Raw genomic sequence first — 72,089 nt, 5'->3', positions numbered from 1 at the left:
ACACCTGTCTCCAAAGGAGATGATGGTGCAAAGATTTGTAATCAATCTATAAACGGGATGACATTCCTCAGGCTGCATCTAGCCCACAATCCCAGCCTGACCTTGTCTCCACCCCCAACGCCCCAGTGGGGACCAGTTAAGACACAGACTCCCATCAAAGGTTCCACTAGACCAAGGCCCTTCACATCTGAGCAGCACCAGGCCGCTTCAGAGAGAATAATGATGAGGCTCTGCAGGGGCCCTCAGGTCGGGGAAGCTCCTGGAGCAGCAGCGAGAGCCCCTCTCTTTCCTAATTCAGGGAGTCCAGCCACCTGGAAGTCTGGGAGGCCCTTGGACCCACCAGGGCCTTGTCACTGGGACCTGCTTTCCTTTGCTGCCATCTTGTGGTCGAATATGGGAACAAAAGCCTGACGTGTGGGACACACTCCACTGAGGCGGATGCCAGCACTGACCAGGCGCTGTCCTGGGCGCCGGTGCTGGACACAGAGCAGTGCACAAAACAAAGTCCCTGACCTCACAGGGCTTGCAGTCCTGTGCACCGTCTGTCTGTCACCGTCAGACACTGCTGCCTAAAGGCTGACTCATTCCCATTTGTCAGAGGGATGACCAGGTTCAAAGAGTAAAACATTTGCCCTGACCTGTGGACAGCTTGTACGTGGAAAAGTAGGTTTGGAACCGAGAACTCCTTTTACTCAGCACTGCCTTGCCTTCCCATAGGGAGGAAGGGAGGTTGTCTCTGAGTCAGGGGCCAGACAACAAATCCTAAGAGAGCCACAATGTGCTGAAAGGAAAGAGCCCTGGGCCAGGACCCTGGAGACCCGAGTTTGAGTCTTGCCTCTACCACATTCTGGCTGTGCGACCTCAAGCAAAACACTAAGCGTCGCTGATCATCTGTAAAATGAGAAAAGCAAGACCTATGTTACCTAGCCCGTCTACGGTTTCTTCACCCACTGCCAGTTTCTGTTTTGTTTTGTTTTTATTTTTGTTTGAGCACAGAGCATGGATAGGATTGGGCTGGAAGTTGGCCACAAAGCTGGTTGAGTCTTTGCTTCCTCCAGGCTCCTTTCCATGCTGAAATAGCCTCTATCCTCGACCCAGACCTCTAAAGCTCACCCTGTCTCCTGTTCCAAGGCTGCAGGCCCTTTGGGCCCCTCCGGGTGCTCCCCGTCTGACTGCCTCCTCCTGTCCTTGTCTCCTTGCACTCTGATTGGTTTCCATGATCAGTAAAGTAACGGCTCCCACCCTTATCCTTGCCCTACCCTGGGCATTAATCCTGGTAGAGCACCCCCATTGCTGGTCCCATGCCTATCCAGATCTCTTGTCTCCAAACTCCTCAGGCCCCACTCTTACAACTAGTTCTATCTGAAATGTGTCCTCCTTTCTCCATCGCTACTGGCACCATCCCTTTAAGCCACTGACCTCTCTGTCACTCCTTGCCCACATATGCCTCTAACCGGAGCTGTCCACCCTCATTGTCTCACTGCTTCACACCTGCCTTTCTGCAAGCTGACTTGTCTTTTCTTGTCTCCTCCTAGGTGCAATGTCCTGTTGCTGCATTTAGCACATCCCACCATGGCCTGCAACATCTTGATGGCTTCTCCTCCCTGGCTCTGGGCCCATCATACTCTCTTGCCTCTGAACACTCTGCCCTGGTCCACCATCTGTATGAGAAGCCTGGTCAAATGGCTCTGCTGAGAAATTCAATCTCGTGCCTGTTGTCTAGGTTGTCCCCTGCCTACCACCCCATTCCTAACCCCAGTCCTGGGCAATGTGCTTTAAGACCCTTACGGTTGCACAGCATTAACTGGGCACAGACTGCACTCTAGGCTCTGGCCTGAGCACATATCTTGAATTATCTCATCTACGCCTCTCAACAATCCTATTAGGATGGATGGTATATTATTATGTCCCAGTTTAGACTTATCCCAGATAAGACTAAGATGCTCATCCAAGGCCACAAGGCTCATAAATGGGGCAATCTATGTCCAAAGCTTCCCTCCTACCTATGACACCCACCCTCTGAAATTCAAATACGGAGGCACCATGCCAACAAGTCATCTCTGAGAGGTCAGGAAGTCACTTGAATGAAAGTTCTTCACAAAGTGGGGCATTCATAGGGATATTCAACGGTATCAGAAGTAGGTTTCCTTCTTATTACAACTGTGAGTAATACATTCATTTGTATGATCATATCCTAGTGGTTTTCCTTCCAGATTTACATGGTTCCCAATAAATGCTTATGAAAGAAGAGGCTAGGAGGAAGAGGGGGAGAGAGGGAGGAATAAAAACGGGAAGAATAAAGGCAATTTGAGTCATGGATTATGAAGCTAGGAAGTAGTCAAGGTCATGCAGCCATGAGTGGTCATAACCATGCAGCTGGACAATGGTCAAGGCCATGCAGTGTTGAGTGGTCAAGGCCATGTAGCTGGACAGTGGTCAAGGCCATGCAGCCATAAGTAGTCAAACTTGGGAAGTGGCACCGGGAAGTCTGGCTTCAGACTACTCAATGAAATGAAGCACTGCTTGCTCACTGTCTGTAAGGCCAGAAAACACACACCAACTGAAATGAAAAAAAGGGAAAACAAATAAACAAAAACTAGGCATGCCTTTCTCTAATCAATACTGAGTTCCTTCTCAGTCTCTGTGTGTTCACTCGGTAAATATATCTTATACGTTAGTATCCCTCTGGGCTCCTTTCTTCTTCTTGCCTCCTCTACACCAGTAGTTCTCAAAAGGAATGAGGTAGGGGCAAATATACCCCTGAGGAACGTTTGGCAGCATCTACAGACTTGTTTGGTTGTCACAATTTGTAGGATATTAGGGGGGAGGAGTGCTAGACCCTGCTCCCTACATTCTCCTGGTTAATCATACCCTTGCCCTTGATTCCCAAACTCCCACTAGGTGACACGCCAAGGTCGTATCTACACTTCAGGCTGCCTTCTGAGCTTCGAACCACTTGCTTGACTTCTCCACCGATCTGTCCCGCACATAGCTCAGAGTCAGCCTCATCTGCTCCTTCTGTGTTCCCAACCACACACCTCCTCATAGAGTAGTCCACCCATCCCAAGATCCACACTTTAACATCTCTGAAATCAAGACGTATCATGCAATCAGTGTCAGGTTTCACTAATGGCATTTTGGTTTCTTTCTTTGTGGCTCGTAAAATAATGGTGCTCTTCCCTTATCCTCTTACCATGTCTGCAGCTTTCCCTTGGCACAGGACGGGTGTGTGTCCTCTGTCCCAACTCACATGGACCCCTTCTTTCAGCAGAGCTGTGGGTGTTCGAGACTGGTCCCAAACTGGAGACCAAGAACGCAGTTCCGGGAGGATGGCCGCAGATTCACAACCACCTCGCCAAGTGCACAGGCTTTCAAAATAAACATTTCTTTTGCACAATTTCTACCCACCTGCCTAAAACAATTATTACATCCAATGCTTTTAACAGGTTAACTTTATGGTATGTAAACTACATCTCAATAACGCTGTTAAAAAATTAATTTCTCCATTTTTTTATCTGCCTACGGTCAGTGTTCAGAGTCCTGAAATGACCTGTTTGATGATTTTGTCCAGTTTCATACTTGTTTTTGGACAAGAGGATTTGTGCACCTCTTCAACCCACCATAATTGGAAGGCTTCAAATTCCTCTGAAGGAGATCTATAGATGACTTATTTGTCTTGCTGTTGAGTGTGTGTGTGCCTGCACACGCAAACACACACTCTCTCGTGCCTAAACCATCAATAAACCACCACTATACAGTTTATTCCTCATCATCAACCCACTCTTGCCATGTCTATGTAAGTCCAGAGTTTGCGACGAAAGCCAGGGTTGTAACAGAGAAAGCGAGGACCATGACCAATCTTCACTTATAAAAGTTTGGTGCCCATCAAAAAGTTCCTGTTGAGCAAACACCGGAGAAGCCCACAAATGGAGAAAGAAAGGACCATCCTGAGAGCTCTGCTCGAGGACCTCTGGGCCAGGAATATTTAGTTGACACTTCTCTCCCCTTTGTTCTACTGGGTGATACTGCAAAAGCTCTCTGGTGGGCTGTGTTTCTTTATTTATCCTTGGAGAGGTGTCACTACACACAAAATGCATTCATTCCTTCATCTGACAAATAACCTGATGCTGTATTAGGTTTTCAGAATACAGGGCAGGGGGCCATTCACACAGGCCTTCCCTTCTCCAAACCTACACAATAGCAGAAAAGGCAAGTAATGATAATCAAATGGGGTGGTTGCCACGGCGAGAGAGTGCAAGATGTCAAGCTATTTCCAGAAAGAGAGAGATAAGGAAGGAGGGGAGGGAGGAAGGAAGGAAGGGAGGAAGAAAGGAAGGAAGGAAGGAAGGAAGCCTCCTCCATGCTTGGGCTATCACCGTTAGATATTTAAAGAGGGCTGGGATTAGTCATCCTCCCCATATTTGCTGTGGAGCATTTATGTAATCTTGTTGCTCTATCACATCTTCCAATGCTGGATATTTTGAGGACGCTGGATGGCTCGAGCAGTACCAGAGCACTAAGAAACAAGAAAACACTGGCTCAGCTTTTGGGTTCTGACTGTCCAAGTTTTTTGAAAATCACCAAATTAGATCAGTGGGGGCAAATACACTTAAAGGGAAGAGCGGATTATGCTGGCCAGTTTCTCTGGTTTCTCCTGCTAAGGTTCTATCAGCCTGGTTGTTTTGGTGATGCTGGCAGGATGGGAAGGGCAGGGAAGAGGTTGCCATCTGGAGGGGGACTTAGTTTCTGTGAGATTTGATGAAGGTTGGGGGCAGCCAAGCCCACTGGAGACATTGCCTCTGGGCATCATGAGGTGAGGAAAATCTCTCAAAATATAGAAAGGCAAACTGGTCTGTCCTAAATTATCCTGAAGAAGTCCAGGAAGTTCTCAGATAAAAGAACAGAGAGGGGAAGTTAGTGGATGGGAAATCTGGGGTTCGGGACTCTTATCAGCAAACTGCAATTCACTCCAGATCATGTGTTTTAAACTACCTAGTGAGTTTGTAAATCAAGCAAGCTTTTTTTTTTCCAGAAATTGAATGGAAATGTAAACAACAGTGCACATAGGAAGGATGAATATAATTTTGTGACACTTTTTTAAGTCAGGCATGCACATGTACACAACGTGAACATTACAGGGTCATAATGCAGTATCTATTTCTGTCTGTGAAGAGCAGCTTAAAATTTTGAAAACTGGTGCTTTAAGTGGCAGGATTATATGTTTCTGCTCTTCATTTTTCTTCACAAGTGTTCTGAACTTTCTACAATACAATTTTGTGACAACCAGTAAAAGTGGGAGCTTTTTCTATTTTTCATCTTGAAAAATACTCTGTTGTGCAAAAAAAAAAGAAAGAAAGAAAGAAAGAAAGAAAGAAAGAAAGAAAGAAAGAAAATCCAATCAACACCTGTATACTCTTCAGCTAGTTCACCAATTTTTTTTTTTTAGATTCACCAATTAATAGCACTGGATCATATTTGATTTCACGGCTTTTTACTTCCAAGTTCTTCTAACTCTTGATATCTGGGGCATAACGACCACACTGTTAACATGCTCCAGAAATTTAGCATGGATCTAATAGTGTTATCTAATACACAATCCATATTTAAACTTCCCTAATTGTCTTCATAAAACTGTGGTTTCCTTTTTTGTTTTATTTCTGCTTTAAAAAAAAATCTAACAGTGAATTAATTATCCCACGGCGCTTTTAGTTGTCTTTAAAAGTGCATGTGTTTTCATTATCAAAAATAGAAAGAAAGAACAGGTACGTGTCCCTTAACACCACACTGTGTTTCTAGGTCCTATGTCTATGCTGACAGTTGTGTTTGGGGTGGCCACTGTGATGCAGAGAATAGGGCTGCAGGCCGAGCACGCTGACCCTATAGGTTCCCTTCAGCTCCTGAACGGGCACCAATGATGTTTTGAACTCTCAGTAGAGTCCCAGTGACAACAGGGCAGAACTTGTATCCCAGCCCTGTTATTTATCATCAGGGTGACCATGGGCAGTTGCTCACTTCTGTGCCTCGGTTTCTTACCCATCAATGGGAATATCATAGCACTCGCCTCATAAAGCTGTCATGGAGGATTAAAGGGTATAGTTAATAGACAGCTGGCTCATATTCAGTATTCCAAAAATATTAGCTTGTTATTAATGTTATCTTGATTCTTGTCAAGGAATCTTAATTAAGACATGATAATAGACAGTCTCATGGCCTCATGGCTACACCCACCAAAAATGGAGCTTTGCTGCATCAATCAGGAAGTCGTGTGCAAGTATGACCAGGGCAAGGACATGACCCACTGGGTGGGTTCCACTGTCACCTCTTCTCTTTAGTCTCTGCTAGTCTCCTCTTCCATTCTTCTAGAACAAGAGGAACAGTAGCATTGATGCAGCAGAAAGTACATGATAAGATGAGGCCACAGTACTATTTGGGATTCCAGTCCCTTGGCCAACTCACTCATAGGATTTGGGTCACCAGCTAACCTGTTCTGGACTCAATTTCCTTAACTACAAAATTAAGAGCGCTGACCAAAATGAGTTCTCTTCCAACCTAATATCCCCTGATCTTATAGAATGGATTAAAAACACCAGTCCAACATGAGGAGTGCTGATTCTGGCAACAAAAACAGCCAAACTAGCTAAAGGTCATACAAGGGAAGAAAACAGAGGACAGGGTGTTGTTAAAAGGATAGATGACAAATTATTTCTTTGTTTCTCGAAGCTCTCAAGTATCAATAGATAGAGATTTCTGGTCAACCCCCTCAGGTCACTGACTCTTCCCATGTTAAGTATCTCATACGTGCTCCCCAAATGTGTTCAAAGTATATATATATCTCCTGGAAGTGTTTCATTGATGGATTCATATATTTTCCAAATAGCTTCGGCTCTCAATAAGAATTTGTGGATCTTAAAGCATTTAAATTAATTTAATGATCTTGATTAAATGTTATCTTTATATCATCCCCATTTTGATCAATCTAGCACCTCACTAGTACTCTGGACCAGAGAAAGGAAAACACATTTATACCTGGGACTGCTTTCCATGCAGGAGCATCCTGTCTCTTATGTTGGAAATACAGTAGGCAATTTTAAAACCTTGACTTCACCATTAAAGTATGCATTTTTGTGTGTTTGAAGATCTCAACAGAGACATTTATTAATAGCCACCCCACAGGGAGGACAGATAGATTTAATCAATTCTACCTACTTCAGGGCAGATTACCATTTTGACAGTTACCTATGATGGAGAAAGTATCTATGTCACTAACATTTACCAAGTGCTTACTATTTGCCAAGTACAATACTGATGCTTACGATGGATTCCCATCTCTCTGGTTATGTGTCTTTCTCACTCATAAGATGTAGGACAGCACTACAATCTGAGAGCATATAAAAGAACTGATCCACTAACCTAAACTTCTGTATAACATCAACATGGACCAGGGTACCCACTCTATAGCAAAGGAAGGATATCGATGGGCACAAGACCATGGGACTCACTGCTCTTTTCCCATTCCATACTACCCAGAATCTTACAAGCTAACAGAGAAATGAAATGGCCTATCGAAGGTACAAAGGAAGCACCAATTTGGGGAAATACCTTACAAGGATTGAGCACCAGCCTCCAGGATACACCTAAGTCAACAATCATAACACAGTACGTGCCCCTGGTACTTAGGATACTGGGGGCCAGGAGTACAGGGATAGAAGTAGAAAAAATCATGATTGCCATCACTCTATGATCAACTGAGGCATTTTACCTTCCCATGCCTATAACTCTGGGCTCTGGGTATCTAGAGATCCTGGCCACAGGGTCAGTTGCTGTCCCAAGTGATCAAGAGTCAGATGATGCTTTCTAAACAGCACATGGTTCTCTGCTGTAGATGACATACCCTTGCTCCAAAGCTTTACATTGTGAATGTTCTACTCTGGCTTACCATAAGCTTTTCACAGAGTCTTCTCATGGCAGGTACTTCTTGTACCTTAAGAGCTGCCAGATTATATGATCCAAATCACTGAACTGCTTGTACTGCAGCTTGGAGTTCAAATGATCCTTCAAAGTTGTCCCAAATTGAGGAGAAGGAGCCCAGCCTTTGTCATATCCATGTCACTGGATGCAGGCTTCCCTGATGAAGGGGGAAATAGGATGACACCACAGATGGTCCCCAGAGAAGGACAGCAACATGAGTCCTCAACAGCCAACACACCCAGAAGCTCGATGAATACAAAAATGGAAAGGTAGGCAATGCGGTAGTATCCATCATGGTGAAAATCCATCTCCTGGTCAGTTCTCATACTGAAAAGAGTTAATCCCTTCATCCTCGATGTCCCAGGACAGGGCGTGGACCCTGCCTGCAGCACTCATCCAAATGTACTAGTTTCTCTTTCTTTACAGATCAATGGTCAATAGCTCCAGGACAAGAAGTATATTTATTTAACAGTTGCGCAGTATTCAACTTAAGAAAGAAATATTTTCTTTTAGATAAATAAGTAAGTAAATTAACCATCTAAGATTTCAATATGCTTAAAAACAAATAATGCACCTGTTATTTCATGTCTGTCATCCAGTGATAATAGCTCAACACTGGCCTTTGTAATCCTCATAGATGCCTCCGGTTGTATACCCGGGGGTATTGTAAACTAAAGGACTTTCCTTCTGAACACCTACCCATCCCTTACCTACATTTAACAACTGTATAATAAATAATTTTCATCTCTCTTTTCTTCCTTATTTATTATTATTATTTTCAACAAATACTAATTGAGATTCTCTTACAGGCCAGGCCAGGTTCTCTTTTTCCATTTTATAGACAAGGAAATGAAAACATGGGGAGGTTGTATAACTTGCTCCAAAATCGAGTGTACAGTTGGTGACAGACAGTACTGGGATCTGAAGCCAGGCATGTTGGGCTGTGTGGTTTCTAATGCTAGGCAATAACAGGACAAATATCATTTCTTCCAACTAGGAGCATGCAGTCTAGTTGGATAGAGAGACACTGTACAATTTAACAAATAAAATAATTATCCATTGATAGCATTATTGTCTATTTGGGAGGGAGGAAAGCACTGTGGATAAGACTCAAAATAACAAAGAGGTTCTACTTTTAAAATGGTGTGCAGGGAAAATCCCTTTAGTAAATGGTGTAAACCAAAGACTAAAGCATATGAAGCAGGCAGGTATGAAAGGGAACATTACAGGTGCAGAAACCAGGCTAAAAGGAGACCAACATGGCTAGAGCTTAGTAAACCAAGAGGAGATAGGCAAGTGAAGCATTTGAAGGTAGAAGTACCAGCAGACCATGCTCTGAAGTCCTAAATAAGGACTGGGCTTTTATTCGATGTAGTAAAAATTTGCTTTTGGTGAGAAGTATCTACATCAGATTTTAAGAGGACCACTCTGGCTACCATATGAAGACTGGGTTGGATAGGAATAAAGTGGCAGCACGTGGGTAGAGTGCTACTGCAACAGTCCATGTAAATATGCTCATCCTTGTTACTTACCTTCCTTCCTCTTATCTTGCCCTTCTCGTATTAGAGCATACCAAACACTCACAAAACCCGCAAAGGTGCAACTGTTTCTAAACATAGGGCAAAAAAAAAAAAATAAATAAAAATAAAAATAAATAAATAAATAAACATAGGGCAAGGATAGGCAAAAGAAAATTCTTAGAACCCTTCAAAGAACTCCTACTTATCTCCTTTAACATCAAAATGTTTGCTCTTTTCAACGCCCTAACAAAATGAACAACTCCCCCTACCTCGACCCAAACACTCTAAATTAAGGACTTAACATTCCATTTATAGTGTCCTTTACCTGGAATAATTAACACCAGATGCAGAATAATGGCAGTGATTAGTAATTCTCTCCCATGAGAGCCATTTTTAGGAAGGATACAGATTGTGTCTTACTCCACCACCTCCATTCCACCCCCTCCCAGCTGCTTTCTCAAGCTGGGTTTCCACTCACCTGACTGACAGCAGTTCTCATGGGGATGGAGCATCTTGGTGAGGAGAGGAATGAAAACCAAAAACATCCAATATGCAGAATTGTACCTAAACTGAAAATAGTAATAGCAACATACTGGCTATCATTTGTCGAGAGCTTGCTATGGGCCAGGCACTATGAACTAAGGCACTAAGGCACTAAGAACCTAATACACCTTTTAAAAGTACTGAAATGTCTCACCAACTCATTGCCAAGTTATCACACTGCAACCTTAGCAGGTTCTGGTCCCCAGAACAGCAACTACTACAAGCCACGTATAGGAAAAACAATATGGTGGTTGCTTGGTCTTTATAAAAATCCAGACTTCAAACTATTCAAATGTCATCTTACCTAATCATCCATCTTCCAACCCCAAGTTTGAATCTCTGGATCGTGTCTTGCTCTGCTGTCCCAACTTGCTGACAACTTGAAGGACTTAGTCCTCTCCCCACCAGCCCAGACCAGCTCCCAGATATTGATGAGCATCTATGTCCTGGAGGTTAATCCCTTCATCACAGGCTTCCTGTGAAGACCATCATACCAGAATGGCCAGGTGAAACCTGCTTCTATGTCTCACTGACCTTCCCAGGTCGGTCCTAGGGATTTAGCAAAAGCAGTAAGAGAAGCATGATAACACTTTATTTAATGAGCTGTTATATACTCTCAGTTTTTTCAATTATCAAACTTTCTTTCCTGCCCCAGGATCTTACAGTCAGCCAGCCTCAACCACACCCATATACATGAGGCATTGTCATCAACAGCAGATAGCCACTATGGTTCTTCACTCCTCCCTGTATCTGTCCTCTTGCTGACAACACTTTGCAAGTCCTCCAATCAAAATAAGGATCAAGTTCTCAGAGCTTTTTGTCTAGGCTAGCCTCATGATTTGCTTAGGCCAATGGAATGTGATGAAAGCAATGGGCTCCAAGTTCCAAGGCTAGGCTTCAAGAATCCTTGCACACCTTCATTGTCCTTTGGGAAATCAGTAACTGCTACATAAACAAGCACAGGCTAGCCCACTGGAGGATGGGAACCCATGTAGAGGAGGTTGAGGAACACCGGCCAATCTCCAGAAGCAGAGCTGCTTAATGACCTTCAGCTGATGGCAGACAGGTGGGGAAGCCTCTGAAAACAGAACTATCCAGCTGAAGTGTGGACTCATGAGCAACAGTAATTTGCGGCTCCTTTAAGTCACGTGGTCTCGGGGGAATTTGTAATGCATCAATGGATACCTGATATAGTCAGGAACCCAAGCAGCTATTTGAGAAAATTGTCCAAGTCATCAGCCTCTCCTCTTTGCACATCAGTCTTGGCTCTTACTTGTCCTGAACCTATATCTATAACCTCTACCTTGATAGCTATGTGGCCCCTCTGAACTTAAAATAGGTTAACTCTGATGTTTGAAATCAGTTCTACTCAACAGACTGTTTGAAAGTATAATATACCAGAGTCTTTCCCACTAAAAAAAAAAAAATTAAAATCTGGATCACGTATCCATGTAGCACACACACTAAGGTGACGCTCAATTAGTCCTGTCCTTGTAGATTCTCTCTCCTGGAGTGCAGATGGAATCTGTGATTTGCATATAGCCAACAGCATATGGAAAAAGTAATGGAATAGTCATGCCCATGATTACATTACATTATGTCAGACTCCATCTTAGCAATCCAGAGTGAGAGGTTCTCCTGACAGCCTTGAAGAAGTGAGCTGCCATGCTGTGAGAGGGTCATAGGGCAGGGAACTATGGCAGCTTCTAGGACCTGAGATCAGCCCCAAGATGACAACCAGCAGGGAAGCAGGGACCTTATAAAAGAGACCCCAGAGAGTTCCCTCATCACTTCCACCAGTGAGGACACAGGGGGAAGGGAGCCATCTGTGAACCAGGAAGTCATTCTCATCAGATACTGAATCTGCCATCACCTTATCTTAGTTTCCAGCCTCCAGAACTGTGAGAAATAAATTTCTGTTGTTCATCAGCCACTCAGTCTGTGGTATTTTGTTATAGAAGCCTGAACAAACTAAAATAAGCCCCAGACTTCAGAAAGGAATGTGATCCAGCTGACACCAATGTAGCCTTGAGAAATTCTGATCAGAAGACCCAGTTTCGCCTTTATGAGCAAGGAGCTCTCCATCATTAGAAGGATCCAAACAGATGGCAACTCCATGGTTGGCCTCCTTTATGGAACGGAGGTCTAACAGAGACAGTCCCTAAGGTCCTTTCCACCCCTAGGATGCTGAGACTCTTTGGTCTCTACCTTTGCTAGAGAGCCCAGCTGCTGTGCTCCCAAGAGCATCAGAGAAGGAGGATCTGTCTCAAGTCATTGCTCCATGATCCTGAACCTCAGCACTGAGATGCCAACATAAGCCCCATTTCTCTTTCTCGTAAGTCAATGTGGCTGATAGGACGTGGAGGTAAGTGTCATGGGCCAGACTTGAACAGACTGTTTTCCATGTGGTGGTATTTCACTGGGTTCCACATCCTCCTTGGAGAGTAAGGTAAGCAACTCCAAGCAGAGTGAGGGGAATCTTCTCCTGGCTTACCTGGAGGAGATAATAAGAGAACCAGCATGATGCTAAGCATATGGCAGAGGGTCATAGGAGAAGTATTTATCAGGCCTTAAAGCAAACCATATGCTGCATGTTCCTCTCGTACATCCTCACAGCAGACCTCTAGGGTAGTTGTCTTTCTCTTCTTTGGACTTGTTCAAACTCCCAGAGCTGGTGTCAAAATAGAGATTCAAATACTTACACACAGAGAGCTGCCTGGCCTGTCTTGCAACATGCCGAAGTGACCTTTTAAATTATGCCCTGGCTTGTTTCTGAAGTTAGATTCTGGATGTTAGAAAGAGGCCATGGAGGGAAGTGTTTGTCTGTGTTTCCCCAGCACCCTCTCCCAGGATGAGACTCCAGGCCTTTAGACAGAGCTCACACAAGCACAAATGTAAATGGTGACCCTGTGGGATCATCCCTAATGTTAATGAGGGACACTCTGCTAGGCTAGGATCCCCTCCCATCTTCCTTTCTGGGGTTCATACTTCCATCTTAGCACATGTATATGCTCTGGTGAGAATCCTGTATCCCCAATTCAAAGATGTACAAATTCTTCCATACTGAAATGGAAATGTGTCTTAAAAGCCCTTGTATATTTAATACGGTGTTTCTTTTGTCCTCATAAACTAGAGTAACTAGATTAACAGTACATGTTAAGTCAGTAGCATCTTAGGACCAAGGAGATCCAAATATGCTGTTTCTTTCTTGGTCCACCTTCCAAGGTAAATGGAACCTTAGGGCAAAAATATATTCACTCTGTTATTCACAGTTCCTAGTACAGAACAGGTTCAAATGATTTGAGATGAATAAATAAATGTACAGATGAACAAAAATGTCTCTAAAGTAAGAAGGGAAATAAATTTTCCAATGGCCTGGTGCATAAGGCTTTCATAAATCTCTCTCTGTGTTTAATTTCACACCTCCTAAACATCCTTCTGATCATTGGTTCGGTCTCCAGAGATGACATTTCTCCAGGAGGAAGTGTTCCATGAACACTCATTGTGCCAATGCTCCAGTCATGGAGGACATTATGAATTTGGCATGTTGGTCCACCTGTCAGGCTCTTGACCATTGGAGGGTGTGGGGCAGGCCCTGCAACCGCTTCCACCTGGATGAACTAATAGAATCAAGGTCCCAGGCCTACAAAGGTGCTGCTCTGACCCTCGACAACCAACTATAATAGCTTTTGCCATTTCTCTGCCCTCCGCACCTCTCTGGCCTGGATGCATGCAATTAAAAATCAAAGAGTCTCATCCACATGCTAAGAAATCTCTGGACGTGAGAGTTCAGAAAAAAAAAACTACAGTGATGTCCCAAGATAACTGAAAAAAGTTAATTTCTGGCCCTCTCTCCCATCTATAAAATGAAGGTGTCTGGCTGCATCCTTTCAGACTAGTTAATCAAATATATCTGAAGATCTATTCTGTGGCAGGTGCTATGAAATGAGCTTCACAGGGCAATGATGAGGGAAGGAGTTCAAAGCCACCAAGATTTAGTCATTATGATTATGTGACATCTTTTGTATTCACTGCCTTGCAGTAACAATAATTACTTTAGAGAGATCTTTAGAATATACAATGCCCTTGGTTCAAAATTCAAAACAAACAATAATAATAATAAAATACATCAAAACAATTCACATGAAAAGATGCTCAACGTCACTAATCATCAGGAAAATGCAAATCGAAACTACCATGAGATATTACCTCATACCTGTTAGAATGACTGTCATCAAGAAGACAGGAGGAAGACTTGGCAAGGAGGTGGAGAAAAGGGACCCCTTGCTCACCATTGATGAGAATGTAAGTTGGTGCAACCACTATGGAAAACAGTATGACATTTCCTCAAAAAACAAAAACAGATCTATCGTATAATCCAGCAACTTCATTTCTGGATTTATACCCAAAGGAAATGAAAACAAGAGATTGAAAAGACATCTGACTCTCATGCTTATTGCAGGATTATTCACAATAAACAAGATAGGAAAACCTGAATGTCTCTCAATGGATGAATGCCTAAAGAAGAACCTTGAAATTAGCCCCACGCTCCAAATGCATGACCACTCCTTGCAGATTTCAGGGACGCAACAGTATAAAAGTCTACTTGTTGGGGAATTAGCAGACAGGTGGATATTCTCTGCCTAGTGCCTCTTTTACTATTTCCCACCCCAGATCCCAGTCTATCTTTAAACTCTCCCTCCCGAGTGGTCTTCACAAAGAGGCAATGAGACAGGTTGAACATCTACTTCGTACCAGGTGTTGTACGTTTGTTGTCTGCAAAGAAGGTGTTGTCTACATTTTATTGCTGGCAATTGAAGCTCAGTCATTTTTAGCCACACAACCAGTAAACAAAGGGAAAACCATAAATTTGAACCCATGTCTGCTGGCCCTGCAGCCTGGGGCTCTTCCCCCCGGCCCGGCCCCCGCCTCCCCCCCGACTCTGCAGTGGTTAAGAGCATGTGCTCTGGAGTCAGGGTGGCCTCAATTAGAAATCCTCACTTGGGAACTCTGTGACCTCGGGCAGGTCGTTAACCTCTCCAAGCCTCAGTGTTCTCCTCTACAAAATGAGGATATTAACAACACTGGCCACATAGACTTATTCCAGGGATTAGAAAAGAGAATATATCTAAAATATTTCCTGGAAACAGCTCAAATAATGTGAGCTGGTATTGCATAACAATGGCCCCCACTCCAACATTTAAGAAGGTCTGTAGCTATTTGGAGAGTCAGCTAGATTGAAACTGGGGTAGAACTTAGATGGGATCTAGTAAAATAAACCTCCCAATTTCAAAGGTCATATTTTTCCTTTAAATCCAATTATTTTGACATTTTTTCTTCAGTAAAATCTCAGAGGCAAGAGCATTCCTTCCTTTCTTGATATTTTCTTGTATCACGAAACATTTTTTAGTTTCCCCAGACCAGAGTGGGAAATTGTCACATTGCCTTTTCTTCTCAATTTCTGTCTGTGACCGCCTGCCTGGCTCATTAATGTCTGTTCCAGCCCAGGACTGGAAATAGCAGCCCTTAGTTAACAGCAGGAACCTAAAATATCACATTCCCTCGGTGAGATGATTTAGCCACTTTAGACCAGACCCTTCTTTGTCCTGATTTTCAAAAGCAATATTAAATGTAGGTTTTAGTCTTTATATGCTGATGAAATGTCCATATACAGATAAGGGAAGCATCACCCCTAGAACTCATTTTTTTTCTGTTCATGTATACAAATAATATGTATTAAGAGCACTGTATCAGTGTCGGGCATATGCAAGAATAAACAGGCCAGGGGCATGGTTTTTGCCTGCATAGACCTCTGGTCTAGCACAGAGATAGTAAATCAATATTTTTAAAAAATAATTACGCATTTGCAATTCTGCTAAGAGCTGAGAAAACACATTGAGGGGCTCTAAAAACATTGAACAGTTTGCTAAGGTAGTTTCTGAAAGATGATGCTCTCTCTTTCTTTCCTTGAGCTGAACTTAGAGAAGAGCCTGGTAGGCAGAGTAGCTTCAAGGGGAGATGCTGCCCCAGCAAAGTCACAAAGCAAAAGAAGTGGGAAGGAAGCCCCCTCAGGTCAACTATGTGAAGCGGGCACCATAAGCCCAGCTGGCTCAGCATCTGTCTCAGCTTCCTAAGGTCAGTTCTGGTAGTCCAGTGGCTGGAAATCTGAACACCACATTTCTCAGACTCCCTCGCAGCAAGGGTTCCAGGGGCGATTCGGGATCCCCCACACTCATACACCCAATGGTTTTGCTCATGCAGGATATAAGTCCTGAATGGAGTTAATGCGGGGAAAAGAGGAGGCAGTGGGGAAGTCATCGTTCTGCTGGGGCTGATCCAGAGGGGATGGCATAGCTCTGAGTCAATAGGGGCAGCAGTGTCTCACTGATCTCTAGCTCCAGACCAGTAGTAGTAGATCTAGGAAATGAGAGTTTGGAATCACGTGTTGAGAAAGAGACACTGATATCCCAAAGTAGCAGACATTGACTGTGCCCCATGCTATATCCCCTCAACCTAGCTGGTTTTAGCACAGCTCTGGTAGACAGTTCTGTGCCAGCTGTCCACATCCTATCTCCACCCCCCATGATGGCATGTCCCTGTTTCTCTGCCCATGGCTTTATCCAAAGTCATGGAAGGTTGCTCAGTCATAGAAGGCTGCTCAGCCCATAGAGATGCAACCGACCAGTTCTAAGGTGTTAACACCCTGGGGGTCCACCCGCAACCAACAGGAAACATGTGCCATGAGTAAATGCTCCAGCTTCTCACCTTAGGAGGGATCTTACTAAAGTTCCTTCTGCTTGCTTCCTTTTAGGATCCCCAGAGGAGTACCACCATTGCCCACGGTGGTGACCCATCCACTAATGCACACTTTTGGCTTTCCCCTCTTTATTTTGTTCTCCCTGGTCCCTCATCCTAGTTTTCTGGAATAGCCTTCCAAGTAATCCACCAGTTTTATCTCAGATTCTGCTTTCCAGGAAGCCAAATTAAGACACCCAGCATGCAGAGCAAGCTGGATGTAGTTATTCCCTTTCCAGGTCACTTGTGCAGTATTTTTCTGAGGAGTCATTCTGGAGACCCAGCCCAGAGCCAGTTCCTCCAGCTCTACCAACAATTCTTTAAGCTGTAATTTCTTGCATCAAATCCTTTTCTAATCAAAGTCACTGAAGTGGTTTGTTGGATGTACTTGAACCCTGACTGCCACAGCATAGTTTCTATACCTGAAAGTCCCCCATCTGCCTGGTATTTGGGGAGGCAGAGTGGAGAGCTTCTAGTCAACTTTGCTTTGACACCAATGCCAAAGGAGCCCTTTCATCCTAGCAGATCAAGGACACTGCAGCTATGGCTTTATTCTTCCTCAGGTCAATATATTCTGCAATCATGCTAATTTGGAACTTTCTTTTGCCCAGATATCACACATTTGCTTGTTAAAACATCCCTTAATTCTCTCCTTTTGTCTTCTTTTTTTAAAAGATTTTATTTGTTTATTTATTTATTCATGAGAGACACCGAGAGAGAGAGGCAGAGACATAGGCTGAGGGAGAAGCAGGTTCCCTGTGGGAGCCCGATGAGGGATTCAATCCTAGGATCCCAGGATCATGACCTGAACCAAAGGCAGATGCTCAGTCACTGAACCATTCAGACGACCCCCCTCCTCTTGTCTTCTTTAGGAGCCAGGATAAGAACTTTGGACACGACTTACCAATAGAGTAATGTTTAAGACATGACTATACAATGGTTTGTTAATGTTTCATGAACACATCCAGTTTATGGCTTTCTCTAAGCAAACAAATGATTTCAGTGTTAAGACCAAATAATACCAGTGGTGAGGCATATGGCAAATGGGAGTGAGGCGAAGATTTCTTTTTGCAAGTTAAAATGTTGAAATACACAAAAATACAATGATTATTATAATAAGCACCCAGAATTAACAAATGATATCATGCTTACTTCCAGATTCAGTTACTTTTCTAAAAAAAGATACAAAAATATACAAATAAGTTGAAAGCCCTTATGTCACCCTCCTTATTCTAATTCTTTATCCTTCTTCCCCAAAAGCATCCACTATCATGAATTTCATGTGAAATCTTTCAGTCTATGTAGACATAATTTTGCTACAAGATCAATCCATAAATATATAGTTTGTTTTTCTAATTTATGTAAATAATACATTAATTCCTCTGTAATCTTATTTTACTCAACATTATTAAAATCTATCCATACAGATAATTCTATTTTATTCATTCTAACTGCTATGAATAATCTTATTCATTTCTCCACTCACCCATTAATGGACAAATAGATTGTTTCTAAGTTGACACCCTTAATAACTTTATTTCAACAACTCTTCTTATGTAACTTTCCTTGTAAACATATGTGAACCTTTCATTAAGGGATATACTTAGAAATGGTAATGCAAAGTATGTTCTCTAGGGTGTGCACCTATTCAATTTTTATAGATGTTATCAAACTGTTTTCTAAGGTGGTGGTTGCAATTTATAATCCCATCAGCAATATATGAAAGTTTTTGCTTCCTCCCACCTTTGGCAAAACTTTGTATTTTCTAAATTTTTAAAATTTTGCCAAGCTTATGAGTGTGAAATGGTGTCTTATTTTGTTTTTTAATTTGCATCTCTGTGATTTACTGGTAAGGGTGAACATCTTGTCTCATATTTATATGTGAATAGAAATTCTGGAATGCCTGTGCATCAGTTATGTGTTTGTTCCTATTGTGTTTATTATTGACTCAAAGAATGTGTGTGTATGTGTACACAAATGTAAACTTAAAATGGGGTAAAGATCTAAACGTGGGACCTAAAACAATAAAATTCCTAGAAGGAAACACAGGCAGTAATTTCTCTAACATCAGCCATAGCAACATTTTTCTAGATATGTTTCCTGAGGCAAGGGAAAAAACAGCAAAAGTAAACTACTGAGACTTCATTAAAATAAAAAGCTTTTGCACAGAGAAGGAACCATCAACAAAACAAAAAAGAAATCTACTGAATAGAAGAATATATTTGCAAATAATATATCTGATAAGGGAACAATATCCAAAATATATAAAGAACTCATACAACTCAACACCAAAAAAACAAACAAACAATACATTAAAAAATAAACAGAGGAGCTAAATAGACGTTTTTCCAAACCAGACATCCAGGTGGTGAACAGACATGAAAAGATGCTCAACATCATTAATCAGCAGGGAAATGCAAATCAAAACCACAATGAAATATCACTTTATACCTGTCAGAATGACTAAAATAAAAAAGATAAGAAATAAAATATGTTGGCTAGGATGTGGAGAAAAAGGAACTCTTATGCACTGTTGGTGGGAATGTAAGCTTGTATAGTCACTGTGGAAAACAGTAGGGAGCTTCCTCAAAATATTAAGAATAGAAATATCATATGATCCAACAATTCCACTCCTGGATATTTATCCAAAGAAAACATACACATTAATTCAAGAAGATACATGCACCCCTATGTTTATTGCAACATTGTTTATGATAACCAAGATATGGAAGCAACCTCAGTGTCCACCGGTAGATGAATGTATAAAGAAAATGTGGTGTGTGTATATGTACGTATGTGTATATATCCACATATATATGGATAAATAATATGTGGTGTATATATATGTCTACACACACACAGCAATATTATGCAGCCATAAAAAAGAATGAGATCCTGCCATTTGCAATGACATGGATGGACCTAGCAAGTATTACACTAAGAGAAACTAGTTAGATAGAGAAAGGCAAATACCATATGATTTCACTTACATGTGCTCTAAATGAATACATAAACTAACTACAAGCAGAATTAGACATTTAAATACAGAGAAAAAACTGATGGTTGCCAGAGGGACAGGAAGTGGGGAATGGGCAAAATGGTCGAAGGGGAGTAGAAGATACAGGCTTCCAGTTTTGGAAGGAATAAGTCATGGGGATAAAAGGTACAGCATAAGGACAATAGTCAATGATATTGGAATAGTGATACTGTATGGAATAGTGATACTGTATGATACTGTATGACAGGTGGCAGCTACACTTGTGAGCATAGCATAACATAAAGATGTTGAATCACTGTGTTGTACACCTGAAATTCATGTAACATTGTGTGTCAACCTTACTCAAATAAATTTTTTAATTCATCCACACACAAAAAAGAATGTGTGTGTATATGTGTACCCTGACCACCAAGTCTATAATATATGTTGCTTCTTCCAGTCTTAGCTTATATTTTAATTTTGTGTACACTGCCTTTCTCATTAAGAACTTTAACTTTTGACATAGTGAAGTATCTCAAAGTTTTCATTTATTCCAGATTTTTGTATCTTATTTAAGAAAATATTCTCTCTCTGGGACAGCCTTGCTGTTTACCAAAACTCATTCTGGGGCGCCTGGGTGGCTCAGTTGGTTAAGCTGCCTTCAGCTCAGATCATGATCCCAGGGTCCTGGGATCCAGCCCCACATTGGACTCCCTGCTCAGCAGGGTGCCTGCTACTCCCACTCCCTCTCCCTCTACTTGTGTTCTCTGGCTCTCTCTCTCTCTCTCTCTCTCTCTCTCTCTCTCTGTTAAATAAATAAATAAAATCTTAAGAAAAAAAAGAAAAGAAAAAAGAAATTTATATTTTCCTTGACAAATTTCCAGGTACCCCACCTCTGCCTTTGGCTACTGTGATGCCAGCAGAAGTGAGATGATGTCTCACTTTCAGGCCTGACCTCTAAAATTCCCATGCTCTTTTTATTTTGATTAATAAAGTAGATGCAGAAAAGCCAGAGAGGATCCCAAGGCCCTAGGGTATGATGGAGCCACTAGATAAAAAATATCTGGGACCACTCACTGGAAGGCTGCCCAATGAACACCCAATTGAACGGTGGCAGGGGTAAGATACACTTGTTTTAGACCATTTGCATTAAACCATTAAATTTATTTGTAATCTCAATAGGCCCTAGCCTTCACTTACTAGACATCTACTGAATCTAAAACTTATTCTCCTATAACTTGCTTTTCAAGTTATAAAATTTTGCTTTTCTACAGTGAGAGTTTCAAGCCTTCTGGAATTTGTTTTCTTTAAATAGTGTGAAGAAGGAATCCATTTTTTCCTTCTGACAAGCTAATTCCATCAACTCTACATTTTAAAAACTTATTAAATAGTCCTCTTCCCACTGTCATCTCCATCATATATCAAGTACTCAATTTTATGTGTAAATCTGTTTTTAGACTATTCATCCTGTTATGTCATTACAGTGTGTCTGAAAAATTACGAAACGTGAAATAAATTTATCTTTTTTTTTTTTTTAAAGTAGACGCCATACTCAGCATGGAACCCAACACAGGGCTTGACTTCATGAGCCTAAGATGAAGACTTGAGTTGAGATCAAGAATCAGATGACTAACCTACCAAGATACCCAGGAACCCCCAAATAAACTTATTTTTAAATAACATATTCATTACATTCTTCAAATCATATGCTCAATTTATTTGTTATCAGCCTTCAGTTGATATCGGCTATTTTATATCTCTCTATATATAGCAACAAATCTAATTATCAATCTGAGAATAGTACAATACACTATTTTCTGTTTGTTTCCAACATTTTTAGACACTGTACTATCTTTGTTTTCCAGAGAAATCCTTAATTTATTAAAGATAACAGAGTTTAGTCATATTTAATCTTACTTGAGATCTTTGCTTCAATCTGATTAGGTGTCTTTTACTGAAAAAAAAAATTTTTGCTTATTAGTTTAGGATTAAAAACAAGAGAAACTAGAACATTCAACAGCCCAGAATGCAATAGATTAGCTTCATGACCAGAGGTTTGTTTTTATAGTTTTCCTTTAATTAAATCTAATTTTATTCATAGAGATTATAATTTCTGATTTCATATTTTTCTTCCCCAAAAAGCTATTTTATATTAATTCTTATCTAAAAATAAAAATTATTCGGGGGAATTTTATTAAAGCTGCTTTAGAGACATATATTAATATAATATTTCATTAGACAGTATTTTGTAACTTTCTCTTTTAAATATTTTCATATCATTTATTGATTTAATTCAAGTACCTTTATGCTATAATTATAAGTCTAGTTTTTTTTCTATGCTCCATTACATATTCCACTTTCTTTTATTTTTAAGATTTTTTATTTATTTATTTATGAGAGACACAGAGAAAAAGAGAGAGAGAGAGAGGCAGAGACACAGGCAGAGGGAGAAGCAGGCTCCATGAAGGGAGCCCGACATGGGACTCGATCCCAGGTCTCCAGGATCACACCCTGGGCTGAAGGCAGCGCTAAACCGCTGAGCCCCCCGGGCTGCCCCATATTCTACTTTCTATGCACGTTCTAACTGGCTTTTTGCTAGGGTAGAGAAATACTATTAACTTTTGAATTTTAATCTAATTTATGTTGTTTCTTTGTGGTACCATCCAATTCATTTTTATAATTTGTCTGAAGACTTTGTTTCATTTTCTATGTAAGTGATCATATCATTGCAAATAAAATAAATCTGACTCTTTATCTCCAAAACTTAGATACCATTTCTGTTTTCTTACATTATTACATTGGTTTGACCTCCAGAAAAAATGCTGAATAGTTGATAATGGTGGATTTGTTGATTACCTCTCACATTTTTTCCAATTATTTGCTTTATATCATTTAAAGCTACATTACTGGGTGCATAAAAGTTCAGAGGTATTTCATTCCCTCAGATAATAAACTTTTTATTATGACCTAGTAACCTCCTTTATCTCTATAATGAGAATTTTCATATCTGCAGGCTTCTCACATATAATTCTGGCTTTTTTTTTAATTTTTATTTATTTATGATAGTCACAGAGAGAGAGAGAGAGGCAGAGACACAGGCAGAGGGAGAAGCAGGCTCCATGCACCGGGAGCCCGACGTGGGATTCGATCCCGGGTCTCCAGGATCGTGCCCTGGGCCAAAGGCAGGCGCCTAACCGCTGCGCCACCCAGGGATCCCTAATTCTGGCTTTTAATTTATCTTTTTACTCTCATTGTGACTTCATTCTTTGTGGTTTATGACATCGTCTTTCTAGGGTTTTTTCTTTAATTGAGATATAGTTCACATATCCCTGACTTTTTAAATAAACACAATTCAACCTATAAATTTACTCTCAATGTATTAGTATGCTTCTCACATACTAATATGCAGCAATGTCTTAATGTTTTGTTCTAAAGTTATTTTTAATTCTTGTGTGGCTTATTTAAAGGCATATGTAATGAGGAATATTTTGGTTTTTTTAATCATTCTAAATGTGGGTATATTCAAATTATATTTTATTTATAAATTTCTAATTTAATTGCATTTTGAACTGGAATCCAATCTCTAAGATGTCTTCAGATTTTGTCAAGACTTTCTTCATGCTTTAATATGTGGTCAGTGTTTTCTTAAGATTTTATTTATTTATGTATTTCAGAGAGAGAGAAAGAGAGAGCACAGAGGGTGAGTGAGAAGCACACTCCTCACTGAGCAGAGATCCCAACATGGGGCTCAATCCCAGGACCTGAGCCAAAGGCAGATACTTAACTGACTAAGCTACCCAGGAGCCCCAAAATGGTCAGTGTTTTCAAGTGTTCAATGTGTATTTGAAAAAAGTCTATATTCTCTATTTGTTAGATGTAGGAATATATATCATTTCAAACTTATTCTCAGTTTTCAGAATTTTCTATCTTCAACAAGTTGGTATCTCTGTGATCTATAATTTTCTAAAATAAATATATTTAAATCACCTCTGAATAGCATAGGTTTATCAATTCTTCTTATAACTGCATCTATTTTAGCTTTACATCTTTTGAGGTGGTATTGCAAGGTCAACATAACTTCATGTTTATTGTATCTTCTTTGTAATTATTTCTGCTGTCTTATATATAGTATATCCACTAGCCATTGCTATTTAACTAACCAGTTAAAAACTCAATAGTTTATAAGTGTAAATATTGGGGCAGCCCCGGTGGCTTAGTGGTTTAGCGCCGCCTGCAGCCCAGGGCCTGATCCTGGAGACGGGGGACCAAGTCCCATGTCGGGCTCCCTGCATGGAGCCTGCTTCTCCTTCTGCGTGTGTCTCTGCCTCTCTCTCTCTTTCTCTCTCTGTGTCTCTCATGAATAAATAAATAAAATCCTTAAAAAATAAAATAAATAACAGTGTAAATATTTATTTTTGCTCACAAGTCTTTGGTTCAGTTGGGTAGTTGGCCTGGCAGGGCTCTGCTAATCTCAGTGGGGAATATTCATGCTTCTTGGTAGGATAGTGGATTGATAGGGAGATGGCTGCTCTAGGATGGCCTCCTCAGTCACATATCTGGTGTTGTATGGCTGTCAACAGTTGTGTGGATCTCTCATCACCCAGTAAGTTATCTCCAGCTTGTTCACATGGCACTCTCAGAGTTTCAGAATCACAAAGGCCACTTAAGACCTATGCTCAGGGGTGCTTTGGGGGCTTGGTCAGTTAAGCATCTGACTCCTGGTTTCCACTCAGGTCATGATCTCAGGGTCATGAGACTGAGCCCCACATAGGGATGGGCACACTGGGTATGGAGCCTGCTTAGGATTCTTTCTCTGCCTCTGCCCCTCCCCAGACTGCTGCTTATGTGCCTATGCACTGTCTCTTGCTAAAAAAAAAAAGAGAAAGAGAGAGATCTATGGTCAAAACTGGCCCAGTGTCATTTCCAGAACATTCTCTTGGTCAAAGAAAGTCACAAACTAGCTCAGATCCTCTTTAGAGGACAGCAAGATCACGTGTGAAGGGAAAACAAAGAATTTAGTACACCATTTATTTATTTTTGTTGAAATATAATTTATATACAATGTTATATTTGTTTCTGGTATATAACAATGATGTGACAGTTATATACATTACAAAATATTGAGCACACTATTCAAATCGATCTGTCACATGCAATGTCTCTTCTTACCTCTAATAATCCTTAAATACTAACATACTTATTAATCTTGACCTAGTTATTTAATATTCCTTCATGTCTTCTCTGAAAAATCCAAATTTATTGAGTATCTCTCTCCTACTTCCAGTAAGACAATAAATTTGACATGTGTTAAATCATTAGAACTGCCCTATTCCCTGGCTATATAAATCTATACAATGGAATATTACTCAGCCATAAAATCATGAAATCTTGACATTTGCAATGACGTGGATAGAGCTAGAGAGTACAATGCTAAGTGTAATAAGTCAGTCAGAGAGAGACTAATACCATATAATTTCACTCATATGTGGAATTTAAGAAACAAAACAAATGAACAAAGAAAAAAAGACAAAAAATAGACTCTTAAATATAAAGAACAAACTAGTCATTACCGGAGGGGGGGGGGGGGTTGGGTGAAATAGGTGATGGAGATTAAGGAGGGTACTTGTGATGAGTGTAGGGTGTTGTATGGAAGAGTTAGAATATTATACACATGAAACTAATATAACACTGTGTGTTAACTACACTGAAATTAAATTTTTTAAAAAATTAGAAGAAAACCTGCCCCATTCTCATCTATCGAGTGGTTATTTCCAAAATTTTACTTCCATCATTTTAATACAAAAAGGTGTGTGTAGATTCTATTCTAAATGGTTAGTTACTTGCACATTTCACCAATTTCTTCATTCATGGCTGCTTCCTGAATCTTTTTCCTTCCATTTTCATTTTTCTTCTTGATGAATTTTATCATTTTGTATTCTTCTGCCAAATATGTATAACTTGTAATTTCTTCTACTTTTCATATGCCCGAAAATATCTTTAGTTTTGTTTTGCTCTTGAACACTTTGTTTGGTTTCCTGTATAATCCTAGGGTGACAGCTATTTTATCTATGTGCTTGGGGGAGGTGGAAGACAGAAAATCTATATACATTACTTCAAAGTCAGAATTTCAAATATATTATTCTTACAAAAAGGAAACTTTTAATAATGAATTGGTTTAAATGAGTAAGGCAAAAAAAAAACTATATGATGCTACCGGAAAAATTTAAGTATGAGGAACACCTTTCTAAACAATCCTAAGTTTCCTTCTCCGTCACGCTCACACCAGCTAGCTGCCCCACAAGGCCTCTGTGGATAAGCGAATGTACTCTAAATTGCAAATCTGAAGAAAGCAAAGGTTCAGAATTTGTCTATTTCTACAGCCTTTTCCAGAATTTCCTGACATTTTGCAAAAATGCTACCTTTATCACTTTCAGTTTAGAGAAGCAATAAGTGCAGGATCCATTTTAAGTAGAAGAAACTGGAAATAGTTGGTCATTGAGGCATGAGAAAACATCTGAGATGTCTTCAAAATCCCTAAGAGAAGAATTCCCATTGAGAGGGGCAATTTAACCTTTGCTCCATCGATTTTGATTTTTAGAACTCCATTCCTCCTTTAACATCTGTTCCTCTATGGTTCAGATGCAACTCACAAGCTGCCCTCCTTAATGCTATCAAGTGAAGAAGTCAGTGAAAATTTGATACTACATCTCCCTTGACACAGCATGACGCTAAGCTCGATACCCGCACATAAGCATTTCCTGTCAAATGTCCATATGCTCCCATGACCAGAGTGCATTTGTTTAGAGGAAAAGTCTAATTAATGCTCGGAAAATTGTACTGAGTCAATACTCAGTGGGCGATTGGTACTGCAGAGGGAACTGGCATCTCCACTCTCTTTGGGCTTGTTTTCCATTCATAAAGTCAGAAGAGCAAGAGAATTTATCTTCCAGCTTCCAGGTCTCAGGACTCCAGAAGAATGGTGATGGCCCTTCAAGCTTCATCAGCAATGGCAGAAGATTGGAAGGTATTTTTTTAAAATGAGAACATCCATTCTTGTTCAGTATAGAGGAAAATGAACACACTTCTATGTTGCTGAAAGAGTATAAATTTCCTTTCTAGAAAATAGTCTGGTAACATCTATTTAAGAATACACATGTTGGGGCACCTAGGTGGTGCAATTGGTTAAGCCTCCAACTCCTGGTTTCAGCTCAGGTTGTGATGATGTGTGTTGAAATTGAGCCCTGAGTCGGGCTCCATGCTCAATGGGGAGTCTGCTTGGGACTCTTTTTCCCCTCTCCCTCTGCCCCTCTCCCTCACTCTAAAATAAATAAACCTTCTAAAAAATAAAAGAATACACATGCTTTCTCTCTAGCATTTGCATTATTTTGAATGAATCTTGTGTATGAAGACAAATTTATATAGAGATATTTATCAGAGTTATTTGTAATGGCAAAGCAATGGCAACTTTAATACTCACCAATAGGGAATGGGTTGAAGATCCATGTTATGAAATATTACATAGCTCTTAAAGAGAAGCGAAGCGTCTGTGTTGAACTAGAGGAATTGTCCAGGATATGTTATTAAGTGGATAAAAAGTATTAAGTGGAAAAAAGCAAGTTACAGAGTATCTTGTAAAATATCAATCAATATTTCATTTAAAAAAAGAAAAATTGCATATACAATTATGTAAATTTACACATTAAAGGAGACACACACACACATATATATATAAATCTGGAAGAATGCCCGCCCTACACACACACACACACACACACACACACACACAAACTGCTAACAATGGTTAGTCTGAGGGAAAGGGGATTATAGGAAAGAAAGGAACATTATTAAGTTTTTAAATATCTTTCTTGTTTTGTTTGACCTGTCAAAATAGTGTGGATTGTTTTTACAATGTAAAAATATAATAAAGCTATCATGCTTTGAGCACAAAGTATTCTGATCTTGTAATATCAATAGCTGAAATAACACCATCAAACTAGCATTCTTAAATTGAGATCATCAATCTAACTGTTCACTAATTCACCTAAAGGGTGCTGGATGCAGTCAGTCTATATTTTGAGATGCCTGACTTACACCAGGCACTGTGCTGTTCTCTTTGGCCTGCAGCTGGGACCAAACAGAGATAGAATAGACACTGCCTTCACGGAACTTACAGCTACAAGGTGGAAGAGATAGCAAACCAACAAAGTATATAAACAAATTGTAGCAAGGACTGCAAAATGAAAATACAGGATACTTTGAAAAAGTCATAGGGTAGGTATGGGGCTACTCGGGCTGTGTGACCAAGGAAAGCCACTCTAAGGGGAGCACACATGCACTGAGACCCAAAGCTTGAAATTCTTGTTTGCCAAGAGTTTGCCAGGAGATAGGATGAGCATACTACCAACTCCACCATGGGAGACCAGATGTAAGAAGCAAGTGCATCAGGAAGAGTTTGGTATGCAAGGAACTAGAAGAAGGCCAGAGTGTGGGGGGAGCCCCCAAGCAAGGGACGGTGGGATGAGATGAGGTCAGATAGAAGGGCTACATAAGTCATGGGATGGAGTTGGCTTTTGTTATGAAATGCACAGAAAAAGCTAATGCAGAGGACTGCCACCATAGGGTTTATAATATGAGGCAGACATTGTATCAGTGTCAATCATGCCACCCCCAACTTTGAGGGTCCCAGTCAACTGGTGGAAACATTTAAATAAGTGGTGTGGTGTGATGCTATGACCAGGGTCTGCGGAAGCATAGAGGAGGGCATAACCAACTACCTCTGTCTGGGAGAATACAGGAAGGCTCCACCAAAGATATGATGTTTAATATGGGTCTTAAAGAACAATTAAGAATTCTCCAGGCAGGGCCCAAGATGGTGGGATGGGAGCCAAGCAGCACACTGCAGTCAGATGACGTAGTTTGCAAAGATATGGATGCTTAAGTAAGAAAAACTTTGAGGGGAAAAGATCTGCATTTCCATATAGCTCAAGAACCTGGCACAGAGGACCAGGGAAATGGGGATAGGGGCATAGGCAGGAAAATGGATTTTGAAGGCCTTCACATACAACCCTCCTTTTGGGAATTTATCCCCTAGGACATGTAATTTTTAAAACAGAAATGTGTAATGATCATTTTTAATAACCATAAGCTATATTTCAGTTCATCACTCTATGAACCTTCGATTGTGCCATAGATGTGATCATAATTTCTGAATTGAATTTGCTGTCATCTGGTAAAAGTATGTTTAACTCTATGAGGAACTGCCAAAAAAATTTTCAGAGTATTTGTACCATCTTTAACTCCCACCAGCAAAGTTTGAGAGTTCTATTGACTCCACTTCCTTGCCAACACTTGATATTGACATTCTTTCTAATTTTAGCCCTTCTGCTGGAACATGAAAGTATCTCATTATTATTGACATTGAGCATTTTTTCCATACACATTGCCCATTCAGCTGTTCAAGGCTCATACCCATTTTTAATTGGAAAGCTTGGGTATTTTTTTTTATTATTGATGCGCACAAGTCTTCATACATTCTGGACTCTTTTGCTTTACATCCAGCCTAATTCCAGGCAAAAGAACGGAAAGAAAAATGAAACTTGACAGAAAATGGAGAAGCAGAAGGAAATGAATATGTATAGACTAACTGGTACATGTCAGCCAATTTGCTGAGTAAACTACATTTGTTGTACAGCAGCCCTTGTACGTGAGGTGTCACTGATTTCACTGAATACATGAGGAAACTAGTTCTCAGAGGGGTTGAGAGATTGGTCAGGTAGGATGTGGCAAGATCCGTCAGACTAGAATCCATGTCTTGACCTTTTGGGTATAAAGAGGCTTCCTCTCCAGATGGACCTCAGCTCACTCAAAATCCTGGCGTCAGTCGATGGTGTTAACATAACCTCTTTGGGCCCCTCCCTAAAGAAAGCCATTTATTCTCAAATCCCAGCTTTAATTGGAGGATACTAATCTGCTAATGGCCCTTTCAACTGAAGCAAATGTCTAGCATCTTTCACCAAGGGACCATATCTGTCTGTATTGGCTTTTAAGGAGCTGCAAATCAATTCCTGCTATTCCATCTGCCTAATTCTCTGCCCTATAGCGGTGGTCTCCAGTGGATAAGCCAGCCCTGTGCATTGCCATTAGCAGTAATCGGTGTCTAATGATCACATCCAAGAAGGGAGTCACCCGATCTTATCCAACACAGAAGCCTCATGAGTGCTATGTGGGAGCTGGAAGGGAAAGACTCCAACCAGATGCCCCCTTGCCATCAGGATTAGACACTGAGATCCTTAGAGGAGAAAGGTGTCTCAGAGAATCTAATACAGCCCCTCATGTCACAGATGGGGAACTGATGATTAAGTCTTTCTCTTAAGACAGGAATCTGACATCATCCCCATGCTTAATGGTTTCTCACCAGCTTCAGAAAATAACCATAACAATAACAACAAAGAACATTGTATTTCATCTAATACAATCTGTCATCAGTTAGAAGTTGTGCCATTCCTGTTTACTCCTATAAAGAGAAACTATCTGCCACTTAAACAATGACGCAGAGTCCTGTGGGATGAAATGATCACACCAGCATCCCATTGCTTTGAAATGTTTTTCATCTATTTTGAGGAATTTGGAAATTTCTGTTGCCATCGGTTGCCATGCTTGGCGTTTGACAGGCTATCCTTTTGCGAACATTGTGGTAACAAAACATAACACAACAGCAAGTGCCTCCTTCCTTAGGGCCTGTAAAAGATGCCTGGTTCTTGCTTTGCAATTAATAGAATTGTTATCCCAATGAATATTTACTTCACTAATTTGAAACCTACCTCCTGCTCCTCTGTTTGCATGCCTTTCTGCAGATAGAATGACTTCTCAATCTAATACCACATCATAGATATTCTTTATATACTTTGCATGGCAACTAAATTCAACACCCATCATATCAACAATGCACACTGTGCAGTTGAAGTCATGGCTATGCCCAAGTTCACACATGCAGAGGCAAAGATAATCCCTTCATGTCTGCTGCCTAATTGACCATGATTATAAAGTACCATTGGCTATAAGGCACATCCAAAGTTTAGAAAGGTTTTGCTACAGAAGAAGAAAAATGTGCATCTTGGAATCAGTGAAATATAGGACCAGCATTTATTGGGAACTTACTATATATACACCAGGCATTTTCCCAAGTCTTCTTCAAGTCTACTAATTTCATTTTCACTACCCAAGGTCACACAGCTAGTAAATCACAGAACTAGTTATCAAATAAGTTCTGGGAGGAGCCATCATGGTGAGTGTCTGGAGGAAAACAGTTTGTGAGCTGAGTCTTGGAAGGTGAGGGAAGGTGTCTGCTCGGTGCTTTTGGGATGCTGACAATTCTCTCACCAAGGGCATTTAGCAAATTGCACTTTCCTCATCGCTTCACAGAGCTGGTAGCCAATCCCTATGTGCTGGTTAGGAGTCCTGATTAGATGGACCTTTGTGCTGGTGAGTCAGGATCCTCTAATAGCCAGTCATCAAATGGTGTGGATAGCACCACTGCCTTTCTGTCTCTCCTTCCTAATGAACATCCTTCATGTCCTCAGCACAGAGGCCCTACATATGGTGCAAAACTCAATAAATGACTATAAAAGAGAATTCCATTGAAATCTGCCACGGTCACGCCAGCAAGAAAGCACCGAATGGGTCTGCTTATCCAAGCTTGGGTATTGAGAGAACAATCTTGGCAAGATCTGTCCCATCTCCATTAGAGGGATTAGCATGAGGACAGGAGGAAAGACAGGAAGAGCATGTCTGTCTATGAGAAACAACAGGTATCACGATGTCAGCCACAAAACAGAACCCAGGAGAGGAAAGGCCACGGCTCATTCAGTGAATGAGCCAGGAGGGCCTTTTAGCTTGATCTACCAATTTTAGGAGGGAGGAAAGTGTGGCCCAGGAGAGGTGGTCCCAGCCTAAGGCCTCTCTGCAGTTGAAGAAGTGCTGGGACCACTAGGTCCTCCTCCTTGTGGCATCCGCTCCACCTCTCAAACCAAGAAGGCTGGTTACTGAGCCCTTTCAAATTCAAAGGCAAGAATCACAGCAGGTGGATTCCTATAAGTAGATTAGGAATTATAAAAAGACCACTTTCTTCTTGGAAGACTTCTCCTTTGGCCAGGAGCTTGCTTGCTACATTTAGGAACAAGATGAATGAATCACCCTGAGTTAAAAATGACTTTGAGGGATGTGCACAAGGAAAGTGCTGATGGACCCTCTCTGGACATCTTCACCAGCCAACAATCTTAAAAATTCTGGCAGAAATCAATCATCCTTGCCATGAAGGGCAGGCGATGAATCTGAGCTAAAAAGGAGAGTGTTGGAACTGGAGGCAACACCAAATCCAAACAAAAAATGGCAGACAGCAGGAGCTAACCCCAAAGCACCTAGATTTCTAATCAATTAAAGAGAAAGAGTGGATGGATTCTGGACCTATAAGAAGAGAGACAAGAAGTCTCTGAAAGCACGATGGGTGGGGGAGGCTGTGGATAGTAACATTACTGAACCCCTGCTTTGTGTTGGGAACTTTACATGAATGACTTATTTATCCTTGCAGTCGTGCCAGAGTGGTTATGCCCATTTCACAGATGAGGGAACTGAGGTTCAAAGAAGCATAGTGTCTCACCTAAGTTCTCATAACCAGTCAGTAGTGCTATCAGTTAGGGGCTGGTCAGACAAACTACAAACAATCTAGGTATTTTAAACTGAAAAGGATGAGAGACACCTGAGAGTGCTCAGTGGTTGAGCATCTGCCTTTGGCTCAGGTCATGATCCTAGGATCCTGAGATTGAGTCCCTCATCTGGCTCCGAGCCTGCTTTTCCCTCTGCCTATGTCTCTGCTTCTCTGTGTCTCTCATGACTAAATAAATAAAATCTTCAGAAAAAAATAATAGCATTTAAACTGAAAAGGTTGAGATGTGTTAATCCTAATACAAAACTTAAGGAACTCAAGAAGTGAAACTTGGGAGAGCAGTAGATGGAGCTGCCCATGGCTAGATTTCAGGTTGCCATGCAGCTGGGAGATGAGGATTTCCCCCCAAAGATGAGGACAATGAAGGAAGACACTGTCAAGGCCATGCTTTCTCCAAAGCCCCAACCTGGAAAAAATTGCTGGGGAACAACAGACAGCACTGTGATGAATTTCACATCTGCCAATACTGCTACCAGCAAAACCAAAATGGCTTCTCTGTCCCTTCTTCCTTCCCTGTCTCGTGCACATGCGTCTCACGGAAAGGATGCAAACCATGCAGGAGCCCTGATGGCAGGCAAATAAAGGAAACATAGTTCTCAGTCTTCCAACCCTCAATACAGGAAGGAGCAAAGAGAGAGGTGGGGTTGGTGCAGGGGGCCTAAGAGACCATTTCCAGAGCAACAGTGGAGCTGGAAACCTCTCAGGTCTGTCTGATTCCAAAATTTACACTTTTCCCTCCAGCTATCCTTCTAACGTGACATATAGGAAAAGAAGTACCAAAAGTTCAAGGTTATTATAGGATGATAAGAAGAATCTGTATATCCCTTTTTTTCTTTAAGATTTATTTATTTTTTATTTGAGAGAGGGAGAGCATGTGAGCAGGGGGAGGGCAGAGGGAGAGAGAAAGAGAGAATCTCAAGCAGACTGGCTCCATGCCCAGTGTGGAGCCCAACTCAGGGCTTGATTTCACAACCCTGAGATCATGACCTGAGCCAAAACCAAGAGTCAGACACTTAACCAACTGTGCCACATAGGCACTCCTGAATATTGCTTTTTGAAAGACTAAAAAGAAATAAAGAGTTAAATACTTCCTTCAACATTTAAATTTTGTAGTAGTAGGACTACTTTTTGCCTGGAAAGTTGATCTGAAATGAGCAAAGGATGCAGTTGAAGAGTTTATGGGTCATAATGATTTACTGATACAGGTATCTGCTCCAAAATCATTGAATCCTGTACTCATGGACATGGAGGAAAAAACAAAATCTTACAGTCCACTAACAACAACAAACTTGAATAGCTTCAAAGTTTACAAAATGTTTTTTTTTTTCCTGAACTGTTGAAGCAGATATTAACAGTGAATGCAGAACTCAGGTCTTAGAACACATGGTGTATATGAGTGAAGACAAAATATTTATGTTGGGTGGCTCAGTCGGTTAAGCATCTACCTTCAGCTCAGGTCATGATCCCAGGGTCCTGGGATGGAATTCTGTGCTAGGCTTCCTGCTCAATGGAGTCTGCTTCTCCCTTTCCCTCTACCCCTCCACCCCACTTCATGTTCTCAATCTCTCTCACTCTCTCTCTCACTCAAATATAGCAATAAAATCTTTTTAAAAAAGATATATTTATGTTTTTTCCACCAGACTTTTAAAAGTGCGTACCAATGACAAAAATGTTGCTTTTTGTCTTTTTCTTTTTCAAAATTGTTTTTTGAATTAAGGGAAATATTTCAGCAGGTTAGCAAGGAAATAAATGGTAAGATAGTGCATAGTAGGTTACAAAACTGGAAACTTGACCAAGTTCCATAAAAGAAAGAATCAGAGATTAGTCACTGGAACTGGACCTTAGACCATCGCTTTATAACACAGACCACAGTGGTGGTTTTGGGGGAAGTGCTTCCCAGCCAAAGTTCATGAAGTGATTTTACCTGCATTATCACAATAGAAATTCACGACAACCCCACAAAGGGTAAGAGTATCTATTATTCCCACTCCAGGTCACAGGATAACTGAAGCTGGAACTGGTGCTGGGGGTTCCACAGGGTTCCCTGCTGACAACAGACAAGTCCTCCTGACTCACAGCCAGCTCCCACCTTCTTCACAGAGTGATCTTGGTGAGACACTGACATGTTTATCTGACAATATTGTAGTGAGGACCATCCATGGCAACACATCAATTAAACATCTATTCAGCACTATGTGCTGAATTAACTTAAAATTATGTTTGTGAGGAAGAAACTTGGATAAAGTTAGAAGAGCCTCACGAATGCAGACAATTAGCATATCAACTTATTTTCTTGGCATTTGCCTCGTTCTAATAAAAGCCAAATGTAGGGGGAAATTTGGCTTGTTCCAATTTACTTAATTCTTGTCAACTAAAACGGTAGAAGAGAGAGGTATCTGCCATGAAGAACCTGAAAATATGATGGAAAAGGTAAAACATGAGCAGACGGGTCTCATCTGGCCGCCTTTCCCCCAGACTCTCCAGGGCCCAGAGTAGATGCATTAGTCAGTATTTTCCAGAGAAACAGCACCAGTAGGATACACACATGGGGAGAAATTTATTCTCAGGAACTGGCTCATACAATTATGAAAGCTGAGAAGGCCCCCAGTCCACCACCTGCAGAGACCCCGAAAAGCCAGTGGTATCGTTCAGCCTAAGTCTGAACAGAGAACCAGGAGCGACAACAGCAGGAGAGGATGGGTGTCCCAGTTCAAGCAACCAGGCAGGAAAGATTGAATTCCTTCTCCCTCTGTCTTTTTGTTCTATTCAGGCCCTCAACAGATTGGATGATGCCCACCCACACTGAAGAGGCCAGTTTGCTTTCCTGGATCCACAGATTCAGATGCTAATTTCATCCAGAAACTCACTTACAGACACACCCAGAAATCACATTTAATCAAATACCTCGGTACTCCATGATCCAGGCAGGTGGCTACATCAAATTAATCATCACAATGGGTTTCGTGCAGTGTAGAATATAATGAAATAATGTCATTTTTTTTTTTTTTTAGCTACTATTTCATGGGAGTTTAATGATTGTAGAATTTTTGTTTGGGGGAATAATAAAGTTTTGGAACTAGTGGTGATGATTGAATAACATTGTGAATGCCATTGTATTGCACAATTAAAATGGCTTACATGGAAATTTACATACATGGAAACTTACATATATATTATATATATACAATATTGTATATATTAATTACATACATAAACTTATGTGTATGTATATATATACATGTATATATATATACACAATAAAAATTAATTTTTAAAAAGAGAATTGCTATAGATGGGGGACATTGGGTTTAAGGCTGGGATCCTTAGGCCAGTATCCAGTATGACTCAAATCTTGCCTTCCACCCATTCCTATGAGGTCCCTAAATTGGAAGCGACACAAAAAGGGGAAACAAGGTAAAGGAGTATTCATTACCAAGCTAACTGGCTGCTTACTATTCACAGAAGATAACAACAGAAAAATGTCATAGGTCCTCCGGGGAAATAAAGATGACAATGTGGAGAGGAGCCCGGTGACCACAGACCAGTGGAGCGCGTACCAAGAGCTAGCAAAGAGTACAAGACAGATCTGGCCACTGATTGGGTGTCGTTCCAGAGGCTTGTGATGGATTAGGCCTAAGAAAGAGCAAGTGTGCCTGGCCTTGGCGAAAGATTGGAGAGGTCACCCAGTGAGGCAACCGCATAAAAGGACTTTATGGTCCCAATAAGGAGTCATAATCTTGGACCATGATAAATCCCCACACATTAGTGCTAGTCTAAAAATTATTTGTACCTTTACTCTTCAGCATAGGAGAGACTTAAGTCACAGCCACTACCTGACTCCCAGCCCCCTGCCCTTCGCCATTTTGAGTCAAGCACCATGCCCAGGCTGTCCAACTATTGCCGTTTATTCATGAGATTCCTTCATTCCTGATATTTCTCATAGGACGCAATGACTTACAGTTTGAAACCATCAATGTGAGACTAGATTTTTATTAAAGAGTGGATCTTTCTTTTACTTTTATACCGCTGCCAACCATTTTTCTAGTCTTCTGAAATCTAGCAGTTGTTACAGCCAAAGACCAAAGGGCCAGAACAAACAATTAGCAAATGCATGAATCTGGGCTCTGTTTATTCTTCTTTGTGAAAGATAATCATGTGTTGGTTGAAGTGAGACCGTATGAGTCAATTATGTGTTGTCTGAGCAAAACCACTGTTATGGAATTCAGAAGTTACAGTTGAAACATGTTTAAAAATTCAAATATGGTATCATTTACTCCTGAGATTAATGATTACTGTGGGGAATAACCATTTCATACAAAGGTAATCACCATGTTCCCTTCAGCAATAAGTAATAGATTGGATGCATAGGGGTGACCCACATCCAGGTTTGCCAAAAACAGAGGCTCCCTGGCCATGGTGCTTTCAGTGTAAAAACAAAAAGTCCCAACTAACTGGGACAAGTTGGTCAGCCCATGTATGTACTCACCATTGGCTGGGCACCAAGAGGAAGCATAGAGAGAAGGGAAATACGATCCTTTCCCTTAAACACATTACAATAACAGCAAAGGTATTTTTTTAAAGATTTTATTTATTTATTCATGACAGACAGACACACACACACACACACAGAGAGGGAGAGGCAGAGACACAGGCAGAGGGAGAAGCAGGCTCCATGCAGGGAGTCCCATGTGGGACTTGATCCCGAGTCTCCAGGATCACACCCCGGGCTGAAGGAGGCGTTAAACCGCTGGGCCACCGGGGCTGCCCAGCAAAGGTATTTTTAATGCTATCCTGCCTTCATCTTTGCATTTCCACATACGTGGATGGCCTTCTCTTTCATTGGCCACAGCCATCCGTTGGTCTTGGCAAAGAAGTAAAGGAACGTGTGTGATGAGAACTCTTAGATCAGAGATGCAAAGATAAAGAAAGTACATTTGGAATTCAGTTTTTGGAGACTAAAACAGAATATTCAAGATAGTATTTTGAAACTCATCCTTTATCAAGATACGTAGTCTCTATTTCCTAAGTGTCAATTCACATACCAAGAACCAGACGTGCTGAATGTGAACATGGGGTTTTTCTAAGGGAAGCATGGAGAATACTTGGGAGATGACATGGTGGAAGCCCAACTGACAGGAAATGGTTATCTTTCTGACCCAGGGAACAAAGGAAAATGGGAGCAAGCAGTTAGGGAGCAAGCAGTTAGAAATGTGTACACTAGCTTCTACCTCCAGAATTTTAAGATAGAAGGTGAGATAGTTTGAAGACATCCCTGGTGTCTCGGCCACCCCCCAACAAGGGATGGCCACACAGATTGGATTGGTGATTTAGCACAGTTAAGCAGAAAAACAGCCAAAATGAGCACTCCTGCATCTTCTCAGCCCTGCCCTACCTCCAGTGGGGAAAGGACCAGAAGTCTCTGCATTCCACACAAGGAGCTTGAGAGGTAACTACACTGAGAGCCCCAGCTGGACTCACAGGGTCAAGAGGTAAAGTGGCAGTGCCACGTGGACCACAGGAGTGGGCAGCCCACCAGGGGCGGGAGACAGGGCCTGCAACACATCTGTGTCAGAGAAAGACAAAGGGAGACAAAGAAAGAAAACAAATCCCTCATTCCCCAGCCACATGTCAGTGTCACCCATGCAAATGACCTGGAAACCATTCTAAACCACCCAGAGATCACCTAAGTCACCATCCGCCCACAGACCCAAGACCTTTTCCAGAGCCACAAAGGCACCTCAGTCCTTCTCCCTACCAGACACTATCTTTGGGAAAAGAGGGGGTGGGTGGTGAACTCTAAATGAGCATTTACCAGAATGAACTGCTGGAAAGTAAAAGAGAAGTTTTAACTAGGAACACTTAGAATTTACTGGCAAATAAAATTCTTTCTATCCCACCCCTTCCTTTCTCTCCCAACCTTCTACCCTGTATGGCAGGAGTTCAAGAAGATCTCATCTGTTAAAGCAAATAAGGAAGCTTCTTTTTTTTCTTTTTTCTTTTTTTTTTTCCTTTGGCACCTTTAAAAAATGGTATGAAATTCTTGTGACCCTTCCCCACAATTTGTAGGCCAAAAAAGATGACAAAGAGGATATGTGTACAATTTGAAAAGGAAAAGGAATTATTTAAAGATAGATCATTTCATTGTTTGTTGGGTATGCCTCAAAAATAAAGGCATGGGGCAGGCACATTTTAAGTGACTAAGACTTTATAAATTCTTCATCTTATTACTTCAGAGGCTGGTTGTGTTGCAGTGACAAATGACCCCCAAATCTCAGTGGTTCAGCTCCACAGATGTTTATTTCTTGCTCTGGTCACATGACTTGTGTGGGTTGGTGGGTCTGTGTTCACCATGCTGCTTTGGGGACTCAAGCTAATGGAATGGTCACCATCAGGAACTTTGTCAATTACTGTGCAAAGAGCTCAAAGTGGTCTCAAGCCTGCAATTTGATGCATCGGCAACCACTTCTCACAACTCATTGGCTGGTGCTAAACCCATGGTTCGTCTCAAGCACAAGGGGACCAGGAAGCTTAACACTGCCGTATGCCTAGAAATAGTCAGCAAACCACATGGAAAGTGAGACTTTGTTAATTCCTTAATATCATGCTCTTCAACATCATATAACTCAAAGTCAAATTGACTGTGTGTACAAATTTATTAATTCACTAAAGTTTTAATCTGCAGCAGACAGTAAAGTGTAATATTAGTCACAATATGAGACTAAATTCTCTGAGGTCATAATCTATCTCACATTTGCCTCTTTAATCTTCAGTGGATTGTGTTTATCAATGAAGATTCTTTACTACAAGTAATATTAAATCCTGTTCAAACTGGTTTTTAAAAAAGGAAATAGATTGGCTTACAAGGCAGAAAAGATATGGGTTTCAGGTAAGGCTGTATCTGGGGCTCAAATAATGTAATCAAGAGAGTCTCTTTGTTTTTCAACTCTGCCTTCATTCTCAGGCAGCTCCCCCCCGTGAGGTCCCAAGATGTCTTTCTGGCAGTTCCTAGAGCTGCATAATTCCTTCTTTAGGTTGGAGGAGGACAATCTGCTTTCTTATATTTCAAAGAAAAGTCCTCAAATTGAATTACATGCTCATTTTTTAATCAATCACAGTAGCCAGGTATATGGATTATGTGGAATGGCTTACAACAACCACTCCAAAAAATGGATGTCAATAAAAATGGGTAACTTTTCTTGAACAGTTAGTAAGTACCAAGTTGCCCAACCGCCCTACATACTCACTTAATCCTGACAACAGTCCTATTAAACAAGGAAGAAGGGGTAAGGCTGTGGGTAAGGAGGCATCAATATGTCACATTGCACAGCATGGCTACTGCTACAGAGGCTCCACGAGAATGAGGATACTATGTCAAGGCCCTTTGCCTGGTCACAGTAGCTCCCAGTCATTTCGCCAGGACTTTTGCCACCACCAGGCACTTCTCCTTTATCACTCTCCCTTGTCACCCTGGGCACCTATTTCCACAAGAGGCATCCACGTGAAAGCCCTACACCTTTCAAGGTACCAGAGCTTCTCCAAGTAGCTAACACAAATTGCTCATTTAGTGTGTTCCTGGCACCATGGTCATGTACTAACCCTTACAACACAATGACCAGAAGAAACTGATTATCCACATTGTTTTTAAAGATTTTATTTACTTATTTATGAGAGACACAGAGAGAGGCAGAGACAGGAGAACTAGGTTCCATACAAAGAGCCCGATATGGGACTCAATCCCTGGACTCCAGGATCACGCCCTGAGCTGAAGGCAGATGCTCAACCACTGAGCCACCCAGGCGACCCTGATTATCTGTATTTTATAGGAGAAGAAGCTTGGCTGTAGGAGGTGAAGTAAATTACTCAGGATCATGGACTAAACAGTGGCAGCACATGGATTTGAAGCCACGCCTATTAAATTCTGATTCTTATTCTTAACTACCATTTACCCTCCCTGGGCCATTTTGCATAGATGCAGAGGGCAAAAAAACACTCCTTTTGCATTTCTCTGGTAGGTGAGCAACAAAGCAGCACTCTCTAGGGCTCAGATGTCTCAGAGTGTTAGCAAAAACAATTTTCCCACTTCGTAACTTACACAATTTCTTCCCTTGCAGCCTCCCCAAAGAGTCCTCAGATATGAGACAATGAAGTCAAGCCCAGAAATCAAAGCCCAGACACGGGCGCCATATTGGTTTCCAAGCCAGCCCTCTCCTCCACTGCCTAGGAGACCAAGATTTCCCCGTTTCCTCCACCTTTCTGTTTCTGTTCCTATCAGAATGACTTCTCCATGAAGCTACTTAGCCTCTCATGCCATAACCCCACCTACCCTACCCCACTCCCATCAGTGTGAGCTGCCTAAACACGTCAGAATTCTCCACAGTGGACATTGCTTAGGCTCAAACTAGTTCTTATTAATTAATTCTTATTATTCTATTTGATAATAGTAACACAATGCCTTACATTATTTTTTTCTAAAGTACTATATAAACTGCATCATGGCCAGACATGGGAAGGAAAAAGCCACATAAAAATAACATTCTGGAAGATACTTCTATGGTTTTCTTTACTTTTTCCCCCTTTTTTTTTCTTTTCTTTTTTCTTAAACACAAAATCTAGAAATTTTCAGAGAGGGCCTATCCAGCCTGTAACTTGGAGGGATCTGTAACTTAAGATGTTATTAGTAACCCAGTAACCCTGCTGTAACAAAATACCACAGACATTCATTGCTCACAGTTCTGGAGGCTGGGAAGTCGGAGATCAGGGTGACGGTGTGGTCAGTTTCTGGTGACAGCCCCTTCCTGGCTTGCAAGCAACTACCTCCTTGCTGTGTCCTCATATGGCCTCTGCTCGCAGCCTGCATGTCTGGGCCAGAGACACATCCTCTGCCTCCTACAAATAACCTACTTTCGCCAAAGAATTGGCTGTCGTGCCACTTCACCACAAGGTGGCAGTATCTGAGACCTTTGGGGCTTCCTTCCCCATCGAAAGCAGCGCAGAAAAATAGCACAATCTTGAAACGCAGCCAGCAAATGATAACCAGCTTCCAGTGCTTAATCATGATCAATGTTTTCTCATAAAGCAGAACCTGCCAGAAGTACCTGACTTGCTCTATAGCCAGGTATTACATGATAAAGTGGACTGAACTGCTTGCTAATCCCAGAGCAGAGTTCTCAGGGACAATGGAAGAAATGATTTTATTTATGTAGAAAACAAAAACCAAGGGCAAGAATAAAGATGATACTGTAAGGGAGGTAACACTTAGGATAAAAGATGTTTCATTCAAAGCCCCTCTGAACAAAAGGAAAAGTTGAGAATCAAAAACCTAATACCAACCAGTGTGTTTGGGAATCAACCTGAAATAAAGCTCAGTATAAAAATACCTCTGTACTATATGGAGTCAGATATGTGTCGACTGTTTCTTGTGGTTTAAGTTGGCAAGTATGTACCAAGCGTCTCCCCTGTACCATGCCCAGGGTTAAGAAAGGGAACCCTCTTGCACTGTTGGTGGGAACGTGAACTGGTGCAGCCACTCTGGAAAACTGTGTGGAGGTTCCTCAAAGAGTTAAAAATAGACCTGCCCTACCACCCAGCAATTGCACTGTTGGGGATTTACCCCAAAGATGCAGATGCAATGAAACGCCGGGACACCTGCACCCTGATGTTTCTAGCAGCAATGTCCACGATAGCCAAACTGTGGAAGGAGCCTCGGTGTCCATCGAAAGATGAATGGATAAAGAAGATGTGGTTTATGTATACAATGGAATATTCCTCAGCCATTAGAAATGACAAATACCCACCATTTGCTTCAACGTGGATGGAACTGGAGGGTATTATGCGGAGTGAAATAAGTCAATCGGAGAAGGACAAACATTATATGGTCTCATTCATTTGGGGAATATAAATAATAGTGAAAGGGAATAGAAGGAAAGGGAGAAGAAATGGGTAGGAAATATCAGAAAGGGAGACAGAACATGAGAGACTCCTAACTCTGGGAAACAAACTAGGGGTGGTGTAAGGGGAGGAGGGCAGGGGGTGGGGGTGAATGGGTGACGGGCACTGAGGGGGGCACTTGATGGGATGAGCACTGGGTGTTATTCTGTATGTTGGCAAATTGAACACCAATAAAAAATAAATTTATTATTAAAAAAAAAAGAAACTCTATGGTTCAATGTAGAAAGAATCGTAGGATTGTTCCTAGCACCAATAAGCATTTAGGGTGGCTCACTGGAGCCTTCTCCAGGGGTGACATTTTACTGGAGCTCAGGGAAAGTTAGTGTGTCTCAGCAGACAGTGGGTGGTGGAGCACAAGACAGGGGACATTTAGAGATATTGAGGGACACAGGAGAATTATCCATATGAACGGAGCAAATCCCGAGGGGTATGGATAACTATATTTGAACAACATCTTATTCAGAAGACAGAAGAAGGAGCAGCCAAGAAGGTGGCCAGAAAACTAAGCAAAGCCATGTTTGTCAAGAGAGCTTGAACGTTATGGGTAACAGAAATCACCAAAGGCTTTTAAGCGAAGAATAAGACCAGTTGGTGCTGATCAGAAAGGTCCCTCTGGGAACACTCAGAGAGGCCAGTTAAGAGGAGTTTGTCCCAGCATAAGTGACCCACGGTGACCTAAACCATGGCCATGACAGTGAGGATGAAGAGGAGGTGCAGATGGCAGAGATACTCAGGAGGCCAGAAGACACAAAAGAGAGAAGATTCCAGAATAAGTCGGTCTGCTAGCTGGGGAAGAAGAGAAAGAAAGAGAAAACAGAGGAAGGGAAAGACACCAACCCAGATTGTTAAGAACATAGAAACAGGCCCAAATGAGGCTGAGTTGGTGGGTGGAGCATTGCGGATTTGACCAGGATAAGGATAAAGGTTGCACAAGAAAGGATTTACTTGCCAAGAAGGGTTTGACCCTTGCCCCAATCTGGAAGTAAACCACTAAGCCCTTGGAATGTCTGTCCTGCCTAGAAAGAGTTCTGGCCCACAGTTGATGTTCCATGCAAACACTGTGGTTTGGGATGGACCACATGGTGTCTACTTGACCTCTGGAGAGGCTGGAAATGAAGGTCCACTACATGGCTGTCCACTGGGAGATGGCAACTAAAATCCCACGCCTAGAATGCTCCTGGCCCCTGCCCTGTGTGCCTCTTCTCTTTGCTCATTCTGACCAGTATCCTTTCACTTTAACAAAGCATTACTGAGTATTCCAACTTTTCTGAGTTCCAAGTTCTGTGGGTCCTTCTAGAGAATCACTGAACTTGAGAGTGATCTTAAGACTTTCCAAACTGCAGTGGTGAAGAAACACAATGCTAACTACCAACCAGAAACCCAGTTGGAATGATGATAATCATAATACCTACACTACCAATAGCTTACCAGACATATCTTATAATCTTCAAAATAATCCCCCAAATAGGAATAATTACTTCCATTTTATAGACAAGAGACTATGGATGAGGTTCAGATGTGTGTCTCAAATGACAAATCAAGTACCCGGTAATGAGGGTTTGAACCAGGTCACCTGACTTCAAAGCAGAGGCTTCCAACATCAGGCATATAATGCAGCAGAAGGATTAATATTGTGAAATATTAGCATGGTTTGGTTTGGTTTGGTTTGGTTCCATGGTCTTGTAACTCTGCGTTTAAGCCACAGGTAGACCATTCAATGTTCATTGGCTCAGGGAAGAAATGACCCAGAAAAATGTAGACAGAACAAAGGACGCAGTTGGGAGTGTTCAGTTTTTAAAGCCAAAACCCTCCAGCTCCTGGACCAAGAGAGAAGAACGCAAGGTCAGGATGGAGTAGGCTCTGGTCTTCCTGAGATGAAACCTGGTCAGGCTTGCCTGGGCTCAGGCAAGGACAGAGGAGTAAGGAAGGGACCTTGGGCACCCCTGGCAAGTCCAGGGAAGGTGGGAGGCAACCAAATCCCCTGAGAGGTTTAGAGAATCCAACAGCAAGAGGAGCTCAAGTGTGGGCCAGCGTGGGAACAGAAGAAATATTTGCGTGGCAGACCTAGATGCACCCGGGAGGCAGCCACACAGAGCCCTGAAGCCTTCGTGGTCCAGGAGGACAGATGAGCCCAAGAAACGGTGTGTCCTTTGAGGCAGAGTGAGGCAGCACTCTGTTGTAGGGTGTTCGACCTTCACAGAGACCCGGGAGGCGAACGGAGACTCGTGCTCAGGCACGCGAGGGGACAGAGCAATGGACTAGTGGCTGATGCCCAGACAGGATGGTCACACGCGGCGATGCCACACCGAGCTCCAGTGCTCCCTCCACCCAGTTCCCTGGAGGTCAGCAAACCTCCCAGAGCTCCATCACACATACAGGCAAAGATGCCCAAGGAATGGAACGGTGTTTCCACCACCTAACCCTAATGGATGCTCGAAACCCAAACAAGGGACATCTGGGTGGCTCAGTAGTTGAGCGTCTGCCGTTAGCTCAGGGCATGATCCTGGGGTCTGGGATCGAGTTCCGTGTTGGGCTCCCCACAAGGAGCCTGCTTCTCCCTCTACCTGTGTCTCTGTCTGTCTCTGTGTGTCTCCCATGAATAAATAAATAAAATTTAAAAAAAGGAAAGAAAAGAAAGAAAGAAAGAAAGAAAGAAAGAAAGAAAGAAAGAAAGAAAGAAAGAAAGAAAGAAAGAAGGAAGAAAGAAAGCCAAACCACATACCCTTGTAGAAACCAACAAAGCGGTTTTGGGCACACCTGAGGTCTTGAACCCAGACACACACCTGCGGCCTTGCTGTCTAAACGTTCAGGGGGGGCAGATGGATGGTCTGCCCTGGGATTCCAGCACAAAAAATCGACAAGGGCTGCATGGTGCTCCCTGAAACTCTTTCTCAGCTGCTCTGTGCACCGCGGGTAACAACCCATTGGTCACACTCTCCAGTTAGTCTGCCAAGTTCCCGAGACAGTTCATTCCTGCCTCCTCAGAAGTGGCTCACGGTGACTTCTCCAGTGGAACACCTGAGAGGACACCTGCCGGGCCCAGCGACGGCACCATTCAGGGTTAGGATGGATGGACAGAGCTTCCATGAGGGGGCTCCAGGTTTCGGAAGGACAGGGGCCAGAGGCTCCCGTCCAAGCTCTGCCATAATGAACAGTGACCTTGGGCATGAAAGTCAATCTCTCTGAACTTCCATGTCTTAAAATAGAGGTGGCGAGCGCTTCCCTGCTTAGTCACCAGAGCAAAGTGAGAAGGGAATGAGGTCAGGAGCCGGAGCACTGCACTGGGCCCCGAGAACAGCTTGCCATCGGCCCACCGTCCTTGGCCTCCTTCCTTCTGAGCCTCACCTTCCAAGGGCCCAGGGCTGCGTCTTTCTTCTTGGGATGTGCGCCCACCTCAGCCATGAGAGAATGGAGTGAGATGAAGTCCCAGCCCTCAAGAGCCCTCTGGCCTACCACCCCTTGCTCCGAGCCTTCTGCGGCCTTCCTGCCAGACTCAGAGCAAGTTCCAGACTCCTTCCCGGGTCTACACCATGCCCTGTGGGACCCCACCTGGTGCCTCTCCCCAGCATCCTCACCCAGGATGTCACTGCTCCTCGGGCTCCCCCCACACCACACTCCTGCTGCTCTCAAATGCTCAAAGTCAGTTCCAACCTCAAGGTTGTCGTCCTTGATGCTCTCTCTGCCAAGGATGCCCTTGTCTGGGGTCTTTTCACACCTGCTCATGCACTTTCTTTGGTTCTCTGAGCAACATCAGTGCCAGAAGCTTCCTCCACTCTGTTCTCTTGCTTGGCCAAAAGCTCATCTCTGGGTTTTTGGCTTGAACGTTGGTCACATCCATACGTGCCCATCCTGTCTCCCCTCCCCTCCCCTCACCCTTACACACACACACACACACACACACACACACACCCTACCCTACCCCAACCACCACCTTTATTTGAAGCCCAGTCTTTATAACTCAAGCCCCATGGTCTACAGAAGAGTTTTAGACTTTGGGAAACAGCAGGCAAAACTTCTCTGTGCCATTGTCTCTCTACCTGTAATCCCCTTTTAATCGTTCCCTGCTCACAGCTTGCTTGGGGAATTTAAACAATTTTAAAGGTAAGTTTAAAAAGAGCAATGGTAGGGGGGCTTGGGTGGCTCAGTGGTTGAGTGTCTGCCTTCAGCTCAGCTCATGATCCTGGGGTCCTGGGATCGAGTCCCACTTCGGGCTCCCTGCGGAGAGCCTGCTTCTCCCTCTGCCTGTGTCTCTGCCTCTCTGTGTGTGTGTCTCACGAATAAATAAATAAAAATCTTTGAAAAATAAATAAAATAAAAAGAGCAATGGTAACTAGTAGGCTCCCAGATGTCTCAGGGAAACAAAAGGGTTTCCTCAGTTGCCAGCCCAGCTGTGTGACTAGCTCTGCAAATCACATTCATTCGCTGCACTTCCATCTTCTCACCTGTAAGAACCAAAGGCTTTTATCTACAGCATCCCTAAAAATTCTCCCAGTTCTGACAATTCCTTTGTAATCGGACCACAGCCACATATTTAGCTGCTTCACTTACAATATCTCCTGCCCGCCCCCCCCATTCCACTTAGGATCCAGCAGATCTGAAGTCGTGTGTACATTTTATACGCTCAAGACCTACAAAGGAAAACAGGCAATGAATGCAGGGAGACAACCGCCCGAGGTTACTCAAGAATCTCTGCCTGGGGGACACCTGAGTGGCTCAGGGGTTGAGTATCTGCCTTTGGCTTAGGTCATGATCCCGGGGTCCTGGGATCCAGTCCCACATTGGGCTCCCCACAGAGAACCTTCTCCCTCTGCCTATGTCTCTGTCTCTCTCTGTGTGTCTTTCAGGAATAAATAAATAAAATCTTTAAAAAATAATAATAATAATCTCTGCCTGGTACTGCCTTCCCAACCCTATGACCAAAGGCCATTTCTCTGGCCTGGTGATTTTCTTTGCCTCCAGCTTCAGAGAAACAAAAGAATTTTCTTTAGGCTAAGGAAGTTAGAATGGGGCTGGGATTCTAGACAGATCTGCACACATGTGGCTCCATTTGAAAGACTTTCCTATTGTTTTTGGAAGCCCTAAGAAAATTAAGCATCTGTTCAACTTTTTTTTTAAAAAATTCTCGTGAAAATGAGTCCGTTTATAGTGTGTTTTGAGCTGAGTTTTACATTCCTGTGGGCTCGTAGCTCTTGAAATTGGCTAAACCCTACCTCCAGAGGAGTTGATTAACTCGAAAAACTCTGACGCCAATTTCTAAAAACCAGAAACCCAAGTCTCACGGTCTCGAGGTGTTTCCATCCCCACTGACCTGGTGACCTCAGGTAAACCTGGCCTCCTCGGCACAAAGCTGCACACTTACAGGCCCTATGTCCGTGAACACTCTCCTTGTGACAGTACCGTGGCTGCATCACCAACCACCCCCAGGATCAAGTGGCCTCAGAGAAGGACATTCATGTGCTGCAGAATCTGTAGTACAGAGCAGGGTTCAGGGGGGATACTTGTCTGCTCCGCTGAGCATCTGCTGGCACAGTCTGAAGGCTGGGCAGTGGAATCATCTGAAGGCTCCGTCACTCACTTGTCTCCTGAGCTGGAAAGACTCCAGCAGCTGGAATGGAATAGCTATGGGGTCTCTCCACATGTTCGGTCTAACATGCCCTCCAGAACATCCTACAAGTCAACTCAGGGCTGCCAAGAGAGAGTTCCAGGTAGAAGCTCTATTGCCTTTTATGAGCCAGCTTCAAGTGCCATGAGGAGTCAGTTCTGCCGTAGTCTGTCGGTCAAGGCAGTCCCAAAGATCTGGCAAAGTTCAAGGGAAGGAAACATAGACATCTGCCCCAACCCCACCCGGGGCCCAGTGGAGGCACGTCAAATCCACATCATAGAAATAGCATGTGGGAGAGGAGATGTATTGGTGTTGCCATCTTTGAAAAATAAAAACCTGCATCCCCCTGCAAACCTGTCAGGTAGACATCAATGCCTCCAGTTATGAGCCTGATGAAAAATGACTTACGTGAGGGCCACATGGTGAATAGAGACAGGTCCAGGATTCAGAGGATAGGGAGCCTGGAGCATGGAAGTTTTGGGGATCGGGGTAAGAAGCTCCCCAGCCATCCCTGAGTCACTGCAAAGGGAAAGGACAGACCAGGCAGTGCCAGGAAGCTTTGCCTCATGTCCCAAGATGAGAAAAAGGCCCACAGGGACAGAAACTGTCTTACTCATCATCTTACGCCAGCAGAGTTTGGCACAGCGGAGACACTGTGGTAAGGTGGGGAAAGCTCACATACTAAAATTGGCTCTAGGTTGAAGCTGTGTGATCTTGGTCAAGGCTCCTAACCACTCTGAGCTTCAACTGCCTCTTCTGTTAAATGATAAGAACGATATCTCCAAATTAGGCTTTATGGTGGATTCCAGATGCTTCTGTGTAAAGTTCTTGGTGTATAGCAGGGAAACCAGCTCATGGTCACTACCATTATATACAGATGTTTGCAAAACCAGACAGGTTCTGGGAGTCAGTGTTAGTACTTGGACGGCCTCAGGAGAATCGTCTGCCAGGACCTCTGAGGCATGTGGGTTGAGGAGGAGAAGAACAAAGCTGAGTCTGAGCTGAAACAGTGTAAGGGAGAAAGGGTGTGCATATGGAAGAGGTAAAGTGAGCACCACTACATGGGTGCGAATGCTGGAACCAGACGACTCTGAACTTGATCAAGCTGCTCAATCTCTCAAACGATTTGTTTCCTCCTCTGTAAAAAATGATGTAAATGTTCTGACCTGATGATATTGGTATATAAATGAAATAATCAATGGAAACACCTGGCAAACTGCCCGCCATATAGTAAAATTTCAATAAGTATTAGTTCTCTCACTCTTTTAATGTCTGAGGAAGAATAGCATTTTGTTCAGAATTATATTTTCATATCCAATAAAGCTATTGAGTTGAATACATATGTTCATCCCAGTGGACCGGTCTGGATCACATAGCCATGCATTCAACATATGTTTATTGAGCACCTACCATGGGCCAGACGCAGCGCTGGCTGCCCAATATACAACTGAGAAACCAAAACACAGTCATGGCCTTTGAGTTGCTTATAGTCTGGAAGGGAAGATTTCACAGGAACTTTCCAGTTACAGGATAGAAACAAGCACTTGCATTGACACCTTATCAACTCTGTTAAAGTCTGGTTCTTACACATTAACTCCATAATCCCCATGAATGTGTGCCCATGCGTGTGATGGCAGGTAGGCTAGAAGGCATTGCTCATGCAGGCCAAAGCTCAGGATGGCTGTAGGCAACAAGTCCTGCTCTGCCTCCCTGGCCTCTCCAGCAACCCTCCTGGGTTCCAGGATGTGTGGAGGCAGAACCAGTTGAAAGGAGACAGGGGAAGTGGATTGAGGCCTGCCAGCATGCCTGCTGCCTCCTCCATCTGTGGTCCCCCCGTTCTGTGGTACCTCTGTCTGTCACCTTCTACTTTATGGTACAAACACCTCTGTGTTTTTGCTTCTACCCATACCAAAAATCTGCTCTCCACAAGCAATGGGTTCACATTTTATATGTAACTTTCTCTAATGGCATAACAACTCTGCTGGTTAAATTGCATTGTCTTTTCTTTACATAAGGCTCAGAGAGGCCAGGTCGGTTGGGGAGTTGGTTTTTTGGAGGGCGGGAGAGGAAGGAGGAACAGAGGGAGAGGGTGAGAGAGAGAATCCTAAGCAGGTTCCATATCCATCACAGAGCCCCATCTCACCACCCTGAGATCATGACCTGAGCCAAAATCAAGAATAAGACATTTAAACTGACAGCCACCCAGGCACCCCAGAGAGGTCAGGCATTTAAAGGGTCAAGCCAGCAAGCGGTAGAGCTGGATCCGAATGCGGGGTGGCCAGGTCTCGCTATCAGTCCAGTTCTGTTCGACAAGCATTTCACACACACCTGCCTTATGCCAACCACCAGGGAAACAGTGATGAACAAGGCATGGTTGCTGTTCCCCAGGGACCCACACACTAGCGGGGAAGACAGGCACTCCAGGAGGAATGTAAATTTAAGGTAAATGGAGATAATGCACAGAAAATGCTTGTCATGCTACCTGGCACCTAGAAAGCTCTTAGTCAAGGTCAGCCAGCTATTGTTACTACATAAGTGACAAGGGAAAGGAAAACTAAGGATGCCATGAAGCGCCAGTAAAGATAGACAGCCCACATGTGGCTGCACCACATGTTCTCCACCAGACTTATCTACACTTGAGCTTATTTTATATTCAGTTTAGAGCACCATTTAGGAGAGATGCAGGGGAAGACTGGAACAGCTCCAGGTAGGATGTCTAGGGGTGAGAGGACCTGAATTCTATCAAGGAGGCCTCTAAGGGAACGAAGAATGCTGAGCCTGAGGCAAAGAAGATGAAGGACCTATTAAGATTTTCATTTACCTGAACTATAAAAATGATCAGAAATTATATTATTTTCTTTCTTTTTTTTTTAAATCTCAGTGAAAGAAGACTAAAACAAAGGATAACAGTTCTATAAACATTAGGGACCCAAGCTCCTTACATCTTTCTGTTCTGTCAAGGAGTGGCTGGCCTCTTTTCCTCAAAGTGGCCTCATATTCCACAATGACTTCCAGAGTTCCACCCATCGTGCCACCATTCTGGTCAGAAGGGGGAAGAAACCACAAGGGGGGCATGAGGAAGGAAAAAATACCAGATATCTCTTAGGCCAGAATTTAGTGACATTGCACCAGCTAACAGCGAGGGAGATGGGGAAATGCAGACTTTGATTAAGAACATGGCACTCCTGAATAAAATTAAGTCCTGTTCTAAGGAAGAGGGTGAGAATAGATATTGGGTAGACAACCAGGAGAGTCTGCGGCAAGGGATACAGCACTGTCTCTATGCGCTTATAAGAAGCATCTGGAAGGAGAGGAATGAGTGTATTTCATGGGGGAACAGAATGAAAAGTCAGATTTCAGCCTAATCCAAGGAAGAACATCTTCCTTTCCATAGTTCAGCAAACCGTGGAATGGGCTGCCTCTTGTGGCAGTAAGAATCCTCCTGTATTGGAATATTCCAGGAAAGCCTAACTGGAAGAGTGAGGGAATGCTGTGGCAGGGGTTTGGGGCATCCAGAATAGGACTGGGTTTAAGGAGAGCTAAAATCCTCTTTCTAATCATGAAATGGACAATCCATCCCTTAGTTAAAGTATTCCATCTAGGAGAAAAGGTATTTCGGGAGAGAGGGGTGCCCTCCCCAAGCACCTGGGGGAGTCCCTCTGTAGGCAGCTACCATTCCCCCGAACACCAGCCAGAGGGGCAGCCATGTGAACCATCTGCCTATTTCTTAAATGATATTTAAAGGTAAAAGATATAAAATTTATCAAAGAAGAATTGGGACGTGCCAGCAGAGAGAAAGAAGGAAAATAAAATCCATTTATGATTCCAGCTCTGATGAAAAGAGAATGATCTTGAGGTCAAGTCCTCCTCAATTCAAGTGCAGTTTACACCAGCCACTAGGTCTATAGGCCTGAGAAATCATTCAACTTCTCCGAGCCTCCGATTCCTCATCTGTAAAACCTCAACAATAGCAAGAACCTTGACGAGTCATAGTGACAATGATACTTTTTGACAAAAGCATTTAAGGAACATAACACACATGTACTTAATACATCATCAAGAAATATTAGTTTTCTTCTTTCCCACTTTCTGTCTAAACCACTATAAACATTTGGAGTATTTTATTCTAATCTTTATTTTGTTATTCGTTTGCTATGATTGCCAATGCATTTCTGTAGTCTGCATTTTATCCAGTGCATGTCATAATTGTTTTATTACAACTGATTCTCCAGAAATATCCTTTTCATGGCTAGATAATGCTCCAGCTTGCAGATACATCATAACTGATTTGCTGTTAGTAATATATTTCACCTATATTTACATAGAGAGAATTTTGTGAATAAGGCCTTTTTTTTTTCATTTTGGATCATTTCCTTAGGATATATTTTCAAAAGAGAAATCATTGCACCAAAGAGTAAAAATGATTTAAGGCCTTTGACACAGATTGCCAGATTCTTTTCCGACTTTTAATTTTTGTACATGCACTGGTTTCATAATTAAATTTTTGTCCATTACTCCTCATAAATTGTGGATAAAATCCTCATAAATTCAGGATAGAAGCTATATCTTTTCATCCTGGAAACTGGTCCCCTATTACAGGGTATATTTAAATAAATATTTACTTAATGAATGAAAAGAATCGGGTCTGTTCGCAGTTCTATTAGTGCAATAATGCCTCAGGTTTCATTGCATCCGCATTATAACGGGATATACTGAGATGGGGGAGAGTGGGCAGTGGATCCAGAGGACAAATTCCTAATATAAGACTTTGTTACATTTCCAGAGAGGCCTGGGCTATTTCAAAACTTACAAAAGCTGACAGAGGCCGAGTTTCTGACTTCTTCAATACACTTCCCTAGCTTGTATGAACACCCAGCAAAAATTCATATTTCGGAGCTCTCTTTGACTACTAACAAAGGCCATGAGCTTTCCACAAAATGTTTCTCTTATTCTCTATTGCTCTGTAACAAACCAAAACCTCATAACTTTAAAAAGCAATCATTTATTTAGTTCATGATTCTTCAAGTCAATAATACTTAGGCTGGGCTCGGTTGTGCAGCTCATCTGGTCTTGACCAAGCTAACTCACAAATCTTTGAATGAAGACCTGGTCAGCTCCCAGCTTGGATGGAGGCTGGCTGATGGAGGCTGTCTTCTCTTCCTTTCCAGCAAGCTAGCCCAACCTTGTTTCCTTGGACTCTGGAAGGGGTTCCAAGAAAGAGAAGACGAGAAGCATGCATTGCCTCTTGAGGCCTTAGTTCAGAACTGGTGCACCATCACTGCATTCTAGCCACCGGACCATGTCACAAGGCCAGCCCAGATTCCAGGGGTGAGGGAATAGAACCCACCTCTTAGGTAAAGGTGCTGCAAAGCCCCATTGCACAGGACATGAACCCAGGAAAGGAATGAACAAAGAATTCAGCCTTTTTCTTTTTCTTTTCGTTTTCTTTTCTTTTAAAAAAATTTTTTTTCAACTGACCAGTGTTTCCCCAAGTGATAGAATGAATTAGTCTACTGGGTGGAGTTGCTTAGTCTTGTCCAATTGGAACTTGAAGATTAATTATCTCCAATAATTTTAATAGTGCCTCAGATATTTAAAATACTGGAAACAATGTTACCTTGGCTAGGTTTTGTGTAACCCACGCTTTAGGCACCTTGGACAGAAGCCATCAATTTTTAGACAGAAGATGAACCTCAAGGAAGCTGAGCTGATGGAGAAGCTTTTCCATCCTACCATTCCTCAAGCCTCTCCTGCTCTGTGTCCCCAGCACAGGGGAAGTCTTGTCTCTTTGCTTTCAGGAACCAGAAGCCAGAATTCCATTCATTGCTAAACTGTACTGTATTGTTCAGATGTATTTTAGGGATTGGGGTCGGGTAAAACTAGAACAGAAGCTGTCATGAGTCCATTGTCACCTACCCTGGTTCTAGCAATGGTGTTTTGAGTCAGGCTTGTGGCGACATTAATAAGCTGGATTTATGCCAAAAACTCTTAGAACTTTCCAACGGACTCACCGTAACTTAGGATCTATGAGATATGATTTCAGGAAGTATCACCCCACAAATCCTGCTTGCTTAAAAGTCCCCTAATGGAATACCAAGCCACTCCTTTCCCAGTGAGAAATCTGTGTTAAAGTACAAACACTACTAGGACATTCATTATTATTATAACAATCATATAATACATTATATAATTATACACCTACACATAATATGTATATTCCTTTAATGAAAGACCAATTATTCCTTTCACAATGAGAAATCTTTTTAATGTACCACCAGGACTTTATTGTTAATTTATTATCATCATTGTTGTACTGATGCTATAATACATTATAGAATTGTGTGTTTTGTATAGAGTGTATTTTGCACATGTATTATATGTGTTATATACTATTGTATAAAATGGGGGACCCGGGATGGCTCAGCGGTTTGGCACCTGCCTTCGGCCCAGGGCGTGATCCTGAAGACCAGCCCACGTCGGGCTCCCGGCATGGAGCCTGCTTCTCCCTCTGCCTGTGTCTCTGCCTCTCTCTCTCTCTCTCTCTCTCTATCTCTATCTCTATCTCTCTGTCTTTCATGAACGAATAAATAAAAAAATAAAATCTTAAAAAATATATATTGTATAAAATGTTACATAATTATAACACATACATAATTATGATAAAATAACTTGACCATAATGAATATTTTAATGGGCGAAATATAGAAAACTGACCACCAGCCAAAGCAGGACAGTTATCCTTGAGAGATAAGAAACAAATGGGGTAACCCTCGCAAAGCCCCAAGATATTGACTTGGCCATGGAAAGGCCCATGTGGAAAGTCAGTGGGGCCGCACAGAGCCCACCATGCACTGACCCATTGGTTTCGCAATACCATCAGAATTTAAGGAGGCCGCCAGCTGTATGCACACACCCATTCTGCGGACTCCCTGGGCCCTGTCATTCTGTGCTGGATTAGTGAAGCCTGACCTGGGCTCACGGCGCGCCAATAACAGCCCTGGGCCATAAATATATTGCCCATTCCTGTAGGACTGTGAAACTCTGGCCTTTCCATACCTTATTCTCCTACCCTTTTCCTGATTCTGACTCTATGTTCATACTACTTTATCTTGGCACCAAGCAATAGGCTTGCGCTGCAACATTTACTCCTCATAACCGTCCAGTACATGAGTTAACAAGCTTTCACCTTCGGGTAACAGAAACCGTGGTTCAAAAATGGCTTAAACTAGAAAGGGACTTTATCTTCTCAAAGATATTAAAATGCCCGGAAGTTAGACAGTTTCACGATTTGTTAATTCACTTCCTCAATGACATCATCAAGGACTTAGGATTTTCCTGTCTTTCTCTAATGTCACCCTCTGCTGATCAGCCTCATACCTCATGGTCCACGCTGGCTGCCACATGTCCAGACGCTACAGGTGGACACACCACGTTCCCCAAAAGTGATACCTTGTCCTGTGGTCTTTTCTACATCATTGTGGCTCCAAAATAGCAGAGCATCTCCTCAAACCTGCTCTGACTTCAGAGCAGGAGCTTTTTTTTTTTTTTTTTTAAATTCCAAGCCAACTTTCTGATGATCCTGCCTTGGTTATGGCTAATGACCGAGGTGATTTGTTGACTCATTTTCTGCAGGGAATTTAAAATAGTAATTACCAGGTTTGATATCTCCCAAAGAGGAAGTTTAAATTTAGCTTATACCTGCGGTCCTCCTCTGTGACTTTGAAGCAAATCTATTCAACATCACACAGAAAATACCAAACATGTCACATAGTTTGGGGATAAACTAATTACCTGTTATTGCTGCTGCAAATGCTAGAACATACCTAATGATAGGGCCTGAGGAATACATACTTTGTTTATGACCACAAAGAGAGCCCAGGCTGGTGGGACTGGTCTTTGAGCTAGCTGCCCCCGGCAAGGGAGACACAGCCACCCTTGTTTAAGCTGGCAGTTTTCACTGAAGACAAGCTAGTGTCCCCAGCTATAATATAAAACCAATCAAAAACCAAAACCAAACAATGAATTAAATGATTAAATGCCTATCAGGACCCTTGTGCCAGAGCTACTGCTTCAGGGAGATGTGATAGATGATAAGAGCTTAGTGGTCAGGGACACAGACTCTGGCACCTTGTCAGCTGGGCTTGAACCCTAATTCTGGCCTTCTTCTTTTTTTTTTTTTTTAAGATTTTATTTATTTATTCATGACACAGAGAGAGAGAGAGAGAGAGAGAGATGCAGAGATCTAGGCAGAGGGAGAAGCAGGCTCCATGTGAGGCACCCAACGTGGGCCTTAATCCCGGGACTCCAGGATCACACCCTGGGCCAAAGTCAGGCGCTAAACCACTAAGCCACCCAGGGATCCCCTATTTCTGGCCTTATTAGTTGTATCATCTTGGCCAGGTGGTCTAATTTCTCTGTGCCTCACTGTCCTCATCTGTGAAATGGGAATAACAATAATATCTATCTGACGACGTATGTAAAGGGCTCAGAGCGGCCTAGGGCACACAGTAAGTGCTACATATCACTGTTTCATCTCCTTATCACACGTATCTGAAAGTTCCTAACGGCCCCCTGCTCCATGATGCATGGAATTGGAATACTAGTAACTGTCTCCTGGAGCTGTTACAAGGGCAAGAAGGGATCCATTATTGGGGAAGTACTCCATTAATGGTTCCAAAAACCAGTCCCCCACAAGGAGACAGAGGCCAAATGTCTAAGTGACTTAGCAAGTCAGCCAGGCGAGTTAGCCCTCCAGCTCCACATCCACCCCTCCCTGGACACACTGCTTCTTCCCCCATCACCTCTATTCTGAGCTAACTCCTCTGCTCACCTCTGTCAAGCATGGCCCATCACGCAGAGAATCAAGGCAGGCTCTGGGCAGTTTACAAAGGCCCTGGCTGTGTGACCTCCCTCATCTCATCTCTGGTCCAGCACCGACAGCCTTCTTTCTCCTTTCTACATAGCAAGTTCATCCTATCTTATGGACCTTTGCCCTGGCCGTTCTCCCCCAAAACTCTAGATCTTTTAATGACTGACTCCCTCCTGCATTCAGAATTCCAGTTAAATGTCACCTCTTAAAGATGCCTTTGCTGGCCACACTAAAATGCCCATTCTTCACTGGTCACTGCTTACTGGATAGCTTTGCTTTTAAGTACAATGTGGATGTACTTAATACCACTAAACGAGATACTTAAAAATGGTTAAAACAGTAAATATCATAAGTATTTTACCACAATAAAATTTTTAATAAGACAATGACTTTTGGGGCACCTGGGTAGCTCAGTGCTTCTCCCTCTGCCTATGTCTCTGCCTCTATCTCTGTGTCTTTCATGAATAAATAAATAAAATCTTAAAAAAAAAAAACAAAAATACAGTGACTTTTGCCCCTTGTACCCTCTCTCTTTCCCTCTGGCTCACTTGCTGGGATGAAGCCAGCCACCATGTTTGAGGCTGCCCCATGGGGATTCCGAACTTGAGGTTGTAGACTCCTGACTACAGAAACTTTGAGATAAGGAATCTTAGCAGCTTTTATGCCACTAAGTTTTCAGGGTGGGGTTGGAGCGGTGCAGATTTGTTACATGGCAATAGGTGATTAATACGCTATTATTTAATTCATTTATGGGTAAAACAATGGAGATGGAGCACCCTAACCCAGGCAAGAGGTTTGACACTTTAGAAAGCCCCAATCTCTTCTTCTGCTCCAAATACATCCTCCCCAGTAGATAAGGGGCCAGATATGCCCACCCTGTACACAAGGTACAGAAGACTCCAGAGTCCCCTGTCCAGATATCCCTGGGCCTGCCTCCAGAGTCTAAGGGGGAGACAGACCTATTCTGAGGATAGATTATTCCATTATGAGCACATCTTATGGCCCAGGGATAGCTATTGAGGTTAGGGGTTGAGGATTGGACTGAGCCGGATATGTGGGTAGGGTGCTGACTGTGTGTCATGACTGTCTCCTTTTACATAAACATACAGCTTAGTGCCTCTGTTAGCACTCTTGTCACTGACCCTACACATCTTAGAGGCAGCCCAAGTGGAGGTAATCATATCTGAGGAACCAACTGGGACCATGTATGTGTAAGTACCTATTGCAGAGCATAATACTCAGTAAGTGACCAACAAATCACAGCCTTGCTCCTGCTTCCAGCACTCCTGTGATGGAAAAGTGCAGAAAAGCTGGATTTGTCACAGGAATCAACTCAATTCCCAAAGCATTCCTCGTTGACAGTTCTGGGCCTCCCCGGGTGAAAGTCATTTCTGGCCCTAGGCAAATTCACAGCTCTGCTCTGGGAGGCTCCCTTGAGCAGCCAGGAACACATATTTCCCGTTGGTTTCAGAAAGAAGAAACAAGGCTGTTCGTGCCCCTCAAGGCCTCATGGGAATTTTGGCAGTAGTATTACCATTTCTTCCTACCAGGGGGCAAGAAGAAGGAGAAATCCCTGAGTTCCTTGGGAGATGAAAATGTGCTACTTTATCTTCAAGTTGTTATTCACTCAGCAAATACTTTTTGAGATCTATGGCAGAAGGAATAAGAGTTATTTCTTTCTATCCAGCTCGTCTGAGAAAAATCTAGGCTAGAGTACTGGGATTTGCCTCTCACTAGCTGTCGGGCAAGTTACAAAATCTTTCTAAGCCTCAGTGTCTTCATCTGTAAAATGATAGTTAAAAATAGTCTCAGTTGCCTAGGGCTGAGTGAAGAACAAAGGATAATCATGAGCAGTGAACAGGACAGCTCATGCTCCTCATCTGAAAATGGGGATTGAAAATTGCACTGACTTCTAGGTTTGTCATGCAAACTGTGAGGTCATATAGCCTTCCTCTGGCACCTGCCATATACAAAGGGCTCACAGTGGTTGAATAGTGGCCCCGCAAAAGACACATCAACCTAGAATGTAGGAATATGGCATTATATGGGAAAAGAGTTATTCCAAATGTAATTAAGGATTTCAAGATAAGATCCTCCTGAATTAGGGTGTGCCCCATATCCAATGCCAGGTGTCCTTCTAAGAAAAGAGAAAGGCAGGAGATACATGGAGGAGAAAACCTCATGAAAATCAGAGGCAGGGATCCCTGGGTGGCGCAGCGGTTTAGCGCGCCTGCCTTTGGCCCAGGGAGCGATCCTGGAGACCCTGGATCGAATCCCACATCGGGCTCCCGGTGCATGGAGCCTGCTTCTCCCTCTGCCTATGTCTCTGCCTCTCTCTCTCTCTCTCTCTCTCTCTCTCTCTATGTGTGACTATCATAAATAAATAAAAATTAAAAAAAAAAAAAAAAGAAAATCAGAGGCAAAGACTGAAATGATGCAGCCCCAGGCCACGGGACATCTGGAGCACCAGTAGCTGGACAACACGAGGAAGATTCTTCCCTAGAACCTTCAGAGGGAACTTGGTTCTGCCAACTTCTTGATTTCAGACTTCTGCCTACAGAACTGTGAGAGAATAAATTGTTATTGTTTTAAGCCACCAGCTTTGGGGTAATTGGTTACAGCATCCTTAGGAAAATAATAAAGGGCATAATACGTGTACACTATTGCTATTGGCTGTTGCTTCTCTTTGTCTCACTTTGCTCTGTTTCCCACAGAAGGAGGGCGCACCTCTGTGAGGTGCCCGAGCTGGGTCACAAAAGCAAAGACCCACCTGGAGGAAGATGGGTTGCTGCTCCTGCCCTGCCCCCAGCCCCTCCTGCTGGGCAGGGCCCCGCCTCTGGTTGCCTTCGTGCCAGGGCCCCTGAGGCTGGCAGCACACCCCCAGCCAAGAGATTCCAAGTCGCGGCATGAAGGGAATAATTGTCAGTGAGATCCCAGATTGTTTTGTCACATACATTTTGCAATATGACAAGTAGGCGTCCAAAATATGCTCCAGGAGGGGGGAGCAAGACATTTTCCAAAAGCCTACTTGGCAGCCCAAGTCATTGTGCTGAATCAAAGTGCCCGTCTAGCTCTTGGCTTCGCTCCTCCTGCCATGTGATGCTGTGTCACTCAGGCTGGGTTGTGCCAACTGAGCACCATCAGGGGAGGGGGGAGAAAAGCCTACTCCCAGCGGGGTTGGAAGCATCAGTTGGACTCCATTGGCTGCTTTGGGATTTTTCTAGATGATGTCATAATAATAGCTCTCTTTCTATGATCAGAAAAATAACAGCCATCGATAGCCATTAGGTACAGCCCCTGCGTGAGGTGCTGCGCCAAGGCATCTATATGCAATCCCTTTTTATCTTCACAGTGATTGTATGAGGTGGGAATTATTATTATCTCTCTGTGACAGAGCAGCAGACTGAGGAAGAAAGGAAGTTAAAGACAATTTGCCTAAAGTTCCATTTCTAGGACATGGTAGAGGGAAGATTCTAGCTCTCTGTAAAGCTGGAGGTGTGAGCGCTGAACAGCCACTTTGTATATCATATCCTACAGATGGGTGGAGTCCGGATCCTAGTTCCCTCACCCCCACAGGCAGAGATTGCTTGTGTGTAGAGCACTCCGTCAGACTGGTGGTTCCAGGTAGGGGGCGAGTGGGTAAGGCCGTTCAAGTGTAGAAAATTTCCGTAGCTTAAACAGAATGATTTAAGAAGGGCAGATCAAATTTTTCTCTCCCTGCCATCTCTTCTGGAGCCCAGAAATGTTTGCAATAGGTTGGTGTTTGTAATTGAAAGGTTTAATGGAGGCCAGATTATTTTAAGAATCTCTTCCTTCCCCTTTCTACTCAGAAGACCTCACTATAGATTGTCCAACTTATATTCATTCCTGTCCTCTTGGTTTCTTAACCCAACTCAGGCATTGTTCTGTCTGTCCAACATTAGACTAAGTGGCTGTTGACCTGACTCCCAGCTCCAGGGCTGGACTCGATGACCTAAGAGTAACCCTGCTCTCTCTGCTGGTGACTGGTTCAGGGATACTCCCAATTCTTTCCCTGGAAACATGACAAGTCCTCTGAAGTGAGTGGTGGCTTGGTGGCTTCTGGAGAAAATGTCTTTGCTTCTAGGAAAGAGCCTCAGAAAAAAGGAGACCACCTCTTCCTCTAGATCTTGTCATATCTGGAGAGGATGCTCGGAACTACTGCCACTAGCTTGTCACCAGCCTGAGAAAGAATCCAACTGAGGATGGCACAGCAGAGAGAAAGAGAGAAACTCTTCTTGAATGCCATTGTTGAATGGCTAATTCAACGAGCTTTGGACCCGCCCTGCCCTGGGCATTCCTGATATGTGAGATAATCAATTCCCTATTGTTTAAGCAAGCTTGAGTCAGGGTTTTGTTTCTGCCACCAAAAGCATCCTGACTAATACAGGATTCAAAGCAGACTCTCCGCCCCCACCTCCCCCACCCTGCAGCTGAACTGAATGCCACTGAGAATTGCCAACAACCCATTGCAGAGGCTGCACACAAGAGGAGGAGGGATTTGGAGGGCGGTGGTGATGGAATCCAAGAGATTTAAAGGACTGAGGAGTTGTTGGGGAAATAGGGACAAAAAAAACAAGGAGCAGGGGAAAGGAACCCTCTATGCCACCTGAGTGGGGTAAAAACATGTGCTCAGGAGTCTATGACTAAGGTTCCCTACCCACAGGCAAGGTGAACACACTAGAGCTGCTCCTACTGAATCTCCACTCAAAATGTGTTGGACTGTAATGTTTGAGCCCAGAGCAAAAAAACAACTGAATATAAATCATGGATTTATTTGGTGCTTCCCTGGCAACAGTTAACCATCCTTTGGGTGGCCATATCACCGTTTCTTCCATGAAATACAGTGTACTGCTGGAATTAGAGATTGTTGACCCCAGTGGTCTTAAAAGGCCAACTAATCTGAGCCCTCTTATTTTGTGAATGGAGATCCAAGGCCTGGGATGGCAAGTGATTTCCCTGAGGCAGTGCCAAGTGAGTTTGTGGTAGAGCTGACACTGAAAGGCAGGTCTCCTATCTCCCAAACCAGGGCTTTCCCCACTACACCACCATTTCCCTAAGTGTGAACCTAGAAACTGTCAATAGATTTTAATAGCCAGAACAGTTTTTGATGGTCAAATAAACTTGAAAAATGCTGCATTAAATAAATCACATTAAGGATTTTTCTAACTTAGAGGACTCCTCATCATTTTTTGGTTTTGTATGTTTTTTGCCAGTAATGCTTTGCAAATCATTAAAACTGAAATGTAGCATACACTCTTTTTCAAGCCTGTTGGACCATGGAACCTTTCTTCCTCCCAAAGCATCTTACAGGAAGAGTGTTCTACAAACTATATTTCAGCAAATACACAACAAGGACCTGCCTCCATAGGAAGCGAATGAGGTCAAAACATGACGAGAAGCAGGGGTGAAAAAATGGATAGAAGAATAGACAGATGAATGGACCCATGAAGAAAAGCAATATAATTTGAGCCCCTGACTAAAGCAAACTTGTAACATGAACCAATACATTTTTTCCTCTTAACTCACTTGGGTTGTACAATAGTTGAGTTTGGGGTTGTCGTTATGACTATGATAATAATGCTTAACAAACAATCCCCAAGCTACTGTTTCAGTAACTCACTACCACAAATATTTACATTACACTGTTGGATCAGCTAGACCAGGCTGGACCCCAGCTTCTGGTTATGGGTAAGCCTTCTACATTTATCTTCATTCCAGGCCCCAGACTGGAACATAAGGTACCTGGTACATGTTCTTCTCCTAGTAGTAAGAAGAAGATCCAGAAAACTGGACCGAAATTTGCCTTTTAAATCTCAGCTTGAAAATGGCAGCTTGAAGCTGTCATTTCCAGCCACAGTTCATTGCCCAAAGCAAGTCTTATTGTCAAAGCCCAAAATCAACAGAAGAAAATTATACTCTGCTCATAGGGAAACCAAGACAAGAGCAGGGAAGGAAAGAAGAATTGTGGACAAATAAGAAAACACTAGAAATTAGGTCTTTTATCACTTACAACTCAGAGTCCTGAAAAATTCAATTAGCTGGTTAATTTGTGGGTTCCTACTTGGTAAAGTGCCTCTAAGCTACAGAATACTTTGTATCCAGATAAAATTGGACCACTTTACTCTCTTTGACTATTCCTCACTCCCACGACATCCTGCCTTCTCTGCTCATTCTTATTTCATCCTTCTCTTTGGATTTGTCATAAATTATTGTTTCCCTTTTGTGTACTTAATAGACTTCTGTAATCATGTTATAGATGAATAATTCTAGCCATTACATGGTGGAGCAGCCTGAGAGCTAACCACTCAATGTTGGCAGAGTTGCCCTATTTGTACAGAAAGTTTGTTTGTTCAATAATTTGACTGTTTCCATTGCACTCACTATTTCTAAAAAAGGAATTACATTAGAAAAAATTACAGTACTGATCTTAGCAATAAGAAGCACAGATCTCATCAACTTAAGACATTTGCCACAGAGATGGAAGTCATTAGGCATACTTTGAGTTGGGACTTTTGAGCCACAGGAGGATCAAACTGTATATTTAATTATGAAAGAAACAAAATCAAAGAATATGTCTATGGTGTTGAAAATGTATTGTTGAATAATATACTGTAAAAGTGGGGTATAATTGGGGATTTAATTATATTTTGTAGTCTATGGTGATATAGACCCCTTGGAGATATATAAGGATATGATTTGACTTTCAAACATTGATTTTCCAACATATTCTCCTAGGAAGACCCTGAAGAGGAAGAAAAGGGATTTACTACCTGTATTTAGAAAATACCAACATGAACATGACCCCCCACCAAATCTGTGAGCATGATTTGAGAGAATGCCTGAATCAAGGGAGTGGGGCATGATGAATTGCCTACAGAGACCCAGTTCAAAGTTCCAGTTCTAGAATTTTTAGGCAGATTACTTAACCTCCGTTTCCCCAACTGTAGTATGGGGCACAGCACTAAAGACATCTCAGGGTTGTTGAGAAGTTAAAATGAAATAATACTAATTAGTTAAAGCTTCCTGTTATACACCAGGCATTGCTCAAATACTTTATATAGGTTAGCACATTACTTAAAAAACACTTTATGAGTGGTTATCTGTCTTTTACAGAGGAGAAAGTTGAGGCATAAAGAATCCAAATGAGTTATCCCAGGTCACATAGCAAGCTGGTGGTAGAGCTGGGATGCAAGCCCAGGCCAGCTAGCTTCACAGTCTATATTCCTGACGACTCACTATAGACCGAATTTTTTTGTCCCCTCAAAATTCATAGGTTAAAACCTAATCCCCAGTGGGATGGTATTTGGAGATGGGGCTTTTGGAAGGTGAGTAGGTCATGTGGGTGGAGCCCTCATGAATGGGGTTATGTTCTTATAAAAGAGACCCCAGGGAGCCCCCCACTCTCAGCTCTGCTTCCATGTGATGACACAGAGAGAGAATGGACATTTGCGAACTGGGAAGAGACTCACCAGACACGGAATTTGCCAATGCTTTGATCCCAGATTTCCTACTCTCTAAAATTGTGAAAAATCAATGTATGTTGTTCAAGCTGCCCGGTCTAGGCTGTTAGACTGTCCAGACTAACTCAACATTATCACATCTCTCCAACAAAGTAAGTAGATGAAATTTAACAGACCACAGATTCATATGAAGTGTGTGTTTCCCCTCTTTCACCTCAATGAAGACTAGTCAACGAGGACTAGTAGAGGCACTGAAACAATTGCTTGGGACCCCATGTGTGTGTTTTGCAGGTCTCATGTATCTACTTGATGACATGAGAGTGTATGGGACAAATCTGAGGTGGCTCTGCTTCCTTCTAGCTCTGTGACCTTTGGCAAATCATCAAGCTCCTTCACCCTCTACTTTCTCACCTAGAAAATGGGGGCTGAAAATATTTTTCCCTAATAATTGTACAGAAATCTTGTGAGCTCTATAGAAATAGCCAAATGCTGAAAGTCCCTTGAAATTTTAAGTCATCTGCAAATTATAATCTAATGAGGCTGATCTTTTAAGATAACATGCCAGAACTTACCCTCCAAATGAGAACTGGCCCTTCCAAAGCATTCTCCTGCTCTCCTACCAAGCTGTGGGTTTATTCAAATGATGCCATTTTTGCTCAAGATGTGCTTGGAATGTTTCTTTGGAAATTACCTTTACAGCTGGTTCCCAAGCCAAGTGAGAAAATCAGTTTCATTAACTTACAGGCCTCCATTTCATTTGGGGAGCCAAAAATAGTATTTCTGAGCTGTTCTCTCATCTTCTTTATAAGAGGCAGGTCTGAATGATTTATGTCTATTAAAAATAATGAATCCACCCTCTGGGGACGGGGGATTTCTGGAGGTCATGAAAGGAGCTTGCCTTAGGACCCTGAGAGGAGTTATTAGTCACCTGACCTTTTACACTCCTGGCCCTGTTGTACCAACCAGGTCTGTGAGCGAGGACTTCACCTGTTGAAATATCAGGAAATTCATCCCTAGTATTATCTGTGGACTGAAAAGAACCTTAGAAGTTATGTTACATCTGAATCACTGCGTTCATATAGTCCTTCAAAGAAGCACCCTCAGAGCCTTTTCCCCACACATGCATATGAAGATGCAAAAGAGAAGAGAGAGGATGGTGCTCTCAGGACATCCACCCTGCATGAGAGGACCACACAGGTCAACACCCAAGTGCAGGGAGTGGGCTGTGGCCTCTGCTAGAGGCCTAGAGCTGTCATGAGAAGGAGGGCTCTCTGAAGGCCATGATGAGGGAGTTCCCTGGTGGAAAGGCAGTGAGCTGAGTTTAGAAGGACCAACTGGAGGTAGCGGGGTGAGTAAGGGGCGAGGCATCTAAGGAGAAGGATGCACATGTCCCCAGGCCTCAGGAGGAGAAAACACATGATGCCTTCGGACTACAGCGCCACTAGGGAGCCCAAAGATGAAGCTGGCCCAAGACTAGTAGGCACGGGCCATGGTGCAGGCCTGCATCCCAAATGCTGAACTGCAGGTCGATATTTCAAACTCAGCGTAAGGAGATAGGGATTCTTACCAAAATGTTTTAGCCATGCTAGCTTTCCTAGAAGAGGTGAGAAAAATACATGTGCATTTCTCTAGCGAATGAGCTGGCGGGCTAAGAAGTTCCTGCCCTGTGGTACTGGGGGCCCACTCAACCTCCTCAGTCTGAGTTTTTCTTTGACACGAGGATTTGCAGCAGGAGAGGAGGTAATCACATCTGCATGGGGGAAAGATGATTTCTTGGGCAGCCAAGAGAGGGAATGAATGCAGTGAGGGAGCCCAGAGTGGGGCAGCAGTTAGGCCCCCACAGGCACGAAGAGGGCCCACACCAGGGAAGCGCGTAGGTGGTGGTGCTCGGCTCCTGCGGTATTTAGGCTGAGGCAGCCACATGCCTTGGCACCAGAGAATAACATGAGAATAACAGAGAATAACAGAGAATAACATGGCTCAAACCAGGTTTGAGGCTTGAAACCTAATGAGGGTCTTTTTCCCACCAACTGTGCTACCCCAAATCAAGAAAATGAAAGTATTATGTTCTGAAGCCAAATATAATCCATGCAGGGGGAAAGAAAAAAAGCCAGTTTCTTGAGAACACTTTAGTTGATTTGGGTGGTCAGGAGAGAGTTTGGATTTCCCACAATCGCCAGTTCAATTCTGCACACTTGGGTGGAGCTAAAGCACAGACAGGAGCTTGAGGACAGAGAAGAGGGACATAGAGTGGCCCAAAAAAGTCACCCCAGCATTTCAGGCAGGCCAAGGCTTCACTGTGTGGGACTGTCCTGTGCATTATGGGGCATCTAACGTTCCAGGTCTCCGGTATTAGATGCCGAAAGGACTGCACCCCATCATAGCAACAGTCAAAATGTGCTCCCCCACATTTTCAAGCGGACCCTTGGGAAGTGCTACCGCCTTGCTTGAGAGCCACTAGGCTACAGAAGTAAGGGTGAGGACACCCTGCCCCCACCTGTGGGAGTCACGCCCACAGCCCTGTGGTCATGCTTTGTTATGAATAATCGAACGCTAACCACAGACTCTTCCCAGAACATGCTCCCTGTGATGGCCTCTGGGCCTTTATCCTGTTCTCTCTTCCTTGGGCACACTCCCCTCCCACGCTGATTTTGCCTGGCAAACTCTTTGTGTCTGGCATGCGGTCAGGACTCAGCAAACATTAGCCACGACCTATATCTGCTCTTGCAAGACTTCCACTTCACTGGGGAGAATAAAGCCCGCTTTCCATGTCCACTTTGCTTTATGCTTTTCTCCATTAAGACAATGACTGAACTGAATTGTGATCATTTATTTCCAAAGAGAACATGAACTTCAAATAGATACTCAAAAATACGTGTGAAGTCAATGACTAAATCATATCTTCATTTGCCCAGTGTTCTGGAGTAACTCTCAATGACCCCAAGGGGAGACAAGTAAGGTAGGATTTCCATTTTGCTGAGAAGAAAACTACAAGTCCCTTTCTCCCCCAAAAATCCACCATATAGCGGATGCTTAACTGGCGTTGGGCAGCATCCTGTCACTGCAGTTTAAATACTCTGTATCATTTAATAGTGAGTAAAGCTAAGTGGCTCTCCCAAGGTCAAGGGCAAACAGCCAGGGACGGAAGGGCTGAGCTGCACACAGAGGTCTTCATCTGTGGGGCTCGTGGGAGTCAGAACAGAGAAGCAGGACACAATGCAAACCCCAAATCCACACGTCAGTACTTAAAAAGAGGGCTAAAGGGTTAGAATTCTCTTTACAAAAGGACTTCAGCATGATACCTTGAAAAACAAAAGCTCTCCTATTAATTTTTAAATTTTTTGACCCAGTCCTGCAGAAAGTCACCAGTTGCATGAGGCACACCTACCTGGGTTCCTGGGAACCCAGACATCCCAGATGGTGCCAGGAAGACAGTGAGGGTCCTCAGCCCAGAGAGCACCATCTGGATCCCCTCCAGGCGCTGCAACTCCCCCGCCGGCGTGTGTGACCAGGTTCTTGGTCCTACTTGCCTGGAGCTCACCTGGGAGGGACCCCAGCACTGAGGAGGCCACATGCTTGGCTCCAACAGGCACCGCTTTGGGGCTGAGGTCGGGGGCTGCATTTTGCATTTGCCTCAACGCTTGGGTGGTCTTCAGTGCGGGTGCCAAAGAGCACATATTGTAGCAATTTACTGAGAGACCACAGAAGTGGGTAAAGCAGCAGAGCCTGGAGTGGGCTTGGAGCTGGGCTCCACACCACCCCCACATCTGCCAACCACCCCTTGCCACCCACCGGGAGAAGCAGCGCTTCTGGCCACGCACAGAGCTCCTTCCAGAGACTCGCTCTCTTGCTGAACAACCCATTACCCGTCACTCCTCTTTCTGGACCTCTGTTTTACTCTGATATAAAAATAGGGCTGGGGGGATCCCTGGGTGGCGCAGCGGTTTGGCGCCTGCCTTTGGCCCAGGGCGCGATCCTGGAGACCCAGGATCGAATCCCACATCGGGCTCCCGGTGCATGGAGCCTGCTTCTCCCTCGGCCTGTGTCTCTGCCTCTCTCTCTCTCTCTCTCTGTGACTATCATAAATAAATAATAAAAATTGAAAAAAAAAATAGGGCTGGGATGCCTGGGTGGCTCAGCGGTTGAGCGTCTGCCGTTGGCTCAGGGTGTGATCCCAGGTCCAGGGATCAAGTCCTGCATCAGGCTCCCTGAGAGAAGCCTGCTTCTCCCTCGGCCTGTGTCTCTGCCTCTTTCTCTCTGTGTCTCTCATGAATGAATGAATAAATAAAATCTTTTAAAAATAAATAAATAAATAAATAAATAAATAAATAAATAAATTAAAATAGGGCTAACTGGGGCACTGGGAGAGGTGGAGTGGGGGGGCTCAGTCATTTAAGCATCTAACTTGATCTCAGCTTGGATCTTGATCTCAGGGTCATGAGTTCAAGCCCCATGATGGGCTCCATGCTAGGCTGGAGCCTACTTTAAAAAAAAAAAAAAAATATATATATATATATATCTCACCAACAATGTCCACCACTTAGGTCTGAAGTGAGGGCAAGATGGGGCCTGTTCAAGTGCTCATGGTAGTGGAGGGCATGGTAGAGGGGGAAACCTCTTTGACCCACAAGGCTGAGAGGGTGCCCAGTGCAGATCTGAAGCTGTGTACATTGAGTAGATGCACCATTCCAGACCCTCCTGGAGAAGCAGAGATGGAAAAGATACAGCCCCAGCTGTCCCAGCCCTAACATGAGGCCTGGGTTTTATTTTCTTTCAACCTGGAATGACCAAGGGGACAGCACCTGGGATATGAGGGCACACTGAGCACCCGGGGGCATGGAACAGAGGCTGAAGGAGCCTCTGACCCAGGTCGGATGGGACTCCCTGAAGCTTTGCCTGTCCAGCCCCATGCCACTGCACATGGCCACGTGTCATCAGATGGTCTATGAGGTCATCGTGGGGAGGATGCAGGTTATCGTCAGCCCCACAAAGCAGGCATCGTTCACCCTATTTGGAGACAAGGACAGGCCACGGATGAAAGCACCTGACCCGAGCAGTTGTGTGACCTCCATGGGCTTCCATGTTTTCATCTGCAACATGGAAAGCATGATGGGCTCCCACTCGGGTTCCTTTAAGAAAGGGAATATCCCCTTAACCGCTTGGCATGCACAGTGTCTGGCTCATCAGCTGTGGGCTACCATGAAATCATACCCAGATATTCAAGTCACTTCCAGGTATTCTAGGTACTCAAGGTCATGCTAGATATTTAAGATAATATCCAGGTATCCAAAATACTGTGGATGCTCCATGAACGTTAGCTTTCTGGCCAGCACCCCCACCCAGCCCAGCCAATCTGAGCCTGGCCTTCCCAGCACTTGGCACGCAGTAAGCACCCTGGAAGCACGGCCTGAAAACATGAGGTGGTAGAGTGAGGGCTTGGAGCTGGCAGGTGCCCCATGGATCAGTGATTTTATCACAGTGAGCTGTAGCATCCTCTCGGGAACATGAGCATGTCCCTCCCCCTGATCCACACACATGCACCACTAACATCTCAGGGATCTTCTGGTTCCAGGAGGGGATCTGATTCCAGACGCACCGAAGCCCACTACTCCTTGGCCCCAGTGCTCGCCAAGACTATTCTTCAGAAGAGCTGAACCCTGACAGCTGGAGCCAGCGCTCTCCTGGCCGCCCCCCGGAGCCCCAAGCCCGGTCTCCTTCACCTGAGGGCACCCGGCTGAGCGGGGCCCTGCTGACCCTGGCCTCGCTTCGCTGCTTTCCCAGCCAAAGCAGCCTCACTCCAGGGAGTTGAAAGGATCACAGGAAGACCTCTAACCTGAACATGAACATCTCCAAGAATGTTTTTAATGGACTCGTGCTTTTCATATGGCAGCGGCACAAAACACAAAACAGAAATAGTTACTGCAAAATATTTCCCTTTGAGCTCCCCTGTCCAAGATGTTTATCTGCATCAAAAACGCATTTGTTTCACAAAAAGATAATAGCACAGGCTCAGGTCAGGCCCTTCCTCCTGGGGTGGGGGTGTGTGTCTACTACCAGTGGCCGGCTGAGCTGGGGGGTGCAGGTACAGCACCCAGACCACCTCCATCCACACACATGGAACCAGACACCCCCAACCGGGAGTGATCCTCCCCCTCTGGAAGGAAACCAGCTGCTCACTCTCCTTATATTTCCCCCTTTCAGAGACAGATTTGCTATCCTGCAGGTCTGGAACTAACAGACTAATGTTGTTGCCAGACAATGGGATTCTTTTCCCTCGCTGGTTGGAACCAGGGTCTTGTTTCAATATAGCACATTGAGTTTTCATTAAATTAAATTCAACAAACATGTACCAAGAGCCAGCTGCAGGCCAGGTACGTGAGCGAGATGCTTGGGCAGCAGGGATGCAGCCTCACTGTCCCTCCCAGCACACCTGACACAGGGGCGAGCCCTGTGTAGCCCGTGGCCTTCTCAAACTCCTTCTCGAAATCCTGGACTGGGTTTAAGGCACAGTTTACCCAGCTGCCTTCTCTTGGACCCAGGCACTTACCTCCAACCCCTCGGTCTCCTTCAGCAACAGCTTCAGACAATTCTGACTACTACAGGACCTCATCCTTCGTTCTCCATGGGCCTCTTGTTGCTACCACCCTGTTCGCCTTTTATGATTTCTACCATGACTGGTTCTAGAACCCCATTCTTGGATCTCTCAGTGTCTCCACTTCTAAGCCACCTTCACTCTGCATCTGGAACCTTCTTTCTCCAACACAGTCTCACCCGATGCTACTGAAGCATGTTTGATGGCCACTCACTCCCTCTCCTAGGTAATTCTTGCTTCTAATTCCCCAAGGCCCTTCTTGAGCTTGGCTCCCTTCTTGTCTGCCACTACTCCTCCACCCCAACCATATTCCTGCAGGGGCTCAACCACAAGGAAGCTCTAGAAGCTGCCCTAAGGTGGCATCTGACTCACTGTCCATCATCTACTGTCAGGCTTCAGGAATGAGCTGGGCACCACCATCTTGCTTCAGTGGGTCATTTGAAACCAACCTCCTGGTTGCACCTTGACCATGGTATCTTCACATCAGCCTCTCTGCTCAAGGAGACCATGTACTCGCTGCTGAAGGGGGCTTGTGTGCCTGCTTGGAGGGGATGAGGCCACTCTCAGATGAGGCGCTGAGTCAAGAGGGCTAAGCCAAGTGTCTGGGGCACAGAACAGTATCAGCACTAGCTGGCAATGGGATGGCCATTGCACACTAGAGATCCTCACAGAACACCTCCACACCGCCCAGGCTCCATAGACCCTGACTGAATTCTTTATGGATGATCCACCCTTCCCCGTCTGCGCTGGGCCATCACCTTCCACCAGCCCTGGAGTACATCTGCTGACTGGCTTCACCTCTGGGTACAAGTGCACGAATTCAGTGCATACTGGAGAGCAAGGTCTAGGGTGGAGAATAACTCACCAGTTAATCCTAAAATAAAACCCACTGCCTGAATGCTGCTTCTCCCAGGGTGGCTTCCACCGCTTTCTTTAACCAGTAAAGTCCCTCATGTGCAAGACCAAGTTCAGAGGCCACCTCCTCTGTAAATCTCTCCATGCCGGGCCCAGGCAGATTTCTCTGTGACCTCAGCTGTGTTTCCAGGACATAGTTTTCATACCAGTGTCATGAG

The 72,089-nt window shown here is 43.3% G+C and overlaps 1 long non-coding RNA gene across 2 annotated transcripts; it reads right to left on the bottom strand.

The window, feature by feature from the left end:
• Positions 1–53,056: 53,056 nt before the first annotated feature.
• Positions 53,057–71,100, bottom strand: LOC140603416 (uncharacterized). Of its 2 annotated transcripts, XR_012006399.1 has the most exons (3): positions 70,972–71,100; positions 65,323–65,411; positions 53,057–53,272 (listed from the first exon to the last, which is right to left on the bottom strand). It is a non-coding gene; the product is annotated as an uncharacterized lncRNA (long non-coding RNA). The 2 variants fall into 2 exon arrangements; XR_012006400.1 differs by lacking the exon at positions 65,323–65,411 and having other exon boundaries at positions 70,972–71,093.
• Between the last annotated feature and the right edge of the window lie 989 nt (positions 71,101–72,089).

The sequence above is a fragment of the Canis lupus genome, chromosome 14 (assembly GCF_048164855.1).
Source record: "Canis lupus baileyi chromosome 14, mCanLup2.hap1, whole genome shotgun sequence".
Lineage (NCBI taxonomy): Eukaryota > Metazoa > Chordata > Mammalia > Carnivora > Canidae > Canis > Canis lupus.
The sequence above is the reverse complement of the archived record's forward strand: the minus strand, read 5'-3'. Positions and strand labels throughout refer to the sequence as shown.